The following is a 52,788-nucleotide window of genomic DNA, read 5'->3' as shown; positions in this document are numbered from 1 at the left end:
ATTTCCAGGAGAGAAGATGGACATGTGTTCTAGTTTCATTTCTGTTGCTGTGATAAAACATCCTGACAAAAAACTATTAGGGAAAACAGGGTTTATTTTAGCTTAGAGTTCCAGGTTAAAATCCATGATTATAGGGAAGTGAAGGCATCAGGAACTTAAAACATCTGGTCATGCCACATCCACAGTCAAGAGCAAGGAGGTATGCACGCTTCCCTGCTTCCCTGCTTCCCTGCTTCCCTGCTTCCCTGCTTGTGTTCTGCTTTACTTCTCCACTGTTATACAGTCCAGGATCCGAACTCAGGGAATGGTGCCACCCACAGAGGGCTGGATCGTAACACATCAATGAGCATAATTAAGACAATCCCCAACAGGCCAATCCAATATAGACAGTCCCTCACTGAGACACTTTTCCCAGGCCATCTAGGTCGTGTCAAGTTGACAATTAAAGATAACCCAACACAGCATGCAATTTCACAGGAGCCCAGTGGACATTCCTATAATCATAAGTGATCTCACCCTACATGATACATCCTCCGATTTATAAGGAGAGAAACGGTGCATACTCCGGAGTTTTTGCATGCCATTTCAAGGCTGAAATTCTGTGGAAACTCAGCTTTGGGTAGTCTTAAGACTTCATCCCCTCCTACACCAGCCAGGACAGATGATGAGCCTTAGGCTGCTCCTAGGGATTTGTTGGTTCATTGACAGGGTTTTGCCATCACCGAGAAGCCTTAAGTTCAAAGGCAAACCCAAACAAGTAGTGGTTTGTCTTTTTGATGAAGAAATAATCAGCAGATCTTATATCAAAGTGTGACATCAGAAGCTGCTGATGCTCTTTGAGGGAGGAATTAGAGAAAAGGTCCACAGCTCTGCACTGGGCCTCTTCTTTTTGTCTCTTGCCCGGGATGTCTGTGAGGCCATGTGAGCACCACTGAAACATGACAAGAATAACAAAAGACAGTGGGACTTCAGACTTGTCCTGTCAGGTTGGGGAAGTCATTAATCCTCTGGAGCAAGTCCCAGCTCTCTCTTAGGTCCCCCTGGCTGTTTCATTCTTTGGGAATTAATGTGTTAGAAGTGGAGAGGCTTAACAGGCAAGGCAGGAGAGGGAACAGGATGTGCCCTGAGCTGGCCAGGTCCTGTCCAGGTGCTGGAGTCTAGGGTGCTGTTTGTGTAAGGCACAAGCTGACTGGCAGGATCTGTGGGTTGGGAGGCATGCAGGGAAAGGCATTATATTTAGGGGTACGGAAGCAAGCTTGTCAGGACCCTCCAAACACACTCATCCATCTGTCCTATGGCAGGTCCCTGGTTATAAACTCCAAATGGCCCGGACACTCATACTCTTAACACAGGAAACCAGCCATTGCCATTGCACCTCCTTGGCCAGGTGTGTGTGTGTGTGTGTGTGTGTGTGTGTGTGTGTGTGTGCTCATGATAGGTGTACATGTAGGGGCCACCTCAGCTGTACATCCACTTTGTTTTTTGGGATAGTCTCTCCAGTTGCTGAGACCTCACCAAATAAGCTATGCAGGCCTCAGAGATCCCTTTGTCCCCATCTCCCCAGTGCTGATTGCTATTAGGCACCAACCCTTCCCCCAGCTTTTTGGGCTTTCTTGTTTTTGTTTGTTTGTTTTATATGAGTCTTGGGGATCAACGGTCCCTTTGGAGCAAGCACTACTGCCTAAGCTATCTTCCCTGTCTAACATTGCCCCTTCAATCCCCTCTTTGGAGTCTTCATGGTCTCCATGGTCTCTAGCAGAGCTCTCCCCAGAGGAGCTTTGCCTTGGTAAACAGCACGGCTGCCCTCCTGGCCTCCGTCTACTTGGCCACCAGTTGCATCTTTTCAGCCCGGGGCCTAATAATGCCACGTGAAAATTCTCCAACTATGACTGTGTTTGCTGTAATTAACGGCCACACCAGAGCCATATGAAGTCCCCTCAGACCTGGGGAAGGGATGTAAATGTGCCCAGACCTGCTTAGCTGGTGCCTCTCGGGCACTCCTGCTCTGCGTCCGTGAATAACACTCCCTTCTCAATGTGCTGAGACTCTGCCAACCAGGAAGGCACAAGCTAGGTTCTCCTGCCAACACATGGGTGTCATTTACCCATGGTTGCACTGGACCACTAAAGACCATTCTCTACTACCGATCCGATGGCCAAGGCCACACTCAGAAGGGGTACGGATGGCCAGATAAATTCGGTCCAGTGCATGGCTGAGTGGGTTCTTCAGAGGAGCTAGGCAGAGCTCCCCTTGGAGACCTACGACTTCACCACAGTCAGGAAGCACTTCATCATCCAAAGTGCCCCCCCAAGCACCACAACTAGGGGCTCCAGATGGACAGCAGCACACAGCCCCTTCTGTTCTCTCAGGCTGTGCCAAGGGCTCTTTGTGCCTCTGAATTGACAACTAGACAGAGACCCATGCCAGGAAACAGTGGCAGGGCTGGAACTGTTCCCCCCACGCCCCGCCCCCACTCTGTGGCGTCCTTCTTGCCTCATTCAAAGCACTGCTGCTGGATTGCCCCACGTACTGTGTGGCCTCTGCACTCCTGGAGTGTGTTATCTGCTGTGGAGGTAGGAGACAAGATCTCAGAACTACGTGAGACAGTGCTCAGGGTCAGGGTGTGATGGAACGAGCAGGGTGACGGTACAGAGGGTGGAGCTCCCGTAAGAGGAGATGACAGAGGATGTCCTCCAGTGTTTACAGCTGCTGGGATGTTGCGCAGGGTAGAGACCTGAAAGGTTTCCATATTACAGGGACCAGGATCTTTTTCTTATCCCTGCAAGACAGATTTCTCTATGTAATAATCCTGCCTGTCCTGGAACTCACAATGTAGACCAGGCTGGTCTGGAACTCACAGAAATTCACCTGCCTCTGTCTCCAGAATGCTGGGATTAAAGGTGCATGCCACCACTGCCCGGCATGTATTTGTCACCAGGGCTGCTGCAGATCACAAGCAGTGACTTGAAAGTGCTATTGAAATGAGCTGCCGTACCTAAGGGCTGGAGGGTCTTGATAACACTCCCAAATTCCCAGATCCCAGATCCCAGAAGGAGCCTGTGGCCTCGACCTACTAGGCCCAAAGGGCTTAACAGGTATGGCTCAGTTCAAGATCTTGAAAGGGACAACTATCTTGGATTATCAGAAGAAACAGCTAGGCAGACAGAGAAAACATGGCCTGTTTTATTTTGAAGAAAGCCCAGAACTGAAGGTGTGTTCTCCCCAGAGCCTCTGATAGGAGCCAGCCCTGCCCATACCTTCACTTGGCCCTCTGAGACATGGTGTGGAAGTCTGGTGTAACAGAATCACTCCCTTGTGTGTTTTAAGACACTGGGACAAAGGGAATGAACACAGGTGGTGGGAAGCCGTTGCTGGGGTCGGATGAGCAGGCTAGGTAGGCAAGAGAGCCACAGGAGTGCCCAGGTGGTCGCTTGTGTCTGGCTTCTTTCCTCAAACACCATGATTTCCAGACTCCTCTACATTGTATTGTGTGGCAGTGCTCCATGACTTCTTTTTTTTTTTTTTAAGATTTATTTATTTATTATGAATACAACATTCTGCCTCCATTTATGGATGCAGGCCAGAAGAGGGCGCCAGATCTCATTATGGATGGTTGTGAGCCACCATGTGATTGCTGGGAATTGAACTCAGGACCTCTGGAAGAGCAGTCTGTGCTCTTAACCTCTGAACCATCCATGACTTCTTTTTTTTAATTTTTTTTTAGATTTATTTATTATGTATACAGTATTCTGTCTGCATGTATGTCCACAGGCCAGAAGAGGGCACCAGATCTCATTACAGATGGTTGTGAACCACCATGTGGTTGCTGGGAATTGAACTCAGGTCTTCTGAAAGAGCAGTCAGTGCTCTTAACCTTTGAGCCATCCGTCCAGCCCCATCCATGACTTCTTAGTAGTCCCTCTTGTGGATGGACCACTGGCCTGTTTTTGTTCTTGTTGCTGTAATAAAACACCTCAATGAAAGTAACTTTAAGCCAGGCATTGGTGGCACACGTCTTTGATCCCAGCACAGGTGGAACTCTGTGAGTTCAAGGCCAGCCTGGTCTACAGAGCAAGTTCTAGGACAGCCAGGGCTGTTATACAGAAAAACACCGTCTCAAACAAACAAGCAAATAAATAAAAGAAAATGTTCATTTTGCCACAATTCTGGGTACCATCCATCACTGTGGAGAAGGCAAGACAGGACTTGAGCAGCTGGTCACATCCACAGCCAAGAGCAGAGAGAGAATGAACACACGCCTGCCTGTGCTCCATCTCCACTCTGCAAGCCAGGACCTCAAACTCAGGGAATGGTGCTACCCACAGTGGGCTGGGCTCTCTCACATCAATGAGCAATCAAGACAACCCCTCACTGAAGCTCTTCTCAGATGATTCTGGATTGTGTTAAATTGTTCTTTGTTTTTTCAAGATAAGGTTTTTTTCTGTGTAGCCCGGGCTGCCCTGGAACTTCATTTGTAGATCAGGATGACCTTGAATTCAGAAATCTGCCTACCCCTACCTCCCAAGTGTGGGGGTTAAAGGTGTTCGACACTATGCCCAGCAGCAATAAAACTTAACTATCACAACCGTATTTGTTTACTTGCCCAAATGTGGATGGACGTTTGGAATAGAAATAAGAATAAATGGACCAGTATATAACCAGAATTTTGTATTCGGGGGATGAAGGCAGTAAGGCATTTTCTGACAAAGGGAAATGAGAGAATTTATGCCAAATGAGAGAAATTATAATTCCCCCAGGAATCTCAAGCCGGGAAAAGAAAGTAAAGCCTGGGTCAGACAGAAGGGACACTTTCTGCAGGAAAGAGACTTGCAGCTTTCAGACCACCTTGCAGGAGAGCAGAGCGGAGACTCTGAGGGGTCAGTGATGGACAGGACCACACCCAGACGAGGATCACTTAGCTGTACACTCTTGTCTTCCATTTAAACCTAAATCTCATGTGAGGAACCTTAACTGAAGACTCTTGATCTCTCTTCCTAATGTGCTACACTGAATGAATTTATCTCTCTATCCCTCTTTTTTTTCTATTTTTCACCATGAACGCGGCTCTTTTAATTGGATTTTCGAGGACAGGGGCTGAGTCTGAGTTGGTCAGGCAGCCAGCACACAGCTTCAGATCCTACCTGGAGTAACACTGTAACCGTTCCCCAGGGCATTCATTCCCACACCCCCAGCTTGGTAACACTGGCTAAAGTGTTCCCTGGTGGTAGTGGTGGGGCACATGACAGAGTCCTGAGTCCATCGTGAGAGGGCACAGGGAAAGGGATGGAGGTGAGATCTCCCCAGCCCGTGTTTCCAGCCCTCCCTGCCCAGGCTTGTGAATGAAAGAGCTCTGAGGCAGCAGGAACCGGAATCCAGGCTACCCCAGGGCACAGCTGACCTTCAAATGATTACATTTGAGGCTGATTCATTCCAACAGGCTTCCCCTGGGGCACACATTATTAAAGGGTGCTGCCCTACAGGAGGTGTGGCTATTGGGCACCTTTTCTGTGTAAAGACAGATGCCCCATCCTAGGGTTAGATGGGGTCCAGGCCTGGGTATGCAGAAGCAGAGGCTGGTGCCAGGTGTATAAACTGTGCAGCCATGTGGGGCCAGACCTGCCTAGAGGCCTCCCTGCTGGAGAAGGAGGGAGGGGGCATTTCAGGACCATGCCTCCCCTTCTTTCTCCTCCTTGTCCCCTGCCTTCCATTAGCTCACTGGACTATGGAAGGGCCTCTCTGGAGAGAGGGAAATGCTCTGACAAAGGCAGGACCATATCAGAAGAGCAGGGAGGGCAGAGGAGGGTGTCTTGGCAGCTCCCAGAGCTAAGCTTCTCAACCCTGGGGCACAAGCTGTACTCATGGCTTATCTGAGCCTTGGCCCCAGTCAGCTCTTGATGTTCAAAGTTAGGCATTGACACACGCTGACCTGAACAGAGCACTGTCCCCAGCCTTTCTAGTTTGTGCCTGCTTCTACTGGAGGTCACTTGTTATCCAGCCCTGCCTTACCCCTACCCAAAGAGATAGTCTCCTTGTGCCACGGGCATCCCATCTGAGTTTCTCTGGCCCGGTGGCTCTGCCTGGGTTTGCTGAGGACTCTTGGGTAGGAGTCCAGCAGACTCCTCTGTGCCCTCTGCAGGAAATGGCTCTGTGTGGGGTGTACCTGGCTGCTTCTCTTTCTAATGCTGGTTTCCCAGGATGTCCTCATGCCATGGATGATCCCTGAACCGAGTGCCAGCAGCAGGAGAGGATGGGGCTTGGACACAGTACAGGGACACAGACCATCAGCCAAGTGCCCTGCTTATCTCCCAGGTTCCTGAATGGGATGGGAGTGAGCATGCCTTTCCCGGTGGGCCCCATGCAGTGCGCAACCTCTGTTGTGCCCGAGGGCTACCTGTGTGGCTGGAAATGTCAGGCGTGAGGTTCTGGTTGCTCATCGGAGCTGTCCTGACATGACCGCCCTCCTGTGGTGCCAGACAGCAGCTCTCTGAGTTGTGAGTGGCTAGAGGCACTGCTTCTAGGGAGGGCAGAGGAGGCTAGAGGTCAATGAGATACCTGCCAGGCATCAGCCTCCCATAACCCTCATGGAACAGTGGGAGCCAAAGGTGGCTATTCACATTTTGATAGGAGGTCACTAAGATGCCTGAGGCTGGTCACCTACAGCAATAGGATGCATAACAGTGCCCTGTACCTCAGCAGGCTCTGCAAAAGTTCCGTCCTGTGCCAGTCATTAAGCACTGATGCTGGCCTACAGGCCCCCAGGGAGACACTTGACAAATCAGAAGACATTCCTCAATTTTTTTCACAATTAGCTAAGAAGAAAGATGTGGGGGCATCTATCAGTGGAGGTCATGGCAGATCCCAGAGCACAGGACACAATGAAGGGTTTCATAAGAAAAACATTATGGGGCCTAGAGAGTGGCTCCGTGGTTAAGAGCACTGGGTGCTCTTCCAGAGGACCAGGTTCAGCTTCCAGCTCCCGCATGGAGGCTCACAATCACCTGTAACTTTAATCCTAGGGGATCTGACACCCTCTTCTGGCCTCCTCAGACATACAAGTGATGATTCAAAGACATGTATGCAAGCAAAACACCCATACACATAAAATAATTAAAAACTTTTTTGTTTGTTTTTTTGTTTTTTTAAGACAGGGTTTCTCTGTGTAGCTCTGACCTGGAATTCAGGCTGGCCTCAAATCCAGATATCTGCCTGCCTCCTCCTATCAAGTGCTGGGATTAAAGATAAATGCTACCACCACACCACAAATCTAAATATTTCATTTTTTAAAAACAGAGAATTATATAGCCCAGAGCTCAACTGCTAAAGTCAAGAAACACAGAATTAGGAGTGCTGTGATCCATTGGTTATGCCTGCCACTGGCATACTATAGCCCACTGCTCAATCTCAACAGGCTGTCTATTCTGCCTTCCACCTCTCTCTCCTGTACTTTCCTGGCTCTGCTGGCTCTAGGACCCTAGGTGTGTGTTGGAGGTGGGAGCATGTGGGAGTGGGGCCGTATATTCCAGAATTTCTGTTGTCTGTTAGATGTCAGCTGGTAACCACCCGATGGCCTCAGTGGGGAATTGCTCCTATTCTAATTTGGTGGCGCACGCCTTTAATCCCAGCACTCGGGAGGCAGAGGCAGGCGGATCTCTGTGAGTTCGAGACCAGCCTGGACTACCAAGCGAGCTCCAGGACAGCCTCCAAAGCCACAGAGAAACCCTGTCTCAAAAAAAAAAAAAAAACTAAATAGCAATAGCTTTGGGCCAGAGCAGAGCAAGTCTACACCTATCCTGAAGCCTAGTGAGACTTGCTGGTGTGAAGTGCCTGAGGGTTTGGGTACGTGCTGCAAAGGAGTGTCTCTATGATTGAGGAAAATATTTGCTATCAGCCCTTTATACATGATAATAGATGTCTTCTACCATTGCTCTCACCTTTGGATGGTTACTTCAGATGATCTATCAATAAACCATGGCCTCAGTATTAACTGATTGCCCTTCTGATGCGATCAGATGTCTCTGTCTCTTCTTTAACGTCCTTGGATAGCTAGGCCTATCCCGTCCATACTCGTCCACTCAGGGTTGGACCTGGGTTTGTTTGGCTGGTTCCGATTGCAGCCCCGAGTACACCAATCCATGGTAAATGACCCCTGCAATGCAGGGCTAATACAGACCAGACCCACAGGAGTGGGGCTGGACCTTGTCTAACTCACCATACAACCCCAGGGGTTCTACATATGTACAGGCCTTACTTAGGTCTGTTTTCTTGGGGGTGGAAATCTTAAGGGCTCCTGAGAGCCTGATCCTGAAGAGAGAAGCTTGAAGTGGAGCTGGTAAGATGCCTGCCAAGCCTGGTAAGCCCAGTTTAACCCCAGAGACCCAAGTGGTGGAAGGAGAGACCTGATTCCCCTAAGAGTTGTCCTTTGACCGCTACACCTGCGCCTGCGTGTACTCACACATGAATATGTAAAGTAAAACAAACTGGTTAATTGTGTTCTATGAATTATAGCTCAAAATTTAAAACTCTTTAAAAAGGTTCTTATTTTTTTAAGACAGGACATTACTATGTACCTGTGGCTGGCCTTGAACTCGAAGGGGTCTTCCTGCCTCTGCCTCCTGAGTGCTGGGATTAAAGGCGTGTGGGCCACCACTGCCCGGCTGGTTTTGTTTTTTTTTAAAGAGATGGGGGTGTTGAACAGATGGCTCAGCAGTTAAATGCACTGACTGCTCTTACAACCAACTCTGGTTTGATTCCCAGCACCTACACAGTGGTGGCTCACAACCATCTCTAACTCCAGCTCCAGGAGCTCTGACTTCCTCTTCTGGCCAACACAGGCACTGCGTTCGGGTGGTGCACAGACAGGCATTCAGGCCAAGCACCCATACATATAAAATAAAAAATGAAGGCAAAAAAACTTGACAGAGGGCTAAAGAGGCTCAGTTATTACAGGACAAAAGAGGGAGAGAGAGCCAGGCAGTGGTGGCTCTGGTGCACACCTCTAATCCCAACACTCGGGAGGCAGAGGCAGGCAGATCCCTGTGAGTTCAAGGCCAGCCTGGCCTACAGAGTGAGTTCCAGGACAGGCTCCAAAACTACACAGAGAAACCCTGTCTCAAAAAACAAAAACAAAAACAAACAAAAAACAACCACCACCACCAACAAAAAAAGGGGTTTAGAGAGTAGGGAGAGGGAGGTGGAACATCGATTAGAAAACATATAAAGCTCAATTTGAGGGTCTGCTGCCCCAGAGCACTGTCCATGACCTGGGCGTGGTACTGGATGTGGCATGCTGGCCCTGGGTGAACAGGAAGGGCGCTAGATGTTGACATGCTGCCCCGGAACCTAGACAAGAAACACCGGCAACCTTTGCCTGTTCTCAGTAGCAGAGTTCATTGGATGAACTCTGTGGCTACAGGGGAGAAGTAGCTAGCATCTAGCATCCTCAAGGCTTTAGTTGTAGCACAGATAGATGCCTTTGACACCTGGCCTTGCTGTCCATACTGGCACTAACAGATATGTATCTCTCAGACAGCATCTGAGCCTACAGGCACCTTTATGTCAGGGTACCCAGAGGATCCAGGAGTGCTGTTATGCCGGAAAGTCATAGCTCAGCCTGGCTTCAGGGCTCTGGAGGCAGTGGACATTGGTCCTGTGGCTAGGGCTGCTGTGATGAGGCAGTGATTTTCTAGGACCTAGTCAGAGCTGTTGGGATTAGTGTCACTGTGGCCACAGCGATTAAGCATCAGTAGGTGCTATCCTTTCATAGTCCTGGGAGCAGAAGGCTGGCATCCAAATATGGCTGGGCCCTGCAGGCTCCAGGCGTTCCATAGTTAGTGGCTACACCAATTTAGGCTCTGCCTCCCTGTCTATGTAATATGTAGTAGTGTCACAATATACTTTCTCTAATAAGATCACCAGTCACTGAGTCTAATGGTTCAGCACTGCCATCCTAGCTTCTCAGGAGGATGAGTAGGAGGACTGTAAATTCAAGATGAGCCTGGGCTGTAGAGTGAGTTCTAGGCCACCCAGGGAAACATAGCAAGATCCTGTCTAAAACTAAAAAGTAAAAGAGAGGGCTAGAAGTCCAGTGGTCTAGTGTTTGCCTGCCACTCCCAAGGCCCAGGGGTCAATGCCTACAATCCTGAGTATCTAATCAAATAGGACTTACAGCCCCTCATATATCAGTATGACCTCATGGTAACTAATCATATCTCAGACTGTTCCCAAGTCAGGCCACACTCACAGGTATCAATGTTAGCACTGGAGCCTGTCTTCTGGAGGCACATTCTTTTGCGACAAGGCCTCTTCGTAGCTCTGGTTGACCTGTGACTTGCTATGTAGAATAGGTTGGCCTGCAGCTCACTGAACCCCTCTGACTTCTGCCTACAGAGTACTGGAACTAAAGCCCTGGGCCACCGTGACTAGCCTGAGGGGGCATTAACCTGCAGCAGCTATGGGAAAGCACAGCCACTGCCGATGACTGGAGCAAGGCAGTGGGGTGCAGAAAAATCTTTAGAGTTTCCATTCTTGACCTTACCTAGAACTCTCCAGACTGGGAAGCTGGTGGAGTAGAAACAGAGTGTGTGGCTGAGCAGAGAGGGGCCTGGATAAGCAGAGTCGAGTGCAGGGACTGGAGGCCCAGGCATTCTCTCCCTCACAGCCAGCTCTCTTCCCAAGCAGCCAGAAGTCAGGAAAGCACCACTGAGAAGTCCTCTCTTTCCCAGGCACTCACTCCACCAAGCTGCAGCTAAGCCTTAAGGGCCCCATGGAGTCAGGGAAGGTCTACTGTATTCCCAGTGGGCACCAGACACCATCAGGACAAGCATCTCTCCCTTCTGGGCTAAGCACCATCACCTCCCAAGGTCAAGGTCAATGCTGGGAAACTCAAGAGCTGTCAACTGAAGGAGCCACTGCCCAAGTCACAAAGGCTCTGGCTTTCTGACACCAACACCACCCCCCTGCCTACCCCTATCCCCCACCCCACTCCTGCCAGTGAGTCCCATCATGGTACCATGAAAACTGCCAGATTGTGGGTTTTTTTCCCTCCTGTTCAGGGGATTAAATTCAGGGTCTTGTGTACACTAGGTAAGTGCTACCACTGAGTCATACATCTCCCTGGCCTTTTTTTTTTTTTTTTACTTGTGAAACAGGATCTCACTAAGTTGCTCAGGCTGGCAACTGCTAACTCAGTTGTTGGGATTACAGATGTGAGCCACCACTTCCAGCTGAGAGCTACCAGAACTAAGAAAGACTCACACATCACACACTAGCAGAGCTGTGTGATGGCATAGTGTGCGTGCACACATACACACACACACACACACACACACACACACACACACACACAGACTCCTAATAAAATGGAGTTGGAGGTTAGGAGGGGGCCACCTCCTGGACCAGTGCCCATGGCAGGCCTCATCACAGGATGTGAAGACCACAGCATTTTCATAAGCTGCTTGCACAAGGACAATAGTCTAGCCAAGTCTGTTAATATCACCATCTTATGCAACAGCCTCTCGAAGCAAAGTCTTTGTTAGCAAACAGATTACATGGGCTTCTTTTCTTTGTCTTTAGGCATCTCCCCTCAGCCCAGCCCCTGCAACACACACATATCCGGATGCCAATCTCCTGCCTTTTCAGGGTCAGCCTACCATGTTGGGGAGGTGACCAGGGTCCCTGCAAGAGCCAAGACCAGAGGCCAGTCTGTCCCGCAGGCCTCTCACAGCTGCCCTACATCTTATTAAGTTGAGCTCAGGGGAGATGAAAGGCACCAGGGCACAAGACGGAAGGAGCTAAGAGCCAGTACTACAGGTACTATGGCGAATCTTCCAGAGGCTCCTGGGCCCACTACCCTGGAATAATCTCTACAGAAGCAGAAACAAGAGCAATCTTGACACAACAGGTGGGAGGCAAGAACCAGCTCCCAAAAGCTTGTCCTGTGACCTCCACATATGCATCATGGCTTTTGGGTATGTGCACAAACATGCATGTGCACACACAAAAATTCTTAGAAATTAAAAACAAAGGGCAGTGCTCACTCTGTGGCGCCAGTCCTGTTATAAAATCTCCGGAATAAATAAGAGGTGGCTCAGAAGTTAAGAGCACTGGCTGCTCTTCCAGAGGATCAGGGTTCTATTCCCAGCACCCACATGGCAGTTTACAATAAACTGTAACTTCAGTTCCTGAGGCCCCAACTCCTCCTTCTGGCCTCTGCATATAGCAGGCACACATTATACACATACGGGCTAAACATTCATACACACAACATAAAAATAAACATTAAAGGATAAAATAAGAGAGTGCTTACACCCCTCTTTCTCTCTAGTGTTGTGGGTAGCACCCATGCTAAGCCCCACCCCCTTGAGTCTCAACTACGCCACCCCCTACACTTCACCCTTCTTTGTTTTTTTTTTTTTTTTTGGTTTTTTTTTTTTTTTTTTTTTTTGGTTTTTCGAGACAGGGTTTCTCTGTGGCTTTTGGAGGCTGTCCTGGAGCTCGCTTGGTAGTCCAGGCTGGTCTCGAACTCACAGAGATCCGCCTGCCTCTGCCTCCCGAGTGCTGGAATTAAAGGCGTGCACCACCAACGCCCGGCCACTTCACCCTTCTTAACCCCCAACCCCAACTGTCCCCCTTGGCTCTGATACCTGGACCTCTATTTTCCTTTCACTATGTGTTGATGAGGGTAAAAGAACAGGTTCATAGATGTATAAGACCCTGAGTTTAATCCCCTGAACAGGGGAGAAAAAACCCCTCCACCTCCAGAAGCTGTTCCCAGGTGCTAAAAGAACCTCACCCCATAGATGCTCACTAATGTGCATGAAATGGTCCCCATCACTCACCTCCTCTCTCAGGGGAAGGAGCTTGGACCTGCCCATGCAGCTGGCACTCCAAAAGGCTGATTTTTCCATAGTTCCCGAGAGCAAGATGGAGCCAGGATGCTCCTATCTCTGCTAGTGGCACAAATGACCCATCGCCATAGTTAAGCAAGGTCCCTAAGTCAGAGCCAGTTGCCACCAGGGCTTAGACCTGGAGTGAACACCAGTGTGCAGGACTGAGCCTCATTTTCACATGAGTCCAAAAAGATCCTGTTGGCAAAGTCACAATGTCACCAAGCTACAGTGATGCACACCTCTACTGCCAGCCCTCAGGTAAGGGGGCTGTGGTGAGTCAGGAGGATTACTAGTTGGAGACTAGCCTGTACTAAATAGTGAGTTCTAGGATAGCCTTGGCTACATGGTGACTTTAAGGTCACTTGGGATATGCAGTGAGAACCTGTCTTAAAAACAAACAGACAGGGACCTGGAGAGATGGCTCAGAGGTTAAGAGTGCTGACTGCTGCTCTTCCAGGGGTTCTGAGTTCATTTCCCCGGCAACCACATGGTGGCTCACAGCCATCTACATTTCAATCTGGTGCCCTCTTCCAGCCTGTAGGCAGAACATTGTATATGTAATAAATAAATCTTTAAAAAAAACAGACAAATAAAGCCAAAAGCCACCAAACCTCCAAACCCTAAAGTAACCAAACAAAAAGAGTATTGGTGCTTGCTACCGAGCCTGATGGCCTGACTTTGGTCCCTGGACCCCACATTGTGGGGAAGAGAATATGCAAGCTGTCCCCTGGCTGACACAGCAAGTCCCAGGGATCCATCTGCCTGTCTCTGCCCTCTGTCTTTCTGTTGCTGAGATTGTTGAGCCTGGCTTTTTGTGTCTGTCCTGGGCATCAAACCCAGATCCTCATGCTTGCACACCAAACTCTTTACCAACTAAGCCACCTCCTCAGCCCCTCAAAGACTCCTTTCAACATCGCTTAGCTTGTAAGATGCCTCATGCCACTATAGCAAGCGGCCCATCACTCTCATCTCTGCATAGAGGCCCTCTACTGACTGTGTCTACCCTGCCTGTCACCTGTGACACATGGCTGGGATTGCCCGAGCTCCAGCACCCATGACTGTCCTCTTTGGGTGTGCTAGGAAGGTAGAGTCACGGGTTCCCCTAATGGGCTGATCTCCTCTACATCCCACTCCTGGGGAAGGTATGCACATGAGTCCCTCATCCTCCTACAGTCAGAGCATCCCTGCTCAACCGGCAGCCAACTGGGCTATAGAGATGCCTGGGCAACAACCAGGTAACAGGTTTCCAAATGAAATGTTTGCTGCTTACAGAGTTCAGAAAAAAAATGTGTAGAGACCTGAACTGAACCTGCCCCATGTGGGGATCACAGTTGTTTCTCTTAAGAGGATTAAGGACTCCACACCAAATTCTCACTGCCAGCCCTCACTGCTGGCTCACGTGGGCTCTCAGAATGAGCTTGTCACCACTGGCACAGTGGTCTCCTGGGGCTCTTAGGATATGCCGTGGAACAGACTCGCCCAGCCAATGTGGAGAGGGAAGGAAGATGTAGGGTGGGAAGGAGCAGACCCTTCTTCAGAGTGGTAACAGTCAGGCACACTGGGAGATGAGGGGCTCCCGAGAATGCAGGAGGTGAAGGCTTACAAGTGGGGGCTGGGGCTGGGGCTGGGGCTGGGGGGGCTGTTCATCAGAAAAGCTGGGCTGAGCAGAGAATGGGGCAGCCATACTCACTGCTACCCTGTAGAGAGGTCTCTACTGATGCTGGGAGCACTGGGTTAAAACTATCCTGCTTGGGACCCTGGGACTACTACATGGTCCCTTGGCATGGATATCAACCATGGTTCATGGACGAACTGTGTGCCAGTGGCCTCTTCTGACCAATGGCAGTTGGAAGGACTCGGCTTGAAGACATAGAGGTCCCTGAGGAGGTGAGACTTAGTCCTGCCCACTGGTGTCCACTCCATGCCTGACCCAGGTGGAGGGGGCAGCAAATGTTACCCCAGGGCAGTTCCCAGAGGGGATAGGAACTGCAGTCACAGCAGACTCAGCTGTAGGCGTCCTGGAAGAAACTGGCTCATGCCCAAAGCCATGCAACGTTATAGTGCCCCAGGAAAAGGAGCCTGAGGTACACAGGAGAGACTGCAATGGCAGCCGGGAAACAGGCATATCTTGTTCCTTGTGCTCTAGGCTCTGACTGGGCACAATGGTCTTTCTCAGGCTGCAGTCAGAACAGTGGTGGCAGCTTCACACTGAGACCAGCTGTGTCTTGGGAAAGAAACTGTCTTCCCGGAGCCTGGGTTACTAACAGTTTTCCCAGAGGCTTCTGAGAAATGTTCCCTCAGGTCTCCTCCAAAGCAAGCTGCAGGCAGTGTATGCTAGGCCAGAGAACAATTTCCCCACCAAACTGTCAGTCATCAGTGTGGGCAAGGGGTTCTAGGAAGCACCTGGGATCCAGAGGAGGAGGGAACAGGGCAGGAGGAGCCCCTGCCTTTTCTCCATCCTGCCCTTCCTCCACCTTGCACAGCAGTACTCTCACTAGACACACTCACAGGAGGTCTACAGAGGCAGAGTAGCCCACTTGACATTCACAGCTGGGATTCCCTGGAATAGTTCCCACTATAGTCTCCAGGAATCCCTCCAATACGTTCTTACCGGTGCCCAGAGGTAGGCAATGTGGGCAGGTGACTCTCAAATGTCACAATGAACTAAGGAGGTGGAAAGCTTTACTAGGAACAGGAAATAGGGAACCCAGGGAGGCAGAGAGGCTGATCTTAATCACTAAAGCAACACGTGTTACATTAAGTCCTGGCACCTCTGTGAATCTACCTAAGTCTTGAATAGAAATGGTGAATGCACAGGTTCAAGACAACCTCTCAGTACAGACACAGACATTTCTTCTCTCTGAGGATGACAGCAGACAGCTCTCTCTGGCTTCCAATTGCAGGCACCGCAAGGACTCTCATCTCCCAACCTTCTGGGCCTGATTGCCTGTACCGACTGGTTGTTCTGGGTCTGCCAGTCCAGAAAATCAAAACCCCACCTTCCTCCACTCACCTCTACAGTCCTGGGAAACCTGACAGCCACATTCTGGGTACCACAGGCCCAACCACCACCACCCCCTCTTGTGAGCCACGTTATTTTCCTGTGTTTCTTTGGCTAGAAGCTCATGGGATAGTCTGTGCAGCCAGCCCTTCCGTCAGCTTACTGTAACATCTCAGCCCCACTACCTTTTTTGGATGATGCCCTTTCCCAATGATGTCTGCCCTACCTTAAATGGAGCTTGTCTGTCCACAGGACTTAAGTTCATTGCGTGGTCCTAGGTGGGCTCCAGATCCCTGCTACTACAAGGGCCTTCTGTAAAACCCGGTGGCCATCTGGAGCCTTTTAGTTGTGTTCTTTGCATATATATATATATGTATATATGTATATATATATATATATATATATATATATATATATATATATATTCAGGTTTCCAAGTGATTCAAGGCTGGGTGTGGTAAGTTATGCCTAAAAGCCCAGAGCTGAGAGACTGAGGTAGGAAGACCTCTAGGAATTTGAAGCCTCAGCTATAGAGTGTAAGCAAGTGGTAGGTTAGCCTGGGCTAGAGTGAAATCCTGCCTCAACCTTCACCCACTGAATCATGATTCATTAAAACCACAAGACCATGCTCTTTGACAACAAACCCTAACTAGAGTGCACATCCCTCTTCACGGTTGCATAACTCAGTTGAGTACATTAAAGAGGTTCTCACTCCCCGTCAGTCTCCCCCTGGCCTCGGTTTCTCCATCTGTAAAAACTGAAAGCCTGGCCAGCTCTGATTCTGACTCAGGAAGCCTAATGTTATGTCCACTCCTGTCTTGCTCACAGGCTCAGCTCCTGGTGAACTAGAAACCACACAGTCCATTGAAGCTTGTCACCCATTGTGAGGACAGCAGAGGGCAGCTAGAACCTGCAGCTGTGGGGCAGGGATGGGGCTTTACAGTCTGCTCCTGGCTAAGTCTTTCCCCTGCTTCCAGGAGAGGCCCCATCAAGAGGGAAGAAGGCTCAGCTCAGTGAATCTGGGCCCAGTGAGTTTAGACTTTGGGCTTCTTGAATCTCAGAGGCATCTGTTTTGGGGGCTTGCATTGGAGGTTTCATCTCGGAGAAAGCAGTATAGAGGAGCAACTCCCGGGGAGGAGGCACCTGACATTCAGCCCCAGCTTCCTGCCTGCCCAGGAGCTGAAGGATGACACCCCTTCTCCTGGGGTAGTGGGACAGTCCACTGTGCCTCATCTAACGATCCAAGATCAAAGTCAGACATCCAGATGGAAAAAGGTTCCTGGGGTCTCAGAATAAGTGGAGAAAGCATCGTGAACTTCGACAAAGGCAGCAGGTAGGCAGACAGACATGGAGAAAAGCTATGCCCACAGTGGTATGCATGACCCCACACATAGGGCAGAGCATCTTTACCCAAGGGCTGCTCCAGGCCCCACCCAGCTCCAGATCCACACCACCTTCCCTGGAGCCAACAAACTTCTCTGAGCAGCTGCTCTAAAACGTGTTGTTTGGGGGAACACATGAAATAGGACCGTGATTCAAGCTCTCGGGGGCTAGGTTGGCTGATGCAGGCCTGTCATTCCAGTTACTCATGGCAAAGGCAGGGTATAATTTCAAAGCCTGTCGGGCCAACAGAGTAAATTCTAGTCCAGTCTGGGCAATTTAGGGAGGCTGTCTCCAAAGAAAAAGAAAAAGGAAAAAATCAAAGAGAAATGGAATCTTCCTGCCCAGACTGTGGGACTCAAGTTCCCTTCCAGCAAGTCCTAATTTTGGCATGACTCTCCACAGATATTTCAGACATAGCAAGAAAACATGCTTCCACACTAAGACCCCCTCCACAAAAGCAGCAGCAGGCTGCCCTTCCTTCACAACAGAGTCTGTGGTTCAGAGGGAAGGTCATGCTGATTGTAAGGCCCTGCAGACAACCCCCACACATACAGCCACCTCCCAGGGACAGCACAAAGCAGTCGGTCACTTCTAGAATACACACAGCGTTGACTGAGCATCTTTACTTGCTCACTGGTCAGTGTTAGGACACTTTGTGTCCTCTGTATTTGTGGCTGAGTGTCTTCCAATGTGCAAGAGCCACAGGATCCTTGACCAGGTTTCACGGACGATGGCAGGAAGCAGAACACCATTTCTGTACCATTCTCCTGCTTCTTCCAGAGAGTGAGCTTGTCCAGTCAGTCTCTGGACACTGGACACTGCAGGCTGTGAGTTTCTCAGATGAGTGTCTTTCCCCATCAGAGCTGCAAACCTGCTGGTTTTAGCTCACTGCAACCTCAGGGTTTATCTGTATACATCGACAGTGAGAAAGGAAGCCGAGGCCACGTGCAGCCTCTCTATCAGACACCATGAGGAAGAGGGCTGGGCAGTTGTAGAGTGCAGTGGGGAGGGACAAGCAGCGTGAGGGAAGTGGGGAGTGCGTGCCTGGCTGCAGCCCACCTCAAATTCCACCTGCATCGCTAGTATTCCATTTTCTGGAACTCCTTCCCCAGACGACATGAGAGGGAAAGTCCCCCACTCTGTTGCTCCCTTGGCTCTGCTTGCAGTAACCATTTGGAATGAAGCTCTCTGCCTAAATCCAGATTTGTCTGACTGTTGCTTCTCTGTGAGTTTGAGCCCATCTCTGACAGAGGCAAGTGCAGAAATAAAATAGCCAGTCTAATGATGGAGGCCAGACCCGTGCTTCCACGGCCTTAAGGAGCCTGTAAGGATCAAATGCTCCTGTCCCAGAAGGCTTGGAGGAAATGTCATAGCAGTAAGGGTAGGTTTGGGGGGGGGAGGTCAGTGACATCAATGTTGCCCAGAGGCTCAAAGATTGGCCTGAAGTGTCCAGTTGCACGAAACAAGCAAAGCTAACCCCCTTTAAAATGACAAGGGCTGTGGGAGACGGGTCCCAGGCCAAGTCCTGATCCAGATTTGCCTGAGGCCCCACCCAGTCTTTAGGATTAAGGGATCCTCTGTGAAGTCAGTAGGATTAACTGGTACCTCCTGCAGAGAACAGAGTGGCCTTCATCAGCCTAGTTCCCTTGTCAAAAAGTGTAGAGGGTGGGGGCAGGGAGTCGGGCCACACCCTGACTTTGGCTCAAACTGTCAGAAACTAAAAGAACCATCTAGAGTCAATGCCTGCAGAAGCCCAACAGAGGCCCTGAAGATGGCATGGAAGGAGGGGACTCTGGAACCTTCCATCACTCTCTTTGACCCAGTTAAGGTTTGATCTCCAAAGAAACAGGCAGAGACTAGATCTGAGAAGAGATGCTCGAGGGGAGTGGGGCGGGGGAGGAAGGGAGGTGGGCGGGCACGGAGGTGTGCTTTATGAGGCAGGCTTTAATGATGTGGTTGAATTCCTACATGCAGGATTTACTACATTTGGCTACAGGAAAGGTCTTGTTAGAACTGGACCCCAGAAGTGAACAGGGCAGTGTTTGGCATGGCTGTGCATACATAAAACACAGGAATCTAGAAGTTCTGGCAGAAGATGAAGCCAGTTTAGGAATGTCTGTGGGAAGGGTCTGCCCCTTTTCCTGGAGGCATGGCCAGATAGGTATCTTGGGCTTGAGGTGCAATGTGAAGGATAAGGCTAAGAGCTGAGGGAGGATAGGGGTGTGTGTGTGTGTGTGTGTGTGTGTGTGTGTGTGTGTGTGATCCTACATGATGCAGGTGTCCAGGACTTTTGGTGTGGAGGTTTGGGGTCCCCTCACTGAGTGCTTCTTGCCTTTTCCCACAGCATCCAATGGGGGGGGAGTTGAGCCTTACTTCTGGGAGCTGTGTTTGTCCTGAAGCAGGTGGCATCACTACCCATCCGCCCACTTCATCTGGCTGCTACAAGGCTGGCACTTTCTCAGGTGGGATCCACAGGGGTCAGGCCTCAGTGTGGGGGTGAGGGTTGGGGTGTCCAGCAGAGATTCTGGTGGAAGAGCTGAGGGGAGGGCGGTCCTCCTTACCACCCAACTGTAGCAACCTTTGGCTCACACTTCAACTAAGCTGTATGAGGAACAGCCAACACTCCACCCTCTAGTGCCTGGGGGATGTGTTTCTCTTCTCCTCCTCCTCATCCTGATGCCCTAGGACAAGAGGCTTAGCGCTGCCCACCAACCTCCACCACTGTCACAGATGTTTCTGGAGAGAGGCCAAGGATTTGCAGTTATTCTAGGATCAGAGATATGTGCTTAAACACCCTGTCCAAAAGTAGGGGATGACCAGAAGAGGCCGTGGTACAATATGGCTTCTCCTCTGGGGTCTTAGAGGCTGTGTAAGGTTCTTAGGGTCTCCATTGGTCCAGATCTCAGCCCCCAAGTTATCTTCTTGTCTCTAGTACAGCCTCTGCTCCAAGTTCCAGCCTGAGAATTCCTACCCTGGGCTGGCTTTGTTGGTCAAGAGAATACAACAACAACAACACACACTCATACGAACACACAGAGACACCAGACACACATCATCACCAGTCTAGCAAGTTCAATGGACTTGTCTAAGGTTTTGGGGCCCATAAGGCACCATCCTGCAGCCCATGGTCTCTCCAGGCAGGGCAGCTGGGTAATGGAAGTTGAACAGCACAGGCTTGCTTCTGTGCTCCCATTTCCTACCTTTCCTTTCTGTCTCTGTCCTCTAGAGAAAAAGCTCCCAGGTCAACACTGAGTGCTTCTTGCCTTTTCCTACAGCATCCAATACGGGGAGGGGGGTTGAACCTTACTTCTGGGAGCTGTGTTTGTCCTGAGGCAGTCAGAACTTAGGCTGTTGGCACAATGCAGGAGGCATCAATTTTGTCCTCAGTGAATGGCTGGGCTGATGCCTAGAACCTTGCATTTCCTACTCTCAGGGTACCAGCAGGGTTTCTGCTTGTGGGTGCCTCACCAGCCCTAATGAGTAACAACTGGGTTTTCTATCTAGCTTGAAATGTGTGTGTGTGTGGGGGGGCATGTGGGGAGCGGGGATGGGAGTGTGTGGCTTTTTAGGATGACTGTTTTCAGCTGGAGAAAGTAGCTGCTAGATAGTACCCTCTGACCCTTGACACTGCTGTTTTCCTCAAGGAAGGGAGTACCTGCCTGGCACCGGCTCCAGGGACGTGGGGAACACAGTCTCTCAAACTGTTTCTTCCAGCAGGAGTTGCGGGTCTACCCAACTGGTTCCCTTCCTCTACCTCATCAGTGACCTATGGGACAGATGCTGGCTGATCTAACCGGTTTTCTTTTCTGGGAGCCAGCCTGAAACAAGTACAGGGAAGAGGCCGGAGTCTGATGCAATCAAGAGCAGTATTGGCATGGGTGTGAATGCTCAAGCAGTTACAAAAAGCCAGACCACCAAACCTGGCTGAGCCTAGTGACCCACCAAGGTGACTGCTAACCACCCTTTGCTTGGCTAAAATGGCATCTTTCTTTTTTTGGGGGGGCGGGTCTTTCGAGACAGGGTTTCTCTGTGGCTTGGGAGGCTGTCCTGGAATTAGCTCTTGTAGATCAAGTTGATCTCAAACTCAGATATCCGCCTGCCTCTGCCTCCCAAGTGCTGCGTGCGATTAATGGTGTGTGCCACCAATGCCTGGCTTAAGTTTTTTGTTTTTTAAGACAGGGTTTCTCTGTGTAGCTTTGGAGACTATCCTGACACTCGCTCTGTAGACCAGGCTGGCCTTGAACTCACAGAGATTCGCCTGCTTCTGCCTCCCGAGTGCTGGGATCGAAGGTGTGCGCCACCAATGCCCAGCTAAAATGGTGTTTTTCAATCATCAGCTTTGCAGAACTGTCTGCTCCCATAATGCACCTGCCACTATGCTATAATCACACTAAGTGTTGGTAAGAGATAAGAGTAAGTGGCAGCTTGCAAGGTTCTAATAAGACATGAGGGCTGAGTATGCTGAGGTTTATTTGCAGCTAACCTCAGGAAGACGATCCCTTTCTCTAGGCATACAAGGCTATCAGTTCAATGCAGGTGTTATCAGGTGCTGGAGGGCAGCATTGTGGGAGCTTGCAGGGCATCTGTCTTGGCTCAAGGGGCCACATGAGCTCACTGAATGGGAACAAGATCACATATACTTGAGGCCAGGCCACTTGGCAGCCCTGCCATTACCACCATGACTTAGCAGACTACAAAGTCCTATATAGGCACACAGGCAGCATGGCTGGATCGTGAGAGGTGGAGCAGGTCAGGTGGGGGCCGATAAAAGGAGGGCATGTTTGTGCTTGGAGAGGCTCAAAGCCTTTAAAGAGTGGTTTCTAACTTAACTCTAGGACAGGAAAGGATAGTATGAGCCATCCAACATTTCACTTATCTGTGGACATAGCTGCAACAGGTCTCCTAAATGGGGATGGGGGTCCTGTACTGTATGGGACAGGCTGGTCAGAGACAAGGCCCACCTCAGAGGAACCAAGTTTCCAGGTACCTCTACTGTGCTGTTCCCAACCTGTGCTTCAGGATGCTCTGCTGCTCAGAGCAATGAACTTGCCCCAGGTCCTGAAGCTCTAGAAGCTGCCAAACCCTTCCAGATTTACACACACCTGCCATCGGAATCCTCTGCTTTTCAAACACACACTTGGAAGCCGATGGCTGGTCATGAGGACCTCAGCACCCAGAAGGTGTGACCTGGAAGATCAGATCCATTACAGGTTCAATGACAGAGATGGGGTCTGGCCTCAAGGGTTTCTCTCTCACTGATGCTAGGGTGCAGAGAGAAGTGATCCCTAGGTTGAGCCTTGAACTCTAACCTGTCCATGAGAAGAGGGTATGGTGATATATTACTTATGATTTATTAAAGCTTGCTTGAGAATTCAGAAATCAAAGTCAGCCTCAAGTTATAGAGATCAGGCAGTAGAGGTACACACCTTTAATCCCAGGAATCAGGATTAAGAAGTAGATGGATCTGTTAGTTCAAGGCTACCATGGCCTACACAAGGGTGAAGAGTAACAGAGCTCATGTCTTTGATCCCAGCACCTGGGATCACACCCCTTTAATCCCAGCATTAGGGAGATGTATAAGACAGGAAGGAGTAAGGTCTCAGAGCTGGCATTCAGTCTCAGGATTCTTTCCAGTCTCGATGAGGAGACGCAGCAGTCTGAGGCTTGGTGAAGAACTCCAAGATCAGCCCTTTCAGCCTAAGCTAGAGGTAAAAGCTAACAGACGGTTGCTTTGCGGTTCTGATTTTCAACTTGAACCCCATGTCTGTCTTGGGTCTTATTTTTCGTGTTACATGAGGGTGTTATGAAATGACCTGGAATCATTTTATTTCTTGCTGGGCCCCTTTCCCCCCCATCTCCTTCCAGAGATGGAACTCACATGGAACTCACAGCACAATTAGGATAAGGGTCCCCGCTAGGCTAAGCCCTTCCCCACCTAGGGGCCTCCAGGAACTTTCTCCCTCCTGTGACCTTAGTGTGTCCCTAGCTCCCTGGCTTCCCTCCAGCCTTGTCACCCTCAGGGGGCTGGTGAGCAAAGGAATGTAAGGCTGTGAGAAAGGGGTGGGCTGAGAGAAAAGACGGTTCCCACACAGGGAAAATCTGGCACTGAATACAGAACACAGAAGACTGTCAGCAACTTAAAATTCCAATAGCTTTTTTTTTTAAAAAAACAAACAAACAAAAAGTTCCATAAAACAGCCAAACCCCACCCACCCACCCCCCTAGCCCAGTGTAACAGGTTAGCCATTAATACAAGAGTGAAAGATGTTACAACCACACCACTAACTCAGGTGGCACAGTAGATGGACCCAATGTGGTAGGAACACAGCCTTTACACACCACTCAGACACTGACCTCTGAAATAAGCCAGACACAGGCATTCTTTAGGTCAGTGACATGTTAGGACAAAACCAAAATGCGAAGCACTGAACAAAATGATTGTGTGGTCAGGGCTTGCTTTAAGAAAACAAAAACCTACATGTGGGAGACCCCAGGACATCAGAGATAGGAATGAACAGGGCCTTCTCAGAGGGTCAGCACCATGAACATGGCCCAAGAGTCCCTGCCCTTTGGACCCAGGCTAGGACTGGGTTCCTGACCTAATTTCCAGGACAGGGACCTCAGTTCAGATCTCTGGGAGAGCCTTCAGGAAGCACTCTGACTTCTCCCTCATCACCCCAGTGAAAGGGGACCCCAGAAACATAGAGGGAAGGGGGGACAGTAGTAAGGTTACCACCATGCAAGGGCTGCATAGTTACTCTAGTGGCTGCCCTCCTTCAGGCAGGCCACAATCTGAGGCAATGGTAGGAGTCAGCAAGGCATTCTTATATCCTGCTGTCCCTCCAAGCAGATCAGCGGCTTGGTGAGATGTGCTGGCTGCACCTCAACTGTCTCCCCCAGAACAGAACAGGAACCCTGCAGGGTGGTCACACATAGGAGGGACAGCAGCACGTAGCCAGCAGCTTTCACTGGAAGCTGGAGTGGTCCTGCCACACAGGTGGCAGAGAGCAGGGAGGGGTGTTTTTTCTGGACAAGGGCGACAGTCTCAGGAACTATGGAGGTGAACAGAGATGTGTGGGTGGGAGACCCATGGTACTGGTGTCACTGTGCCCTCCTTCCTGGTTTGTTTCTAAGAGAGCTGGAGTAGGGGGGAGACTGTGTCTGCAAGAACTAGAGCACAGCCCCTTGAATGATGCTCAAGCGCACACAGCCCTGTAGTTGACAGATGGTGGGCCAGCTCTTCCCATAGCTTCCAGCTATGGCAGCCAGCTGCTGTTAGGATTATGGCTGCAGAGCTCTCTTTCACGTATGGCCAAGGGAAGAGGAATCACCAGGCCTTCAAGACAATGAGATCTAAGCTCTACATTTATATCGTTAAAAAAATAACTCAGCAGTAGAGCACGTGCCTCATACGAATGAGGCTGGGGTTCCATCTCTAGGATCCCAGAAAAACAAAACAGCCCAAGCTAGAATACGTGTCATCCATCTGTCAGTCCAAGTACACAGTAGAAGAGATAACATCTGAGTCTCAGTAGTTCTTTTGACCTGGTGACAGTGATGTGGTCCCCTTGAGGCACACTGTGCTACTGAACAACAGCCTTGGGTGAAGAGCTGTGGCTAGCAGCGTCATATTCTCAGCTGGGCTGCTCTAGCTACGGAGCTCCTGCTCCTTGCTACCCTGTTTTGTTGAAAAGTAATCATCTTGGTAGTGTAAACTTGACCCAAATGCAAGCTACAAAAACAAAACCAAACAAAAATCAGAGAGGGGAGAAAGGCCAGATATGGCAGTCCCCAGAAAGTCAGAAAGACCAGGCCTCAGCTCACGGCATGCGCCAACATGGAGTGCCATGAAAGGATGGTCGCCTTCTGGGACCAAATTCGTACCAAAGTTCTTTCACAGCCACTGTGGACTCCTGACCATTGGAGGGACAGTGGATGATGCTGGACAGTTGGTGCTCACTGGAGCTGTGGGGAATGATAGGCCTGGATGCTGCTCTTCCAAAGGTCAGTTGTCTTGAAGCAGATGCCACTCTGTGTGGCACGCAGGATCACAGCTAAGTCTCCTGAGGAACCACCTGCATAAGCTTCTGGCACAGCACCGTCACAGAGACTGCAGGGAGAGAATAGGGTGAGCACAGGCAGAAGATGGGCATGAGCTGGAATCAGCTCCTACTGTCCTGCTGGCTCTCACCAGCCCATTATTCACTTCTCAAACTTTGAGAGATGGGCTAGACAAATGATGGTTCAGTAGGTTAGTCCTTACCTGTGCCTGGCTTTTATGTGGGTCTAGAAATCTAAACTCATGTCATCGGGCTGATGTCACTCCCCATTCTGAAACTTCAAAGTCCCCCAGACCATAGTGATAGCCCCCATCTGCAAATACTGCTCTCCTCTGGGAGTTCTAGGAGGGTAAAGACAGGGTCCTAACTGGAACCAGCCCTGAGCCAGATGCCTCATATACAAATTTTTCAAGCTCTATCTCTTGGTCAGGCCACTGTGTACAAACTAGTGGCCTGCAGTGGGGTTTTGCCAGTTGGCAAGGGCAGCAAGTCATGGAATGCCTACTCAGACCAGCTAGGGTGAACTCCATGTCTCATCCCCTCTCACTGCCAGCCCACTATACTAGTGACTCAAACCTATATGGTGAGCATGGCAGAACCAACAATTCCTTACCCTGGAAATTCCCACCCTGGCTGGTATGGGCAAAGGCTGTGTATACTCACAGATGGCCTGCAGGAGCCACTTGGGCTTGTTCTGCCACCAGACGCCAAAGAAGTAAACAGGTAGCCCACTTAGGATGATGGCAAATCCAATGCCACACTCCTTAGGTGTCTTCCAGAAGGACACGGCAATGAGGAAGAGGCAAGCCAGGATGAAAAACACTGGGAGGACCAAGCTCACCTAGGACAGAATAGAGGAATATAGGCTACCAGGTTCTCCCCCCACATTGCCCATGGCCCGTAGGCACAAGTGGAAAGCTCCTACCTATGGTCCTGTGGCTAGCATGTGACCCTGGAGCCATCATCTTTTCCTTTGGGTCTGCCCAGCCACCCTCCCTAGACCTTGGGCCTTTGCTTTGAAGTGGCTTCACTACCTCCAGCTGTTCCCCTAGCCTGCCTTAAACTGTCATGGGCCTGGAGAGCAGAATCTGTGTCCTGTTTAGTCTCACTCTGACCTCAGTACAAGGTGCTGAGCATATAATTACCCAAAGCTCCTCTGGTATAGACAGGGGAATGAAAACAGCTTGTACTGTTTCTCTTGAGGCTTCCACAGGGCAGCAGAGGTCGGTTCTGCAGTCCCCACACCACAGGTATGGAAACCCCTGGCTGCAATACCCACCCATGGCAACCTAGGGGAGGAGCCTTCTGGGAAGATCCTGGCTACCTACCAACAAACAAGGAATCCTGCCTTTTCAGTGAACCCTTTGTGGATATAAATGCAACTAGCCAAAGCAGACAGGTTTCTGGCAGGGCAGCTCGAGTGCTGAATAACCCGGCAGGCAGAGCTGGGCTTTCCTCTGTGGGCTCTTGCCAGATTGCTGTCCAGAATTCCACAGTCTTGAAAATGGATTCCCACCGTGGGAAAGAGTCTCTTTGGAACTCTAACCATGTGCCCAGGGAATGAAGCCTACAGGTCATCTGTGAACTTTTTCCACAGACCAGCTGTCAGTAGTCTGACCTCTAACCCCACAGTCCGGATGACTGTGTAGTACAAGCCAGCATGGCTGGGGTCTCCCACCCACTGGCCACGAGGTTCCTTGTGATATTGGTGGAAACCACTGAGTGGGGGCAGGAAGAAGCCTTGTGGCAGGTGTGACTGGGTCAGCCATGTGCTCAAGGAGAACTAGCTAGGTAACAGAAACTGCTAGCCATCAGCCTCCATGAGCCAGCTGTCTTGGGACAACTCTGACACTTGCTGTGACCCCAGAAGCTCAGCCTTCAATGTGCTCTTCATATGGTACTCATGGAGAATGGGGCAGGCTTCCTAGTTTGTCAAGGAGAGATGGAGGCTGTCAGTCCAGGGATCCTTGGATGCAGACCCTGCTTCTTTCTGAGGATGAATCCTAGGGACTGAGAAAGGACACTGCCCAACACTCACCTTGATGGGACGCTCTAGCTCAGGCTTCTTGAAGCGGAGCCACATCATGCCGATGATAGCCAGGGCCACACACAGCCAATTGAAGAAGCTGAAGAAGTTGATGATGGAGAAGATGTCATTGGAGAAGGCGTACATCAGGGTCATGACACACTGAAAGAAAAGACAGGGCCAGGTGAGCCTGACAGGGCTGGACTGATGCAGGACGGTGCCAGAGGCCACCAGACGGGAGACTGCCAGCTCCGCCAGTATCTGGCTGAGCACAACTGTTTGTTCTTGTTTTAAGAAGTAGCTACTGTGACCATGTAGAAGTCTGGGGTGCAAAGGGAGGGATGTGAGAACATAGCGAGGCACCCACGGTCCAAAGATGAGTCCAAGAGCTCTCTCCAGACTGGAATGGCAAAAGCACCTGTAACAGCCAGGCAGTGGTGGTGCACGCCTTTAATCCCAGCACTTGGGAAGCAGAGGCAGGCGGATCCCTGTGAGTACAAGGCCAGCCTGGTCTACAGAGCGAGTTTCAGGACAGCTAGGACTGTTACACAGAAAAACCCTATCTTGGAGACAAAAAAAAAAAAAAAAAAAAAAAAAGCGCACCTGCACCTAGAGCTTACTGTGGCCTCCTGTGTCAGAAGTAACTAAAATGTCCAATAGGTGAGCCTTCCAACAAAGCATGGAGCACACTACATCCTATATCACCGTTAAAAGAAAGCTCAAACTGATGCTGACTAAGCCTCCTGAGGGACCCTGAATTCCTGACCCAGGAAGAGTGAGACAGTAAAAGTTTCTTATTTAGGCTTCTGGGGTTGGGGTAACAGAAAACTAACATAATAGATAGGCACAGAAGGAAGAACAGTTGCGTCCAGTTTGTGTAGTGAGGCCATTAGCATGGTGTGGGCATGGCTGGAGCAGACAGTGTCTGAGCAGATGCTCCTGCCAGGCAGGGATTTCATCTAGTATACTTCAAGACCACAGTGGGATTCTGGATTTAAAAATCTGGTGGTGTATTGTAGTCTAGTGCAGCGTGGCTGCATGTTCATGACACACGTTCCCAACTATGCATTGCTCTGGGCAGACACAGGGCTCTGAGTGGTGAGGACAGACAGGGCAGGAACACACAGTAGACTTACTGTGAACACCAGTGACGGCACAGGCGTCAGGAGCTGTGGGTGGATCATGGAGAGGACAGAAGGCAGGTGGCCCTCCCTGGATCCCACGAAGAATAGCCTGTGGATGGGGTAGAGAGGATGCGTGTCAGCTACACTGGGAGGGGTATGACCACCTCCCCCCAAGACCTTTCAACGTCCTTGACCTCTTGGGCTAACAAGGACAGAAACCTGGGTTGTATTTCACTTCCAGCCCCCCATGATATGACCTCAATAGCAGAGAGTCAACAGTTCCCCTGTTCCCAGGTCATCCAAATATTTAATAATCAGCTGTCTATCACCTATAAACACAGCTTTCAAAGCTTGAGGAATAGCAGAGGGGTTTCATCTAGGGTGCTGTCAGGCACTTACCTGGAGGATGTGAACAAAGACCCATTGACAGAGCCAAAGCAGGACAAGCCCACGAAGACAGGAATGATCCAGGACATGACTCCTAGGTGATAGTTCCCAAAATCCTGGACAGACACAACGCGTGGTGAGCACTCAGCTACGATGGGACACAGGCAGGGCCTCAATTCTGGCCACTGGAGCGGCTTAGCCAGTGACTCTGCTGGGCTGATCTGGCTCCTAGCTGCCCCACACCTCAGGCTTCTGCATATGTGGCCATTTCTCAGAATTAGGGTCTGTACTATGAGGAGATACACAGGGTCTAACAGTGGTCATCCCTGAGTTTTGCTGTGGGGCATACACATAAGGTACCCTTATCCCTTCCTGTGGGACATGGTGATAATCTTTAACAGGTCTCCCTACTGATGGCTCCTTCACATCTGCCAAGAACCTGGTGTGGTAGGTCTTTATGAACCATTGGCTTGAAGTCAACACTTAAATAAATAAAAGCTAGACAGTGCTGCCTCTTCGCCAGGTAAGACCAAAAGGACAGAGGAGTGACAGGGGCTGCCAAGGAGCCTGGTTGTACCTCAATGCCATATATAGCCCAGTAACAGCCCCTAAGCCACCATGGTCCCTAATAGAGCCACCAATGTCCAGATGCCTATGACCAACCATATGCTGTCTTGACACAGGCAAGGTGCTATCTAAGCATTTGCATTTAATGCCCTGTTGCCCATCATGCAGTGAGTCATCAATGATGACCACTAGACTCTCAAGGTAGGGTAAAGTTTGGGTACAAGGGACAGGCCTGGCTGGCTTGATCAATGTCTGAGGGTGGTAGACCAACCCTCAGCCTCTTGGGCCTAGGAGAAGTTGTTAAGCAGTGTCTTACCACAGCCACAGCTTCAGACATCAGCATCTGGTTGGTAGACAGGGTTGTGAAGTAAGCCAAGTTCGTCAGCACATAAACCAACGTGACAATGGGCAGGGAAATGATGATGGCCAGGGGCAGGTTTCTGAGAAGAAGGGGGAGAGATATGTCAGTGTGCAGCCTAGGACTTAGGGCCATACCCCAGGGTGAGGAGCCAGGCTCCCTTCCCTTTGCAGTGGCTCTGTGTCTGGGCCTCACTTCTTGGGCAAACAGTGGGGATGTCTACAGCATTACCTCCTGCACAGACTTGAGCAGCTGTGCACAGCTGAATCATAGCTCACACGACCATCCCTGAAAAACTCAGGTGACTCTGAGAGCTCAAGAGAGCCAAGATGGCCCAGTATGAACACCGTGGCCCTGCCTACTAGCTACACACCTCAGACAAGTCCCCTCCACCTGGTTTTTCAGGACTGAGAGTCAGACACAGTTGCTTCTCTGGCCCAGAACTCACCCTATCCCTGCATCATCCTTACTGCAGGCCCCTGACACAGCTCTCCATAGAACCTGGGCAGGGCTCATCTATGGGCTGGTACAGTGTGTGGTTTCTCCTTCTCACAGTAAAGGAAATGTGTCTCTGCCATTTCTGTACATACCTGTAGGGGTTGATCATCTCCTCTGTGACAAAATTCAGATAGTTCCTAGAAACCAAGCAATAGTATGTCATTATATTGTACACACAGTTTGGGGGGGGGGGAAACAATGCAAAGAAAACCTTGAGCTGCTTTGGGTAGGTGTGGTAGGTAGCTTGAATGGTTCATATATATGCAAGCTTAGTTCCCAGCTGATGCGCTATCAGGGAAGGATTAGGAGGTGTAGCTTGTTGGATTGGGTGTGGCTTTTGTACCAGTAGAGTGGGTTCTGAGATCTCAAAAGCCCACACTAGGCTCAGTGTGTCTCTCTGCCTGCCCATAGATCAGAATGCAAACCTCTCAGCTACTGCTTTAGGACCACGTACATCGCTATGCTCCCTGCCATGATGATAATGGACAAACCTTCTGAAACTGTCAGCCCCCATTTAAATGTTTTCTAAGAGTTGCCTTGGTCACAGTGTCTTTGGACACAGCAATAGTACACTGACTAAGATAGTAAGGGATAGGAGAGTCCTCTGCAGGCTCCCACGGTTGACAGAAGCTGGGCAGTGGGCACCCTTGGTACCAGCTACTCACTCTCCTCTGTCCTCTGCCAACTTTATCTGAGGTGAATACACAGCTCGTCCTGTCCAAACACTCTATGTGGCTTCAACATCCCAAATCTCTATAGAGTTGTCCTAAAAGCAGAGGCCAGGCTGGGTACCTTATGGAGAACTGCAGACTCTCCCTGCCTGTTTCCTAATGGTAGTGACCTGTAGGTGCCTGTGCAACTCAAAATGTTCGCTGTGCTCTGCGCCATCCACTTGAATCACCCCTGGATGGTCAGAACACTAAGAATCTGGGCACATCAGGACCTGTGTGCCCAGGCCAAGGGACTCTAGTGTTCCAAAACCTACCATCCTCCATAGGCAAACAGGCCACTGTACAATGCCAACACGATGTTCCCCACATCCCAATTGGTGCCTTCAAAGGATGACTTGGGGTACAGGTTGGATATATCACCTGGAATGCATTAAGGAAAACAGAATACTGGTTAGAGAATCTGGATAGATCATAATACAAATTCTGGAATGTTTCTGGAGCAAAATACTGTAACAAACAAAAGTTTGAGTGTTGACTTTTTACTGCAGATTACTGTATCCATCTAGCCACCTGATCATTGTTGTCCCTGCCCCCCAAATCCATGAAGCTGGAAACCAGCAGGGAGGAGCAGAACCATCCCCCTCCTCTGGCTACTCAGAGGAATGTGGCCTGGCTACAAGCCCATGTGATCTCTCTGTAGGCAGAGGACAGCCGGTCCCTTGGCCTGGGGGATCAGCTCCAGGGTCTCTGCTGATACAGTCTCGTTGGAACAGACTCTAACCATGTGCCCAGGGAATGAAGCCTATAGGCTATCTGTGAACTTTTCCCACAGACCAGCTGTCAGTAGTCTGACCTCTAACCCCACAGTCCGGATGACTGTGTAGTACAAGCCAGCATGGCTGGGGTCTCCCACCCACTGGCCACCAGGTTCCTTGCGATATTGGTGGAAACCACTGAGTGGGGGCAGGAAGAAGCCTTGTGGCAGGTGTGACTGGGTCAGCCATGTGCTCAAGGAGAACTAGCTAGGTAACAGAAACTGCTAGCCATCAGGCTCCATGAGCCAGCTGTCTTGGGACAACTCTGACACTTGCTGTGACCTGTCATATGTGGAGTGCAGGCCAGTATCAGGCAGTCCCATGACCCTTCAGGACATCCTCACACAGCTCACATAAGCTTCAAGGCTACACAGAGACTTGGGTTGATACCTTGGCCCCTTGCTATGAAGCTCTGGTACAGGGCTGCTAGGAATTAAGTGGGAAGAACTCAGGCTAGACCTGTGCCACCCCAAATGAGTGAGTAAATGCATCCAAGGATTAGGACAGAGGGAACTGACCCCCGGGTCATCCAGACACCTTGCTCGGAACAGAAGCCACTTCAAACTCTGCTCATTTTACACACCTTCCCTCTGCTTGTGTTCACCCCTTGCCTTTTCCAATGATGTGTCACTAGACTTAAGGCTCACCCACTCAGATGACCACACATCAATGCTATCTGCAAAGACCTTTGTTTCAAGACAGCCAAACAGCCCAGGCTCCAGATAGTATTCCTTCTAAGTATTCTCCAGAGCTAGTGGCTATTGGAGTAGAGTCTTCGTTACCTTATCTGTGGAATGGCCCATTTCATCAAGCCTACAAACACCTGCTGTTTAAAGATGCCAAACTTGAAGCCAGGTATCTGGGCACCTAGCAAGGTTGGTAGTTGGCTCTCCACAGACCCAGGTTACCTACCTGTGGGTTTTTAGTTGATGGGTCCTGTTACTCTGGGCCCCTGGGGACAGCGATACACAGCACACATTTGACCCGAGACCATGGGACTAATGTAACTTGGAGCTAGAAGCAGTGTGATCACCAGAAGACGAACTGTTTTCAGTTGTGGCTGTGGAGGCAGTGGCGGGCACAGGTCTACCTCACACACCCTGGGGTCAGGGTCACCAAAGGACCCTTCACAGAATTTGTCTTTCAGTCCTGTGCCAAGATCTGACTAAGAAGGAAGGCCTGGCCTGACTGGAAGGTGGTGGCACATGCCTTTAGTACTAGCAGCTGGGAGATAGAGGCAGGTAAATCCCTGAGTTTGAGGTCAGTCTGGTCTATAGAGCTAGTTCCAGGATAGCCAGGGCTACACATAGAAACCCTGTCTCAAAAAACAAACAAACAAAAAGGAGGAGAAGAAGGAGAAGGAAGGCAGGCAAGTTGGACCAGGGTTTCATGGTCTTCTGGATGTATGAGATGTCCCAAGATTCTATTCCCCAACCTGAGCTAAGGTTGTCCTGAGCTCTCCACCTACCCCTGGTCATCTTCTTTAGGCCTGGTTTTCTGAGAAGGGTAGGGTATTACCCACATCCCTATCCATGTAGGTCCAAGTCACAGGACAGTCAGAAGTCAGCTTGTGGTTAGCAATTCAGGGCAGCTCAGGACAGGGTTCCTTCAAAGTGCTTTGGTGGAGTCTCCCACAACCCAGGGCATTCCCCTCCTGCTCTGCAATGGAATGTTTGAGAACAGGGAGAGCCTGTACATGTATAGGGCCTAACTCACATCACTGCTCTGGGGATACTTCTCCTATAAGCCAGGAAACTGAGGCACAGACCAACCATGCAGTGGTATGAGGATCTGTCAGGCTAAGTGAAAATCAAAGCTGATTCTCCACCATGCTGTATCCCTTTGAGAGATGGGTCTGAATACCAGAGACCTGGAAAAGTGATCAGAATCCACCCTGGGAACACAGACAGCTTTAGTCTGGAGCCGACAACTACCTCGTAACAAGACCTCAAGAAGCAGAGTAACTGTCAAGTCTTTAGTATGGTGGGAGGATGCCTGCTTCTTATCCAGCCTGGGTGAGGGGTGGCACAAGGGCTGGTTCAATTTCCTCAGCAGAGTTCTCTGCCAGGCTTTGGACCAGTAAGTATACCCATCTCCAATTTACAGCCATCCTCTTATCACTGAGAGGATGGAGGTGAGGACTAAAACCCAGTTATGTGTCAGAACTTGTGGCATTCAGCTTGGCCTGCAGCAGAGCCCTAAGGTATAGTGGCTGTGGTCTATTCTGGACTGGAGGCCACAGTTTCTGACCAAATACCTTTCTCTGCTTGGGCACCATGGAGTGGGCTGCAGATCTGCTAGTCTGGAGTTTCCCAAGCTGTACCCAGGCTGGACTGGCTCAGGGAACACCTTACTGTATCCTAACTATTACCCTTTGACTGAAGCTCCACCTTGCTGGCTTGAAGGTACAATTGTGGGAGTGGTCACACCCACCTATTTGATCAACACACTGCCAACTCCCTGTGCCTTTTGACAGGTTGCGTTACTTAGGAGAAACGGAGACGGGCAGCTTGCTGAAAGTGAGGCAGGACTGGAATTTAGAAGCAACTGCCCAACCATGACCAGGAAAGGAAACCTTGGGGTTGTCACAGCTTGGGGGCGGGGACAAGTACTGGGACACTAGTGGCATCTAGTGGCAGAGATGATCGATGCTGCTCAATGTGCATAGTATGACCTTCACAATTCAAGGAGGCACCGCCAGGCCCAAAGGTGCACAATGCCCACCCCTCCACCCCCCTCTGCTCTCCACAGATCTAGTCAGACCTGATCTGTGAGTCTGTACATTTTCAGGCACTAGATGATAGACTAAATGAGGGTCACTAACTTAACAGTGGCCAGAGCCAGGGCAACCAAGCTCTGCTACCCAGTGCCTCTTTCTCCCGAGTCACGGTAAGACAGACAGGCAGGCTGCAGTAGGTCAGCTGGGGCCAGAGGACTACACCATATTATGGTCCTGGGAGCACGACTACCCTTCCTCTGGGCTCGTGCACTGTCTCAGAGCCCCTTCTCCTACTCTGGCTATGTCAGGTGGGGTCTGCCTGGCAGGCCTCCCCTTCCTCAGCCATAAAAAGCTTCTCTCCACAGGGCTGATGGCCCTGCAGAGAGAAGCTATGCACAAGCAGAGATCCCAGCAGGGTGAGACTGCTCAGAGGCCCAGGGATGAGGACTTTAGGGAACAGCAACCCAAAGACACTGTGTCATGCAGGGTGGCCATGGGAACCCAAGGAGAGGAGGTTACTGAAGTCAGAGTGCCCTGCCAGCCTTCCTGTCCTTCCCTGGTAGATGCCTGGTCCAGCAGACACAAATGCTGAGTTCAGGCAGGAATGAACAGAGTTGAACTCCTTCCCGTGCATGGGACATGGTCAGTCTTGTAGTCCCTGACTCAGAGGTCAGAGGATGTGTGTCCCAAGACCTCTTTGCCTCGGTACATCAGAGGTGGGGGAAAAGGCCAGGTCACTCACTTGCCTGGGCCCCAGGCATGTAAAAACTAGTTATCCTGAGGTATGGTCCACTCTGAGTCAGCACAGAGCTAGCAAGCAGGAGAAACGTAGGGTGCTGTGGTTCTGCAAGGCTAACTGGGCCTCACTAGACCACAGCACCCTTATAGTCAACCTCAACCCAGAGACAGCAATGCACTGAGCCTTCCTTCTGTCCTCCAACAGGCTTTGGGGCTATATACTACTTGGTTAACTGTGGGTCTGCCAGTATTCTGCAGATACACCTATACAATTGAAGAGCCCACTAGTAGCTATTTACCCACGCCTGTACGTGAGGGTGGCACTTTCCCCTTTTAAGGTCCCTGGCAGAGCAGGTGACCTCTCACTCACAGCTCAGGCTAATGAAGCCTGCCTGCCTCACATTGTATGGGTGTACCAGCCAGTAAAGCCCTCCCTGGGCAGTCTAAGTGGGAGAGAAGGAGAAAGGTTTTATAGGACACTATCATCTGCAAACTGTCCCCTACAATCTGCAATGGCCTTGGGAGGCCAATTTGTCCTGTTGCTGTGCAGTACATACCAAGCAGAACTACAATAAAGCTACTTTGTGTCCTCTGGTGACCTGGGCCCATCAATGGGCACAAGGGAAGAACCTTCCATAACCCACTCCCACACCTGGCTTTGAGAAGAAGACCCGGCACCCACTTGTGTTTGGGAACAGTCTGATCTCAAGTCATAGCCCCTTCAGGGTGCTGAGACAAGGGGGTCAGTTGACTAGAAAGGGACACAGCAGGTCAAGGACATGGATTCCCTGCCTACAATGTCTGTCACTTGTTGTCTCTCTTACTTCAGGTTTTCTGGGCTGTCGCCAGGGTGTCTCTCTGGGGTCACACTGACCAAGCTGCCATCACCACAATTCACCCACTTCCACGCACAAGTTCAGTCATGGCCAATCAGATCTAATGTCAGTCTGGGCACTGTCTGCACTTCTAAAAACACTGGACCAAGTGCAGACACCCTGTGACACCAGTGACAGGCTGATCCTCCTCAGCCTGCTTGGCAGCAGGCACGGCCATAGCACCTCCATTACTTATACTCCCTGCTCCTGGGACCTGAGGAGAGGGGATGCTTAGGAGGGTTTTCCTGGTCTGGGTCAGAGCCTTAATCTCCTCTGTCTGCAACTCTCTTGTCCACAGCCCTTTCACAGTGACATAGGCTCTGAACTGCAGGTCTGGTTCTCACTGGATCCCACAGGAGGGGTTGCAGAGATTCTGTGGAAGGCTGGCAGGGTAGAAGGAGTACACAATTGCCCACAGGTTTATCACCTTTATCACCTGGGCAGCAGGGTCACCAGAGGGCTGGGGTGGGCAATGTGGAAGCTGCCTAGAGCCAGGTGGAAATGGCCACCATGTCCCAGACCCACACATGGTCCATTAAAGCAGGCCATGACCACATGACCAGAGCCAGGGTCTCTGCCTTCAAGGACCTGGTGATCACCACAGTCCTCAAAGGACTGTGCCCAATGGGAAGTGAGGGTGGGCAAATGGTCTGGAGAGGGGTCAACATTCCAACACTGTCCTTCAGAAGCCAAGACATCCATCTGGGTAACAGAACAACAAATCCCTGGGGGAAACTAGCGCAGGAATTTTGCAGACGCTGCATTGAGCCCTGGAACTCAGAAAGGAACTGCTGGGGGCGTAGGGCGTGCTTGCCACAGCCACCGGAATTATAAACACATTGTGCATTCAAGCCTGACAAAAGCTCTGCTGTCCCCTACTCAAGTTTGTTTTCACTAACACCAGGTTCCGGTACTAAATTCCTCACCGTCTGTATGTCATCACAGCCTCCGCACTCCTACCTCCAGGCACATGCTTTGCAGTGTGACAGGGCTGTGAGCACAGAATACAATCCCTTCTGCCCATAAAACAGGTCTTGACCACTCCCTGGGGCGTCCAGGTGATGCTCAACCAAACTCCCTCCCTGGCAGTTGGACAGCACCGCTGTGCCTGAGAGTCTTGCCAACCAGACTCCCAGAAATGTGAACCATCTCCCAAACGTATCCGGAAAGGTGCTGGAGGGAACTCTCTGGAGTCCCAAGGTCGGTCAGTAGGCCTTAGCATGGGAAAGACTGGATTGTAAAGAAGACAGCAGATACTGCCCCATGAAGGTAAACTCAGTCTCCTATACCTAGGGATTTGGAACGTCATACATACATAAAGATCAGAAAAGGAGGCAGGCCGACCCAAACCCCAGTTCTGTGCCGAGTCTGCTTTCATCTATGAAATAAAGAATAAGGGTCCTTGCTGCCTCTGCCCCAGGGCAATACCAGGACAGGGTTTTCTCTGCAGCGCCTGGTCACTGACTGATGCTGAGCATTGGCTGCTGCCAAGTGCTTGACTTTGCAGTGTTCTGGCTCGGCCTAAACAGTGCCCCAAACTCTCTGGGGCAGCAATGGCCACTAAATGCCACAATGTTCAGCCAACTCCTATCCATTCTTCATTTAGGCCACTACAGGGACTGAGATAAATGAAAAGAAGACAGGAAACAGGGGCCCTGGGCTGGGCTTGAGCACAGGGCTCCACTTCAGTTCACCCCATAAAGGCTGGAATTTAAAACCCAGACCCTTGTGTTTCTATCTCCCCAAAAGAGACTCCCTAATAAAGTACATACACTTCTACTGTGGAATAGTACAGTTATGAAAAATAGGTGAGCTGGGCGTTGGTGGCACACGCCTTTAATCCCAGCACTCGGGAAGGAGAGGCAGGCAGATCTCTGTGAGTTCTAGGCCAGCCTGGTCTGCAGAGCGAGTTCCAGGACAGCCTGCAAAACAATACAGAGAAACATGAGTCTGCCTGTATGTATCAGGATTTCCAGACAGCGGGCAGAGCATCACATATGGCTTGTGATCACAGGGATCACAGAGAGCACATACCTTGTGTGGTACACGCCTCACTTTCCCCTTCGCCCCTCCCAGCAGCCTCAGAAGACAGTCAGGGAAAGAGACTCAGAGATTCAGATGATCTCAAGTTCAGACAGTGTGGCCAAAGTCCATGCAGTCTTAACCCGCTGCTCTACATTCCTCATGCCAGCAGGGCCTGTCTGAGCGGTGAGATGACAAGAGATTTGCCTTGCTTTTATAGCCACTGACATGCCTACATTAAAGCAGTACACCTGCTTCCCAGGCCTGTTCCCTGCACTCCTTACTGGCTGTACAGCCACTGGGCACCTCATCTGAACACACTGTGAGACCTTGCTACTATCCTCCTGCAGTGACCCCACTCCTGAAGGCACTCGTCACATGTCACTAAGTCCCAATGCCTGTCACACAGCCTCTGGCACACAGGCATGAGAATCACCAAGAGCCATGCTTCTGGACAGAGAACAAATCAGTCCCCAGAGAGACCTCACACGGACATGCTGGCCACAAAGCAGAGGGAAGGGCGCTGTGGTGGGTGAAGCCCTGTGACCCCCAACTTCCTACACAGATGGGCAGACACGGGACTCCGCAGACGCTTCACAGGCTCCTGCCCACTAGCTAGGGACAGGGTTTTGTATACATTTTCTGGAGCTCACAGTTTCTCCTGCCATTCAGCTTTCCCTGGGGCCAACTCAATGTCCCAGGTGAGGTAGTCAAGGAGGACCAGGCCAACTCCTCACGGCACTGGGGGTGGGGATGGGGCCGAGGGTCACACGTCGAGTCACTCACCCTTTCCCATCTGGATGAAGCCAAGCAGGATGATGAGGGCCAGGGCCAGCAGCTTGGCAGCAGCAAAGGCATCCTGTACTCGGGTAGCAGCCTTCACGCTGTAGCAGTTCACAGCTGTGAGCAGCACTGTGGGGACGGACAGACAGAACGAAGTGTGAGTCCCCACGGGGCAGGCGGTCTAGTCCAGGGTCGGGGCATGGAGGAGGTCAGGTGCTCCTGGCTGGGATCCCACAGAGGCAAAGCCCTGCCTGCCCATGGGCTCTGACTTTCTGGGACTTGTTTTGATAAGCTAGCTGGTTCTCTGGGGCCAGGGTCAAAGGTTAGAAACACCAACTCTTCAAAGAGTCTAATCCCAGGTGCCCTGGATAGCCTGCAGCAAATTTCCTTTCATCTTTTTTCTTTTTGGTTTTTACAGACAGGGTCTCATCATGTAGCCCAGGCTGGGCTCAAACTCAAGATCTTCCTGCCAAAGTCTTCTGAGTGCTGAGATCACGGGCTGCGCCACCAGGTCCAGTTTTTTTTTTCTTCCTTCCTTTCTTATTTTTACAACTATTATTACCCGGGCCTTTTGAGACAGGGTCTCACTATGTAGCCCCACTGGCATTGAACTCTGGATCCTCTACTCCAGCTTCCTGAGGGCTAGAATTAGACATGTGCCACCATGTCTGGCTAAGATTGCCATTTTAACTCAGTGTCTCAGCCTCCTTCATCTGTTGTCACCCATGTGTACCCAATCCTATGGAAGAGCACCGGCTGCAGACTCAAGTGAAATCCAAACCTGCCACCTGGAGGATGGCCACTTAGCCCTGGGTACTTATGTGGTTCTCTGACAGCACATGCTAGGGTCGAGCACAACACTGTAGGCTGTGAGGTGACCCTTTCCTTAAAGACACCTTCCATGGGCTGGTGGAAGCAGGGAGGTGCGGCATCTTGTCTGTGTGAATCTGATAAGCCAAGAGGAGGGGCGATGGGGCAATGTGGGCATAGGCTGTAGGTGGGAACAGAAGGGAACAAATGCTCCCACATGCTGCTGCACGCAGGTGGGCTCAGGGCATGACAGAACACACACATGTGCCAACTCTACTGCTGCTTAGTAGTACTGAACATGGAAACTATGATTAATATTCTGTAGATACCTAAGCAACTGGACCACACAGGGTGAAGGCAGGGCCTCGGGGGCCCAGAAGGGCTGCAGATAGGCAGTTGAGATAGGACTGCCTGGTCTCCTAATGAACCCCAAGACCTTGGCAAGAGTATATAGACATGGAGTAAGGAACTGGTGAATCAATATTGTACTGCATGTAAACACAAATGAAAATACCCCAAAACCAACAACTACACCTACCCTACCACCTTGGTAGCAGCTGGGTGCCCATACTAGAGACCCCTGCTTCCTTGGCAACGACCCCAAGAGAGCTAGGGGGCCTCTACAACCCACTCTGAGGGAGGGGTTGGTTCCTGGCTTGCCTTAGTCAAACATTAGCCAGTGCAGCATGCAGCCTGAGAGGCCCCCAACAAGGTACCAGTTTACCAGCATCCTGACTTCTCCAGCATGTAGAAGCCCATTGCTTCCCTACTGAGCAACTACTACCAGAGAAACTGTGCCGATTCAGGCCTCACAGATGCCAGGCAGCATTTTCCCCAGCCAGACTAATTATACATAATTTTGCAGTTTGGGGAACAGACCGCAAAGACAGAAATCCACATTAATTATCTGGACTTGGCCAACCTCAGGTGGAAGGGAAACAGGAAGACTCCCTGGTAATGGGGAATGGAGGCCTCGGCAGTTGCTTTACCTCCAGGAAGTCAGAGATCTCATTAGCATTGAGTCACCTCGTCTTTATAGCTCTGGCTGATGTAATTCAGGCTGTGACTATGCTCTGAGAAAGCTCTATTGGCTGGGTAGCTACTGCTACTACAACCACTTGCTTGAAAACTCCCAGTCTCCCAGAATGAAGGAGTGAGAAGGGAATACAGGATGAACACATGAGTTCCCTTTGAAATGCTTCCCCATCTGGAGCCTTTGTCCCTTTACCCGGAGGTCATCATTCTCTCAGCCAGCTTTCTTGAGGTAGTCCTGATAGGTGTGATGACAAAAGCCTAAGATGCCAAGCCTCTCTTGATCCCGTCTCCCCAGATACCAGGCTTCTGGGTACAAGAGACTGGCAGATTGCACCACTAGCCAGATCCCACTTGGCTGGGGTGTGCTGGCAGGAGGGGCGTGCCCAAGCCCAAAGCCGCTGTCACTATGCCACAGCCTTGGCAGCTGTGGTCTCTGGTTTTTGGCTTTGAAGGGAAAGTATGACACAGCCCTGGGCTCCAGATAATGTGCCTTTGCTGAGTCGCCCTGTGTGACGTGTCCTTCTGAACCTGAGGAGGGGACAGGGTATTAGAGCACCATCCTGGCTGTCAGGGGACCCCTCCTCTGCTACCCCAACACCCTGCCCTGTCTGAGGGCCAACTCAGCTTCTCCCTGGCTAAAAAAGGCCTGAGCCCAGACTCCAGGCCAAGTAGGCAGAGGAGGGCCAGCACGGCTGGACCTCGGCAACTGAGGCTGAACTCTTTCTTCCTAGCTGCTGATTTCTCTGACCTCAGAATAAGAGAACAAAAGGGACTCTATACTTTCACATCTTTTATAAAAAGAACTCAAGCAGGTGATGAAATGGTAATGCTCACTGACTCGTAATGAGCAAACAAGGGTATTATTATTTCCTACAGCCCTGTTTTTCAAAACGAAATAATCTGAGATAAATGAATGGATTCATCTGAATCCAGGGGCTTCTGGCCTTCATGAGACATTGTCATAAGAGACAGTCAGAAGACTGACCGGAAGGAACTTCAGCTCCCTACCCAGACAATCTGTCGCCTATGCACTGTTTCTCCACCAAAGTCACAGGTAGTAGGATTGGCTGCTGCGACCCACTCTTGTTGATACGCAGCCTCTGGCAGGGGGATATGGGTGGCCACGGCACAGGGGTGGAAGCTGGTCCTCTTTGGAGTTCTCCTCATGGCATCCCTAGATAAGTGTGGTTATGCTGGCTCTCAGCACCAGCTGGTCCAGTGAGATAAAGCCCAGTGCCTCATACTGGGTGCAGATAGCTGGCAGCCAGGCCTTCATGCCACAGGCCTAATAATGACTGTTCTTCACAGCTCAGGTTAGTTTTCATCCCTAGCCAGCTGCATGGTGCCACCCAGGGCCATTTGGCTTACCACAGGGCTCCACGGTTCACACCTTACAAAGGTATAGTATGCTGGAGAGAGACAGCCTTTACTGTCTGACTGGGTAAGCAGAGCACAGTGTCCAAGCCATGGAAAAAATCCTAGGGTCACCCTGACATCACCTGAGCCATGGCTGAGCAGGCATTTGGCACGAGGGCACTGTGTGTTCTGGCTGGGGTCTATAAGAAGGTAGCAGGATCTCAGGGCACAGAGAGACAGCTGCTGAACAGTTGCTGCCTCATTCGCACCAACAGGCAGGTGGTAGAGACTCACCAGGCAAATGAGGCTGGTCCTGCCCAGACTTCCCCAGCGCACTAAATCTCCCTAGGTTCCTGAGGCGGAGTACAGGAAGTGGTTGGTGACTTCACTGCTTCCAGGAAATATGGCTGGGCTGGCCCCCCAAGAATGTCTAGCCCTGGACCAGCAGTTGGACTAAGCTTGATCATGGGCTGGCTTAGAGATCCCCCCCAGCAGAGGTTCTCATCAAACACTTGGCAGCAGACCTGGGACCCTGTCTCGAGGTAATTCTGACTCCTGCCAGTGGCTCCATCTGAATCCAGTCAGCACACACAGGAACCCAGGGTTAGAGGGCGATCCTACAAGACTCCCTAAGAGTCAGTGGCATCTCCTGACTCCTTAAAGTCTGCATGTCTCCAATTCCCCGCTCAAGTCTCCCAGGTAGTGCCCACAAGAGCCACAGTGAGCCCCTCTGTACACTGATTCAAGATTTGCCTTGCAGTAAATGGATGGGATGTCTAGTGACCAGTCATCCCAGTACTCATCTGACCAGACTCCCCAGGTGCTGGGAGAAACAAACGAACAAAACAAATGACTAGAACTTCCACCCAGACAAGTCCAAGACAGCTGAGCTTCTGAGGTCAGCAAGGTCCCACACATGCTGAATTCACTTGCCCAGGGCACCTACTCACACACCAGTGGGCGACTTATCTAGGCTTCTTTTTCTGGGCTCCAGAGAATACATGTGGCCACACAAGCCTTCTCCTCTGCTGGCCACTGAGGTAAGGAAACCGGCAGGGTGTGATGCAACTCGAGTATAGGATGTCACTCTGATGGGCCAAGAAAAATGAACTTACGACTATATGCCTTGGTAGAGGAAGGTCTGTGGAGCCTTCAATGCTCTATGGATATAGTGACTAACAGGCTGGTCACACATGTTCCTGTTCCCCGCCTTAGGCTCAGATCTATGTAGTTTCTCCATTATCTTTTTCTTGGTGTGGGGATGGAACCCAGACCTCTAATATACACCAAGCAAACACTGAGCACTAGTCAACCAAATACAGTTCCAGGGGTGCAGGTATCAGTGACTGTTCAAACAGGCCTGGCATATCCTTTCAACAGGCCAGACAACGTTGGCTTAATCAATTAAAACTCACTAATACCCAACTTCTGGACCAAAGAAAACACCCCCCCCCCAAGACTTCTGAAGCAAGTTCCTTGAAGAAAGAGGTCTCAAGGGTTCCTGGGAACTCCCAAAAGGCACCTGGCCTCTATAGCATACCTAATGCTTCTAAGCTTGTGCTGCCCTTTCTACAAACAGAGCTACCACTACCACCATATGGCTTAAATACCCTGTCAAGGGCTTCATGACCCTTTTAATATGATCACTGCAATGCTAAGTATCAAAAGGATCGGAACTGTGTACGAGTGATAAGGGTTTCTCACCACCAGCTAAGAGCAGTGTCTCACACATCTACACACGGCACCTCTACTTCCTCCATCAGTGAAGTTATCAAGGAAAAGCGGGCCAGACCAGCTCCAGTCACACAGCAGTAGTTCTTGGGGAAGCCTCCTTTAGCCAGCCACTCGGGATGTACCTAAAGCAGCCTAGAGCAGTCTAGGTGTAGGTATATGTGTAGGTGTGTGTGTGTGTGTGTGTGTATTTGTAGTGTGAATGGCAGATGGAAGCAAACATTACAGTACGGTGCATCCAGGTGTCACCAGGATGCAACCTGTGTTTTGGGGAGGGGCGGGGCATGTGGCTCTTAATAACAGACTCCAAGGCCTCTTTCCATCTCAGTCAAGTTCAGCAGGTGCAGTGAGAAGAGCCTGGGCAGAATCCCTGGGCTTAGGGGAGTTGCCAGCTGAATGGGCCTAACCACCCAGGACACCCCTGTACAGCACTTAGGAAGCTGATCCACTCAGCAGTCTCCGCCTTACCCATTGTTGTGAGAACTATCAACCCCATCCTGGACCACAAGTGCGGGGGCTCACAGCTCAAGAGACAGAGTCAGGAGCAGGCTCAGGCACTATCTGTGGCCCTGAATCCTCCCATACAGCCTAGGCTAATGAGAGCCCTGGGAACCAGTAAAGATATACTCCTAGACCCTTCTACTCCTTCAGCCTAAGCTGGAGGCCTATTCAGAAGTATAAGCTGAAGGCAGGCCATGAGCAGCTGCCACACCATAAAGTCTTAGCGATGACAGATGCTGGCCAGTCCCAAGGTCAGGATGACTCGGTGTGGATCTGGTTGTACACACCAGGCCCCTTGAGAACTGGATGGGAAATCCTGCTAATTCTTTACTTAGCAACAAATCCTGGAACAGGGGAAGTATGGGCAAAATAGAGAAAAATATCCAGTCAATGGCTGGTGCTCCAGAATGAGACATCTCAGGCTCTTAGCCTTCCTGTGGCACACAGATGTGATGTGGCTGGCCACCTGGAAATCAACAGTTCAGAACATTGCTAGATAACATGGGCTGCTGGATGTGAGTCCTCCAGTTGGGTCAGGGCAGTGGAAGGAACAAAGGTGTCTAGGGGATATATGAGAGGCTGGTATGTAAGACTGGTAACAGACAGAACGGGCAAGACCTGGGACATGGCAATCCACAAGGCCCTGGGACCAGTCACACTGAGTGGGGGTGCCGAGCCTACTGCTCCCTGAGCCTCGTGGTACCTCTACAGTGTCCCAAGGGTAGGTAAGGAAGTGGTGAGAATGAGAGGCATCTCAACTTCCAGGACTTCCCAGGGTAGACAGATGGCACTGTTTAAAGCCCATCCCAGCGGAGACTGTGGTGGGGTGATCAAAGGGTGGCTGTACAGTTTCCTGCAGACACCAACAGGGTAGAAGCCCTTCCTCGAGAACCTAAATGCTGATGAAACTCTGAAGAGCCTGTGTCCCTACCATAGCAGAACAGACTCCTGGAAGTAGTAACCAAGGCCACCTCAGGATCCTGCTACCTATTACCCAGAGGCAGGGCTGGGTGCTCCCAGTCTAACTCCTGCCTCAGTTTCCCTAGCTGTGAGATATAGAGACGATTACATGGATTTCAAGGGCTATAACAGAGAAAATACGCAGAGGACAGGCGTGTACCATGCAGGAGGCAATACTTTCAGGGTGCTTGCTCTCACCTGTGTCTCGGAGCCTGGGACTGTGGCTGTGTAGGGTCACTATGTCACTATGCACGCACTGGCATTGTTTCTAGGCAGAGATCCTGAACACACTATGGATTACCCAGAGGGTCATAATCCCCCCTACCAGCCCCCCACCATTACCACCAAAAGGGTTAGAAATGCTTAAATGCCTGCCTTACTTCCCACCTGTCTTGGTCACAGGTTTTGTGAACTACTCATGTCTGGGGCCCCAGGTCCTATGACTGGGTGTCATCTGCATGTACTTTCATGTCTGGTTGGGAAAGCCGATTTCAGTGCTAATTACTGAGCTGCTGGCAGCATTGAGCTTATGGCTCCAGACACCGAGGCCACTGGCACCTTGGCAACATCAGAGCCTTTGCCTCAGCTCAGTCATAGCATTGGCAGTGCCCAGATACTCCAACCCAGGCCTTTCAAGGCCTGGACTGAGAAGTAGGGTCCACAGCAGAGGGCAGTCAGAGTAGAAACCAGCAGGTGCCTTCAAGAGAAGGGGCAAAAAGCCATGCCATCCCCATCCTCGCTAGTTGCTATTCAGCTGACCTTCTGACCCAGTCAGCAGAGCCTGGCCAGCCCAATGGCCATCAGAAACCCACGCAGGGCCAAGTAAGAGTCTACACTTTTTCACCCAGACCCCACTGGCAACTGAAGCCCTGCAGCTCAAGCTTCAGAGAAAAGGAAGCAGCTAATATCCTCCAGAGTTTCTTTCTCCCTTCTCTCATCCTTTTCTCAATGTACAGTGGGCTCTGGGGCTGGGCTGCTCCATGGCAAGAAGGGGCAGAGTACAGAAGATGACACTTAGATCCTGTGTGACTGTCTTTGTCTGTAGTGCAAGATAAATAAAATTCTCCACCCAACCTAGACAGGATAGACCCCTGTTTTACAGGGTTACAAGTGGAGGCTCAAGAGGGTCCTTATGGATTTTTCAAATCAGAAACACAATGCTTATGATCTGACACCATGTGGGAAATATCCAGGCCCCAGGTCCCCAGGCACATGTCTGCTAAGAATGTCCAAAAATCCTTCCCAACTTATTTGGTGGAGAAGAAGGAGCAGTGAGTTTCCAGGCACTGGGGAGCCCCCATCTCTCTTGAGATGGGGAGAAGAATTCTCAGTCACCTAAGATCAGACTTTAACAGGTATGGTCCCATTCCCTCCACCTAGCCAGGAAAAGGACAGGAAGCACACCTTCAATGTTTTAGACTAGTCAACAGGCCACATCCTTCATACTCTAAGCCTGGGAAAGTGACACAGGTGGCAGAGGAACAGTGAACCTGCTCAGACCACTCCTTCCAGGGGCTTCTCTCCACAGAGAAGAGAACTGGCCACACCCAGAGCCTGTGCTGCCTTCTGGAGTCTAGGCTGCTACACTCGTATGCACCTCAGCACAGACAGCCATGGCCCTGTGAGATTAGATAAATCCCAGCCCAGACAGAATCTCAGCTCCAGTTTGCAGGATTCTGCAACAAGGCAAATCTGGCCACTAAGCTAGAGTCATTTGGGTAGAGGGAGTCTGAAGTGAAAAGTACCCCCAGAAGAGCTGCCTGGAGACAAGTCTATATATAGTGCATTTTCTTGGTGAATGATTCATGTGGGAGTGCATGGGTGGGCAGGTGGTCCTGGACACCATGGAAAAAAAAAAAAAAGCAGGCCAGGCAAACCATGAGGAACAAATGGGTAAGCAGCACTCCTCCATGGCTTCTGCATCAATTAACTGCCTCCAAGTTCCTGCCCTGATTTCTCTGGATGATGGACTACAAGCTGTTACGATGAAATAAAACCTTTTCCCCTGAGTTGCTTTTGGTCATGGTGTTCATGGCAGCAGTAGAAACTTATCTAAGACAATAGGGCTCCAAGTCAACTTGACACTACCCAAGCTACTGAGCTTCGCTTAGGCAAGAATAAGCTTCACACCCCAGGTCTCACTCATAGGCACATGGCCATCCAGAAAGATGTGGAGAGCAAGTCTACTAATCTTTATGAAAGACTCCTCTCCAGGTTTCCCACATCACGCCAAGGATATAGGGAGGGATCCAGACTCACTACAAGGTAGATGGCATTTACTTTCACAATGAGTGGGTTCATTCTGGGCTAAGGCCAAGTCATTTCTCAATACAGTCTTAACTGGGTGAAGGAAACTTGTAGAGAGACAATACATGAACTCTAAGCACCTATCAATGGAAACCAGACCTCTGCTCTTAACTCTGACTTTTGGTGTTGCCTCAGGGCCTTTCCCAGGGCACGGAAGCCAGGGAACACTGCGCTCCCCAGAGGTGCCCTCCGGAAGGAACAGGGCATTCACTGACTACACTGAAACTCCTTAGAATGCAATTCTCCCAGAGCCAACACCCAGGACTTTAAAGACCATGCAGCCCTTCTGGGCCTCCACTACGGCTGCCTGAGGTTCTCTTGCCTCACCAAGCCCAGCTCCCTTTCTAGATTTCTGCTTGTTTTAAGCAGGCATAGATGAGACTCTCCTGCAGACGCCTCGAGAACCCTCATTCCAACTAGAAGGCAGCAGCGCACTCACACCTGTGGTTCACAGAAACAGAACTGTGTCTGCAGTATTCTCAAGTGGAGACCAAGTGAGCAGAAAGAGGATGACTGACAGATCTCACCTTGACACTCCAGAACACAGGCCCAGGCTGTGTCCATTCTAGAACTCACCAGAGGGTTCTACCCATAGCAGCCAGAAAGGATTGTAAGAAAGCTACTTAAGATAATTAAAAACAAAAACCCTGTGTCATAGGGCCGGGGAGATGGATCAATGGTTAAGAGCATTGGGTACTCTTCCAGAGAACTGGGGTTCAATCCCCAGCACCCACACAGTGGCTCACAACTGTCTCTGTAACTCCAGTCCCAATGGCTCTGACTCTCTTTTAGCCTCCACAGACACACAAGCAGACAAGACACTCATACACATATTTTTTTCTTAATTAAAATAAAAAACACCAAAACCCCTGTATCACAAAAGAAGTCCGTGAGAGTGACTTGCTACAGGCTCCATGGAAGGCACTATCTACTGGAACTGTCCATTCTCAAGACTTGGAAACTCCAAATGCTGAATAAGCTTGTTGGAGCCCTAAATGAAGCTTTCCTGAAGAGCTGAAACATGCTCGGTCCCTTAGGGCTTTAAAAGAGTGTCCATTATGATTCAGTTGGGACCTTACCATTAGCTACACAGTGGGGGTGACAGCAATGTGGATCTCATGTTTGACTCTCACATGTTTATATAAGTTGAATATTCATACAGTTATGCATTCATGGAGACAGAGTTACTCTGTGTAGCCCCTGGCTGTCCTGGAACTCTGTAGATCAGGTTGGCCTCAAACTCTGAGATTCAAGCCTCTGTGCTGGGATTAAAGACAGGTGACGCCACTGACTGACTTTTTTTTAAAAATTTTTTTCAAGACAGGGTTTCTCTGTGTAGCTTTGTAGACCAGGCTGGCCTTGAACTCACAGGGATCTGCCTCCAGAGTGCTGGGACTAAACATGAGCCACCACCGCCCAGCACTGCTATTATTATTACTATCATCATCATCATCATCATCATTACTATAAAGAAGACATTTAGGCCAGTGAGATAGATGCCTCAGAGGATAAAAGGGCTTGATGACAAACAAGATCTGAGTTCCATCCCAGCGACTCACGTGGTGGAAGGAGAGAACGAACTCCAATAAATTATCCTCTGACCTCCACCATCGTGCAAAATAAATAAAACATCGAGAAAAAAAAATCTTTAAAAGAAAGGACATTTGTAAACCCTTCACCTCACTGCTCCCGTGGGGCAAGCATTGTTTCTTACATTTCCCTAGCACCTTCAGAAGAAGCAGAAACTAGCTTTCTAGGTCCATTCTGACCAGAGTAGTGAGGTTCTTTAAAGATACCCATGCCAGCTTGGCATGGTGGCACACACACTTCCTCCCTGCACTTGAGAGGCAGAGAGAGGCAAGGTGTAGGTCAGCCAGGGCTACATAGTGAGAGCCTGTCTTAAAAACAAACAAACTCCTAAAAATACCCATTCCCTCCCTATCTTGCCTAAAAAGCGAAGTAATTCCCTCAGTGATGAAAACTGGGTAATTAAAATTCTGACTAGACAAGTGCAGCAGTCACTGTTCCAAGGCTAAGCTGTTCCTTGCCAGCCCAGTGCTTTTGCAGACCAACCATGACTTTGACCATTTTTTACACACAAACCAAGCAAACAGCATGGACCTTACTGTGTGGGCCTCTGACCAGCATACAGAGCAGGGTGATGGTCTCAGAAGAAGGATGAGATGAGGGCTATGTAACTGATAACAAGAGACAAGTCTCATGGCCAAAGTCCCAACAAGCACTGCCACTCATCTCCAAACTGTCTTTAGAAAGCAGAAATCGACACTTCTTGATCTGTGAGTCTTGTAAGTCCTACAATCAACAACTGTTACCTGGCACATCTTGGGACCCCCAAGCCCACCCACACTGTCTGCAGCCAAGCGCTGGTTCTTTACTGATGGACAGCCTTCCTAGGATTTTGCTGCTCAGTACTAATGAGCAAGCAGCCTTTACTACCACACACTATTACTAATGTTTTCTTATGCGTAAGCCTTGCACTCCTGACAGGCAGTCTGAAGAACGTAAGTTTGTGTGTGTGTGTGTGTGTGTTTTAACTGCAATTTCCCTCTTAGCAACCAGTCAGCAAATGAAGCTGAAACAGGAAACTGGCACACCAGCTACTCCACGTGGTGCTTTGCAAGAGGCAGGGAGTTATTGCGGACAAGCTAGACAGCTTGTATTTCAATGAATCAGGTCGAGAAGCTGGATGCCCACCGCCGAGTCGGAACCGGCACCCACTGACCCCGAAAGTCTAGACACTGAGAATGAGTTAAAGAAACACACGTGGGTTCTGGAACCTGTGACTTTAGCCTGAAACTGCCGACGTGGTCCAGGCAGGGATGGAGAGATGGAAGATGTTCGGGCGGGCACGCGAGATGTAGAAAACGTGCTGCCGAACTGTAGGGACCTCGATTCTCGCCCACCCCGCTCCAGGTTCGGGCCCCTACTTACGCACGCAGAGGCAGGCCACGAGCTTGGCTGCCTCCTCCGGCACTGGACAGGTGGGGAAGATCGGCTTAAGCAGGTACGTGGCGAAGACCAGCGCCACGATGTACTGTGAGGAGGGCCGAATGATGAGCAATTCGATCCAGAGCTTGAGGAAGGCGGGCAGCGAGCCGTATACCTCCAGCATGTAGGCGTAGTCTCCGCCCGACTTGGAGATGGTGGTGCCCAGCTCGGCGTAGCAGAGTGCGCCCACGATGGAGAAGACACCGCACACGGCCCACACCACAAGCGCCAACCCGGGCGAACCCGCCTCCTTGAGCACACCCGTGGGTGTAACGAAGATGCCCGAGCCGATGATGGTGCCCACGATGATGGCTACACCGTTGAGCAGTGTGATGTTGCGCTGCAGGGTCACGCCTTCGACCCCAGAGTCCGCACCGTCCGCGCGCCGCGCCTCCAACATCTTCTCCCGCGCTTGCCTCTCCTCCTCCGCCGCAGCCGGGGCCGCCACCGCGCGCCGCTTGGCGCCCGGGCCGGCCATGCTTTCGGCGCTCCCGGCTCGGCCTGGATACCCGGCGTGCGCGCGGCCGAGCCTCACTAAGCGTCTAGAGAAGCGCGTCTACGCTCGCGCCACCCTAGCGGCCTTTTATCCCTGCCGTTACCCGCTCACCAGGCCCCGCCCCTCACCGACACCGTTGGTCGGCCCGTATAGGCCCCACCCATCTCCTTCCGCGTGGCCCCGCCTCCCCGCGGGCCCCGCCCTCAGGCCTGTTAGATCGCGTGGAGTTCCGACTACGAGCTACTGCGTGAGACCCAAGTATCCCACGCGGGTGAGGAGCACACCTCCTCACAAGGTCCTCAGTGCAGGATGCCGGGGTCCTCCTCTCCTGCCCCAAGTGGAAGTTAGTGATGCAGAGAACTCGCCTAGGGTCAAATCACCGGAAAGGTGGTTCAGGGTGCACGCCCACCACCTGCAGGGAATCCAGGCCTTGCCTCGCTGGGACCTTCCTGTGCATCTCGGAGGTGGGGGAGGCATCTGGGAGAAGTGGCGTGCAGGGGGTTGGGGATTCTCATGTGGTCCAGTCTGGAGGAACAAGTCAGGGGGTGAAGTGGCCCATCAGCTCTGGAAGCAGAAAAGAACAGGCCAGGACGGGAGCATCCGGTTCCTGGACTCAGATATTCTTCTGATCCCAAGGAGAGAGTCTTGTCAGAAGCCTGCCTCGTGGCACACCCAACCTGGAGAAGCAAGCCTTGGAAGAAGGGAACCTGCATACTCAGTGAAGTTAAGATGGGGGCCCCCTAGTAGGAGAAACCCCCAAATCTTTGTAGGGGTTTTAAAGGTGGGCTGTAGGGTGACAGGGCTGTAGCTTGTCATTCTTAGGAAATCGTAGGTAAGAGATCTTTTGAGGCAATGTGATCAGAAGTCTAAGGTGCTCATCACCCCAGACCTGGTTGCAGGGCATGGTGATTTGAGCTGACAGGTGTGCTGGGAAAGTTCTAATCACTAGTCAAGGTCAGACTGGAAAGCCTCATGACCACCTTTTCACCTACTGTCTCCTTCTCTGTCCTGAGGGGCCCTCAGGGAAGCTCACAAACAAGCAGGAGCCAGAGTGAGGGCCTTAATTCAAGGAGAAGCTTCAGACCTGTGAAGATTCAGGGCCAGGTGTGCTTGCAAAATGGTTCAGTCTGTAGGTGCCCCTGGCTTCCCCACTCCTGAGGCATGACCAACGAAGATGTTCAAACTTCTCTCCATCTCTGCATCTGTCACTGCAGCCAGGAATGTCAAAGCTGTCCTTGGAAGCCCATGTCCCGGAGGTGTTTAGTCAAGGACTCTACAGTACGTCTCTGGACCCCCCTACCCCACCCATTCCAGGTGACAGTCGTTCACATCAATGACAAACTGGAATCTCTATAGCCAAGGTGCTAATGCTAATAGGTCACACTAACATTAACATGCCATACTACAGACCGCCCAAGTTGGTGGCTTTGGGAAGGTTGAGAAATCTTCTCATTCTTTTGTTTTGTTTTTGTTTTTTTCCAAGACAGGTTTTCTCTGTGTAACAGCCCTGGCTGTCTTGGAACTCCCCCTGTAAACCAAGCTACTAGCCTCAAACGCACAGAGATCTACCTGCCCCTGCCTCCTGAGTGCCCCTCTCATTCCTTACATGGTCCTTCAGAAAGCCAAAGCATACCACCAACTCACTGAGACATTGCTTAGATCCCAAGGT

General features: G+C 50.7%; 1 protein-coding gene and 1 long non-coding RNA gene across 2 annotated transcripts; one reads left to right on the top strand and one right to left on the bottom strand.

The window, feature by feature from the left end:
- The first annotated feature begins 16,833 nt into the window (after positions 1–16,833).
- On the top strand, positions 16,834–21,316 carry LOC121136614. The gene is made up of 3 exons (XR_005873653.1): positions 16,834–17,221; positions 19,616–19,733; positions 20,989–21,316. It is a non-coding gene; the product is annotated as an uncharacterized LOC121136614 (long non-coding RNA).
- Positions 21,317–23,653: 2,337 nt separating this feature from the next.
- Slc7a5 (solute carrier family 7 member 5) lies at positions 23,654–51,188 on the bottom strand. The gene is made up of 10 exons (XM_005073113.4): positions 50,567–51,188; positions 38,918–39,043; positions 31,277–31,382; positions 30,384–30,428; positions 29,752–29,875; positions 28,881–28,984; positions 28,494–28,590; positions 27,370–27,519; positions 25,995–26,172; positions 23,654–25,381 (listed from the first exon to the last, which is right to left on the bottom strand). Exons 1-10 carry the CDS (start codon positions 51,099–51,101, stop codon positions 25,326–25,328), a joined length of 1,521 nt encoding a protein of 506 aa, XP_005073170.1. The 5' UTR covers positions 51,102–51,188; the 3' UTR covers positions 23,654–25,325.
- Between the last annotated feature and the right edge of the window lie 1,600 nt (positions 51,189–52,788).

This window comes from Mesocricetus auratus, unplaced genomic scaffold (assembly GCF_017639785.1).
Source record: "Mesocricetus auratus isolate SY011 unplaced genomic scaffold, BCM_Maur_2.0 Super-Scaffold_6723, whole genome shotgun sequence".
NCBI lineage: Eukaryota > Metazoa > Chordata > Mammalia > Rodentia > Cricetidae > Mesocricetus > Mesocricetus auratus.
The sequence above is the reverse complement of the archived record's forward strand: the minus strand, read 5'-3'. Positions and strand labels throughout refer to the sequence as shown.

Coding starts and splice junctions, on each gene's coding strand:
- Slc7a5 (XM_005073113.4), bottom strand. CDS start 51,101: ATGGCCGGCCCGGGCGCCAAGCGGCGCGCGGTGGCGGCCCCGGCTGCG. Junction 29,876..30,383: donor GAGATGATCAACCCCTACAG/GTATGTACAGAA, acceptor CCTTCTTCTCAG/AAACCTGCCCCTGGCCATCA. Junction 27,520..28,493: donor TGCCGTCACTGGTGTTCACA/GTAAGTCTACTG, acceptor CTTTTCTTTCAG/TGTGTCATGACCCTGATGTA.